This window comes from Eleutherodactylus coqui, chromosome 4 (assembly GCF_035609145.1).
Source record: "Eleutherodactylus coqui strain aEleCoq1 chromosome 4, aEleCoq1.hap1, whole genome shotgun sequence".
In the NCBI taxonomy this organism is placed as follows: Eukaryota; Metazoa; Chordata; class Amphibia; order Anura; family Eleutherodactylidae; genus Eleutherodactylus; species Eleutherodactylus coqui.
The window spans coordinates 295,899,736-295,957,165 of record NC_089840.1 but is presented as its reverse complement, the minus strand read 5'-3'; the positions used below and the strand labels follow the sequence as shown (position 1 = coordinate 295,957,165).

General features: G+C 43.0%; 1 protein-coding gene across 2 annotated transcripts; it reads right to left on the bottom strand.

Moving 5' to 3' along the window:
* Positions 1 to 2,073: 2,073 nt before the first annotated feature.
* TECTB (tectorin beta) lies at positions 2,074 to 44,251 on the bottom strand. Of its 2 annotated transcripts, none has more exons than XM_066598894.1 (10): positions 44,060 to 44,251; positions 42,471 to 42,661; positions 40,879 to 41,021; positions 40,704 to 40,803; positions 37,535 to 37,638; positions 28,706 to 28,789; positions 8,774 to 8,936; positions 8,241 to 8,310; positions 5,826 to 5,858; positions 2,074 to 4,148 (listed from the first exon to the last, which is right to left on the bottom strand). In XM_066598894.1, exons 1-10 carry the CDS (start codon positions 44,133 to 44,135, stop codon positions 4,096 to 4,098), a joined length of 1,017 nt encoding a protein of 338 aa, XP_066454991.1. In that variant the 5' UTR covers positions 44,136 to 44,251; the 3' UTR covers positions 2,074 to 4,095. The 2 variants fall into 2 exon arrangements, with proteins under 2 accessions (XP_066454991.1, XP_066454992.1); XM_066598895.1 differs by having other exon boundaries at positions 40,704 to 40,776.
* Between the last annotated feature and the right edge of the window lie 13,179 nt (positions 44,252 to 57,430).

Here is a 57,430-nt window from a genome sequence, read left to right as displayed (position 1 = left end):
GGGACTAAGAGCGGGCCTCCAGCCATTAACCCCTTACATGCCGCAATGATAGTTGGTTGTCTCATGTAGAGGGATCACAGAGGGAGGGTGCACCCCCTGTAATGTCATCGGTCCTACGCCAAGTAATTGATGAGGACCAATGCAGTACCATGGTAACCAGATGCCAAATAATGCCGCTTGGGTCTGCCATGGCCTATGATCACTATTATTAGTGATAATTCATTGCATTACAGAAGTACTACAGTAGATCATATGAGCAATCATAGCATTACAGGTTCAAGTCCCCTACAGAGACATAAAAAATGTAAAAAAAATTAAATAAAAAAAAAGTAAAAAAATACATATGAAAAACCTTTTTTGCGCACTTTCACGTCTTTGTTTAATAAGTTTTTTATTAATGTAAAATCCCACATTTGGTATGGTTGTATCCGTAACCACCCGTACAATAAACTGAACCCACTGCTTATCCCACACAGCAAACACTATCAAAAAGGAAAAAAATAGAGTCAAAGGCTTTTCTTGTTCATCTGCCTCCAAGTGATCAAAAAATGTATCATAAAACGGTACCAATAAAAAAAAAGCCCTCGCAGAGCTCCGTGGATGGAAAAATAAGTCACTTTGAATGCAGTGATGCAAATATATATATATATTAAAAATAGGGGGTTTTATTGTGAAAACTAAAAAAACATAACTTTCGATAATCTTATGAACCCTCCTAAAAATGGTGCAACATTAATGCTGTATAGAAAACCCACAAAAACAAGGACAGAATTGAGGTGTTTTTTCCGTAAAACATTTATTACCCCCCAAAATGGTGCCAATAAAAGCTGCAGCTCGTACGGCCGACAGGAAAAGAAGGTTATGGCTTTTGAAAAGGGGAGATGAAAATCCCCCCAAATTGCTGCAACCTTAGGGCCAAAATAGGTTGCGTCACTAAGGGGTTAAGATATGCTGGTCTCAGTAAATGTGCGCCACTATAGCTGAAGGCCGCTTTACACACAACGATTGTGGTTTAAAAAAGTATTTTGAGCGATTTTTGTGCGATAATCGTTGTGTTCTCTTTACAGCACAAGATGGTCGCTCAAACGTTGAGATATCACCTTGCACTCTGAGCGGAGGATGCAGGAGACAAGCGGGGCTGCTTGTCATCTGCATCCAGCTGTTCCCCGCTGGGAGTGGGGTATGAAGAATACAGCTGGAGCGCTGTGTTCTTCATACCCCGCCTGTCATCAGGGAGCGGGATGAAACAATAGTATCAGCTGTATCCGCTGTGAACTCCTGATAGCTGATCGCTGCGCGCTGACAGACAATGATGAGCGACGGCGTAACGAACAGTGTACGATGTCAGTGCAGCTACACACAGCGATTATCGCCCAAAAGACGGCTTTGATCGTTGCATCTAAAAGGGCCTTAAGTGTGACAGTTTTACATGCCCCCTTTCTTTAACGGTTGTACCAGTGAAGCCTTTTATACTCCCTCCAGCCTTGCCAGTCAGATCCGCCTGCGGCACTCATGCGCCGTCCACGCAGACTCCAATGCGGAGTCCAGGGATTGGCTGAGCAGTTCAGCTACACATCAGCTGAAAGCAGCGGCCTGGCGGTTCTGGGCCAGGAGGCCATTTAATGGGTGAGTACACGGGCTTGTTCTTTTTATTTCATACCATTATTCGCTGAGCGTCATTTTTTTCCCATCTCACTGGGTCCCTTTATGTCATTATTAGAGTGTATATATATATATATATGTTGGGGTTGAAGAGGACTCTCAGTTCTGCTACGTTGTTGTGGTTTTATTGGTTGCTTCTATAATTGTAGTTATGACGACAATTGCGCGGTGGCTGCGTTTTTTTTTATGTAGCGATTTTCCCAGATATAGTGTTTCAGCCATATGATGAGAATTAGATTCTAGATCACATTTGCTGCAGCGCGGATCTGCTAGAACACCGCCATAGTTTCTATTGGCTTTCTCATCGGAAAATCTGACGACTCGGCAAATCTCACCAAGATTGAATTTTTTACTGGATTGTTGGTCGGAATACAGATGTCCAGGACAAAGGAGCCGGTAACAAATCTTTTATCTATTTTTTGTCTTTTTTTTTCTTGTCTCACACTACAAATAAGCGATACAAAGATGAAAAACGTCTATTTACAACATTATGCACCATTGTGAATCAGCGGGAAATGCGTTTCGGGTTGCAGTAAAGGGAGTGTCCAGTTTTATGTAATTAATCGCTGTATAATGTAACAGTTTTCAATTTTCTAAAAGATTGTGACAATTCATCTTCATTTTCAAGATCTCTGCTTGCTGTCGGTGAATGGAAGGCTCCAAACATGTACGGATGTAATACTCTTACAGACCAGCGTTTGTTATTTTTGTATCGGGTCCAGAGGATTTCCTGTCCTATTCTGGTAGTTTGTTACAATGTATCAGCCTGAAGCCCACACAGTTTAGATCTCAGAACATTGGGGTGTATGTGTTACAAAGTGGGTGGGGCCTAGCATTAGGGGGCGTGGTCATCTACAGCTTGTCATTTTTAGAATAACGTACGCCCGAAACATTATAGCAAAAACTTACGCCAGATGAGCTGCTGTATGTTTCTGTCTGGTATCACCAGATGAGTGATGAGACACGTGATTCCTAAAGCGACCCTCTGGTCCTGGAGAAACGGAGACGGTCGAAGCGCTTCTCTGACTTTTACATACACGGCGTTACCAAATATGTGGGAGATTTTAATTATTTAGTTTTTTAATAGGAAAAAACACACTTCATGACTGCAGGACGTTCTTAGTTGTTCGGCGGTCCTGAAGTGGTTAATATATTTGTGTCATCAGGCCTGTATATGAACTAGCGACATAAGTAAATATGCGCCATTGTCTAGACTGGATACAATTGTAACAAAGCCCTTCGCTGTGAGAAGTATTGGGTCTGTAAAGATTTTCATCTTCTGTATGTAGACAAGAATGTTTCCAATTCACAGACAGCAGGCAGAGGTCCTGAAAATGGGGACTGATCTGCTAACTCTAGTGTTTCGTATGTCTGTCTTAATATGCACATGCCATCAGAAAATGGAACATATGTATTAGGAGGAGCGAGCTTCTGAATATATTAGGGGCATTTCAGGCCAGCCAATTCCCAAAAGAAGAAATCTATGCCAGCTCCAATCTATTGTACATTTAACTTAGAATTTACATTAGTTTTATGCTCCCTGCTGCTAAGCTCCGCCCACTTTTTACAAAAGCGGAGGCAGCGGAAAGCCTCAAAAAGTGGCAATTTTTGTCTCAAAACCTTTCTTACTTTTTGATGCCAGATTTCTGAAATAATAAAAGTAATAAAGGCCTCGCAAAGTCTTTTAGAAAGTTGCTGAACTTCTCATTATACAATGATTAAAGGGGTTGTCCAGTGCTAAACTATTGGCCTATCCGTAGGACAGATCACAGATTGTAGATCAGTGGGCATCTGCTGCCTGGAACCCCCTTTGATCAGCTGTTCACCAAAGTGGTGGGTTCACTCAATGGAAATTTGGTCTGCAATACCAAGCCTGGCCACTGCAGTAAAAACGGAGCTACCTGCTTCTTGTGGAAATGGGCTCAGTGCAGAAGACAACTTGCTTGGTGAACAGCTGATTGGCAAGGGTCTCAGGCAACAGATCCCCACTGATCTACTATTGATCGCTTGCCCTGCAGGTAAGCCATCAATAGTTTGCAACTGGATCAAGTAGTCTGAAGATTGCATCGGCCCCCTTGGATGGCTGAAAACAGGACTTGGAACCAGCGGATTGGAGTAATGGTAAAGAAGAATAGATGCAGGCAATATATACCCCTTCCCCTCCAGTCCTGGGGCAGAATTATGTCCCCAATCCGGAGGGTTGCTTTCAGCGTTATTTATAAGACTGGAAACTCCCTTTAAGGATCTGGAAATTGAGTCCAACGTCACTTCTAATATATAGTGTATAACGTCGTCCAGCTTCAGGCTTCGTACAGCGTCCTTTGCTCTGAGGCCGATTGGAGACCAACTATATTCCTGAGGGTGTGTGTGGCGGGAGTGGGTGGAGCCCCACGTTTTGCGTCTTCTGGGATGCCACTCTGAGGTTGGCTAGGTTTAGGTAAGCATCTTGCAGATCCCCATTGTCAGGAGCAGATGGTGAACGACCACTGAGAAGGGAAGAGGAGAAACAGTCTGAGGGTTATCGTTATGGTGGACGATGTCACCAATGATCTGTTCCTGGAGGGTCTGCTACATAACGGCTTCTTCAGGGGTCATCACCCAGCACTGTAGTCTAGCGGTGACATAGCTGCAGGAGCTGCAGAGGTTGCAGTTGCATCTGCAACCTGATGGCGTAGTTGTCTCAAAAGCTCCTCCATGTACGAGGACAAGGTTGGGATTGTATGGGTTAACTTTGGGGGGCTAGAATTATTTTAGTGGGACTATCCTGCCAGCCCCAGAAGCAGTGAGGGCTATGCTCATTTGCACTTGCAATGGCTGTCTTTGCTTTGGGGAGTTCTCGGGTGAAGCAGGCCTGGGGGTTGGTATGGGGGGGTTTGCTGCCGTGCATTGAGTGATGTATAACTAGGAGGGTTTGCTACCTGGACGGCCGGTCAGGATGGGTGGCCATTCCTTTGGCCCCGTTATGGCAAGCACTCTGCTTTCCCACACACCTACTGAGGTTGAGAGCTGCTGCAGCCGAAGCTCCCAGCCATTCTCGATACAGCAGGACAACCCCAGTTTTCAGCCCGCTGTTTTGGGCGGTTAGGTGCTTGTTCTGTGCTGCTACTACTGTGTCACCTACCTGCTTGTCATCATGCAGCACCCTAGGTGAGCACATCACGCTCGGCATGGGCTGATTATCTCACTGGTGTTGTCTGCCATTACTACTGAGCTGTGGCTTCTCAACGCCTCACCTGTCCTACTGCAGAATGGAGAAGAGGTGGAGAGCTAACTAGATAAGGGGGCACTACTGGGGGCATCCTTACTCTATGGGAGTACTATTAGGGGCATCTCTATTGTGTAGGGGGCAGTAAAGAGAGTATCTTTATTGCACTTGGGGGCATCATTGGGTGTTTCTCTCTATGTTTGGGGGGCACTAATGAAGCATCTTTATTTTGCAGGCGCACTACTGGGGACATATTTATTGTGTTTTGGGGGCACTACTTGGGGCATCATTATTGTGCTTGGGGGTCACTACTGGGGACATCTTTTTTGTGTGGAAGCACTACTGGTGCATTTTTATTGCCTGGGGACACTAATGGGACATCTTTATTGCCTGGGGGGTCCTACTGAGGACACCTTTATTGCGCAAGGGGCACTAATGGGGGTATCTTGCATAGGGGGCAGCACTGTAAGCATCTTTATTGTGCGGGGGCACTACTGGGGGCATCTTTGCTGCACTTGGGAAACACTACTATTTATCTCTAAAATATTTGCCCCCTTACACTATAAATGCTACACAGAATGCCCTTCTTTTTGGTCTTTGAAGGTTGTGAGATATGGCTGAAGCCCCCTGTGACTGTCACCAAGAAAGTGGCTGATTTATTATTTTTTATTTATTATTTAGTGTGACATGCAGTATGAGGAGGCAGCAAACAGCTCCTCAAATCTCAGAACTCTTGAAAATGTGGTGAAGGGTAAGGGGGGGGGGGGGGACATTGGGGTATTTTTGTTTGCTTTTTAAATGAGAAAAATTTGACTTCCAACTTATTCGTTTTTTTGTCTTCCTCTGGATCAACAATGGGGGGGAGGGGAGGGGGTGTAAGAGGCTGAACTTGATGAGTATGTGTCTTTTTGGCCTACTATGTTACTGTGTTACTATGACAGCTGTTCTAGAACATTACCTGCCAGGCCAGGATAGCTGAAAGATGCCGAACCTAAAGCAAGAGCAGAGAACAAGATGGTTATTAAGTACGGTCTTACTTGAAAGGGAAGACATTGCTGGTCTACTCAGTTTAGATTGTAAGCTCTAAGGGACACAGTCCATTATCCTGCCCTCGGCTGCCTATGCTGAACCGCTACCCACCAGTGGTCATGACTATTTTGTATACCAGACCCTGACACGGTTATACCGTGTTTTTCCGAAAATAAGGCACCCCCTGAAAATAAGGCACCCCCTGAAATTTGCGGAAGTCCCAAATATAAGGCACCCCCGATAGTAAGGCATAGTATAGGTAGATCTGCAGACAGTCTGCTGTTATCCTGTCCCTGCTGTGCTGTACGAGTGTGCTGTTGTGAGCTCCCCTTGCTGGCTGGAAAAGTCCATACTGTACGTTCTGTTCCTGCTGTACATGTCTGCTGTGATGAGCTGCAATACCATCCCTGCTTACAAGTGGTACAGGAACTTCTGTCTGCAGACAGGTACATTACTTTACAGCCCTTATTTTTTATGACTCTGTGTGTGAGTCAGGCACCCTGTGTGATTCTTAAGGCTGGGTTCTCACAGAGCGTATTTCCAGCGGAAATCTCGCGGTTTGGCCACAGCGATAAACAGCGAGATTTCCGCCGGGAAAACACTTAGCCCACGCCCACGGCACTCAGCTGCTTGTTTTGAAGCGACCTGGCTGCACGCTTTTCCGTTTCTGTGGCCGGTGAATCCGCACCACAACACCGGCTTCTCCCAGCTTTGCCGTGACAGATTTGCTGTCCCATGTGGACGAGATTTCTGAGAAATTTCATCCACAAAGCTGGCCAATTGAGGGATTAGCGGCCACAGATGGATTTGCCGCGGCGAAATAAGACACCCCCTGAAAATAAGACGGAGCGCATATTTGGGAGCAGAAATTAATATAAGACGCGGCTTATTTTCGGGGAAACAGGGTAGTTTTGATTTATCCTTTTCATCCTCTTCTTTGTACTTCTCCCTCCTCTCTCACATCATATACTATGACTGTTAGTGTAATGCAGCTGTCTGATGAAGAGGTCTGCGCACCTCGAAACACGTTACTTGCTGGTTTGGAATAAAGTTCAATTCTAATCAGTACCATTGGCTTTACTCTTTCCAGCCACCACCTTCCAGCAGAGCTTTAGTTCACTCTGACCTCCTCCACCTCAGCCTCTATGTCGTGGGCATCAGCTCTAGTGTGTGACCACAGCAGATCCATGTGCAGCAGACTGTATACTGGCACAGAGCCCCTGCAGCTCCATACTACATGGCTGTGGTCATTCCAGTCGGATGTCCTTTTACATAATGTCTCCCGATACGTAATGAACAAAATTTTGATAAATTCAGGCTGGTTTACCAAATTTTGGCAAAAGGTTTGGTTCGGCTCAAATTAGTTTGAACCAACGTCAGAACACCCCTGAGACTAGTGTATAACACTCACTAAGAGCCACACATGCCCTGTATAACACTCTTAGGTGGCCAAGGAGAGTCTCCAAGTACTGCTGAGCTGTTTGAAGGGGGAAAAAGAAGAAAAAAGGGAGAAAGAAAGAGTCTTATTCCTTCTCCTTATTCCTTCTCCTTTTTCCTTCTTCTTTTAGCGGGTTCAGCCCAGACAAACTGCCCGAGGTTCAGGTTCTCGTCGAAGCAAACTTTTAGCAACTTTTTTTTCCACTGGGTTGATCCCTAAAACTTAACTTTTAATAATTCTAAACAAAAATTAAAAAATCCCAAAGACAGACAAACGCACACAAAGCAAAGTGCCGCAGAGGTAAGTGAATATCTCACCACGCTCATCTGATTACAGTAGTCCCTGTGACACCAAGGAAGCAGGACCCGATGTGATTGATTGGGTTCCCGTCCTTATGAAGTTTGGATATAAATGTATTGGGGGTTTCCACCTGAACGTGGAGCTTTTGGAGGCTCGTCAGTCTTTGACCTGTGAGTGGCGTCTCCTATGGTGTTATGTAGAGCCACAGGAGGTATTCCACACAGATATGTGGCTCATCTATATCCCGTTAGGTTAGTTTGGCATAGATGAGTACATATGACGATGGTGTATCGGTACTCTGATAGTACACTAAAGGATCCCCCTGGGACAGTCTACGGGACAGTCCTGGATGTCTAGGTGGTGTGATCGCATGCCATCTAGCACATCATTGCTCTGGCCAACCCATAGCCTCAACAATACTAATGCTGCAGCTGGGCATTGGCCATAGTCATCACATGATCGTGCTGCCTGAAGTGGGCGGGGACCAGCGTGGCGACGTCCAGCGCAGAAGGGAAAGCGATAAAGGTGAGTTAAGGCCGTTTTTTCTTTTAAGGAGGACTATGGGAGCTCTTGTCTTCGGGTCTGCTCTGCACCAGCGATACATACTCTGCAGGAGGAACTCTGCCACTAAGATGCCGCCCGTCTGTTCTTTCTGCTGTTTCCGTTTTCCGCACGTCTGCAGATATAAAAGAGAAGAGGAAAGACTCCATTAGCAAGAAATAACGAAAGAGATGATGATTGTGATATTGTAACTATCGTCACTTTGCTTTTATTCTGTGCTGTTTGGCTGCCTGGAAACCACCAAGGAGCTGCTGCTAATGGATCTGTTATGGTGGGTGTGGGGAGACCCTCCGCGGGGAGTCTTGTGAATCTGCTGGGAGTTCTATTAGCTAATTACAGCTTTAATGCCCTCATTACACCCTTAATAAACACAAGGGGCTCATATTATAATCAGACTCCGCAAATATCCATCTGTTTGTAAACAAGACCGCCCTGCTGTTCAGAAAAGTCAAAATAGGAATCTTTTTATTCACTCCCTGCTGCTTTCTGATGGTTTCATTTTTTTATTTTTTCACAATTCAGCTAGAAAGCAGATTCTTAGAAATATTCCATATATGAAATTGCTTTGTATTACTTACCACCGGGCAGGAGAACTTCTCGCTATCACACAAATAGGTCTCACAGTGAAGCCAGACTTTGGATAATTTCGGGACGTTCTGGAAGCGGAAGGCATTAAATTGGAATGTTGCCCGACTATTCTTCCCATTTTCATGAACTGTAATCGTCTCATCTGACGGACATCTGCAGAGCAAATATGGAAAATACTGTCAGCATATAGGACTACAATAGCAGGTATACTCCTGTACATAAGAGCAGTATTATAGTAGTTATATTCTTGTACATAGGGGGCAGTATTATAGTAGTTATATTCTTGTACATAGGAGGCAGTATTATAGTAGTTATATTCTTGTACATAGGGGGCAGTATTATAGTAGTTATATTCTTGTACATAGGAGGCAGTATTATAGTAGTTATATCCTTGTACATAGGAGCAGTATTATAGTAGTTATATTCTTGTACATAAGAGCAGTATTATAGTAGTTATATTCTTGTACATAGGGGGCAGTATTATAGTAGTTATATTCTTGTACATAGGAAGCAGTATTATAGTAGTTATATTCTTGTACATAGGGGGCAGTATTATAGTAGTTATATTCTTGTACATAGGGGGCAGTATTATAGTAGTTATATTCTTGTACATAGGGGGCAGTATTATAGTAGTTATATTCTTGTACATAGAGGGCAGTATTATAGTAGTTATATTCTTGTACATAGGAGGCAGTATTATAGTAGTTATATTCTTGTATATAGGAGGCAGTATTATAGTAGTTATATTCCAGTACATAGGGAGCAGTATTATAGTAGTTATATTCTTGTACATAGGAGGCAGTATTATAGTAGTTATATTCTTGTACATAGGGGGCAGTATTATAGTAGTTATATTCTTGTACATAGGGGGCAGTATTATAGTAGTTATATTCTTCTACATAGGGGGCAGTATTATAGTAGTTATATTCTTGTACATAGAGGGCAGTATTATAGTAGTTATATTCTTGTACATAGGAGCAGTATTATAGTAGTTATATTCTTGTACATAGGAGCAGTATAATAGTAGTTATATTCTTGTACATAGAGGGCAGTATTATAGTAGTTATATTCTTGTACATAGGAGGCAGTATTATAGTAGTTATATTCTTGTACATAGAGGGCAGTATTATAGCAGTTATATCCTTGTACATAGAGGACAGTATTATAGTAGTTATATTCTTGTACATAGGGGGCAGTATTATAGTAGTTATATTCTTGTACATAGGGGGCAGTATTATAGTAGTTATATTCTTGTACATAGGGGGCAGTATTACAGTAGTTATATTCTTGTACATAGGGAGCAGTATTATAGTAGTTATATTCTTGTACATAGGAAGCAGTATTACAGTAGTTATATTCTTGTACATAGGGAGCAGTATTATAGTAGTTATATTCTTGTACATAGGAGGCAGTATTATAGTAGTTATATTCTTGTACACAGTAAGCAGTATTATAGTAGTTATATTCTTGTACATAGGGGCAGTATTATAGTAGTTATATTCATGTACACAGGAGCAGTATTATAGTAGTTATATTCTTGTACATAGGGGCAGTATTATAGTAGTTATATTCTTGTACATAGGGGGCAGTATTATAGTAGTTATATTCTTGTACATAGGGGGCAGTATTATAGTAGTTATATTCTTGTACATAGAGGGCAGTATTATAGTAGTTATATTCTAGTACATAGGGAGCAGTATTATAGTAGTTATATTCTTGTACATAGGAGGCAGTATTATAGTAGTTATATTCTTGTACACAGTAGGCAGTATTATAGTAGTTATATTCTTGTACATACGGGCAGTATTATAGTAGTTATATTCTTGTACATACGGGCAGTATTATACTAGTTATATTCTTGTACATAGGAGGCAGTATTACAGTAGTTATATTCTTGTACATAGGGTGCAGTATTACAGTAGTTATATTCTTGTACATAGGGGGCAGTATTATAGTAGTTATATTCTTGTACATAGGAGCAGTATTATAGTAGTTATATTCTTGTACATAGGGGGCAGTATTATAGTAGTTATATTCTTGTACATAGGGGCAGTATTATAGTAGTTATATTCATGTACACAGGAGCAGTATTACAGCAGTTATATTCTTGTACATAGGGGGCAGTATTATAGTAGTTATATTCTTGTACATAGGGGGCAGTATTATAGTAGTTATATTCATGTACACAGGCGCAGTATTACAGTAGTTATATTCTTGTACATAGGGGGAAGTATTATAGTAGTTATATTCTTGTACATAGGAGCAGTATTATAGTAGTTATATTCTTGTACATAGGGGGCAGTATTATAGTAGTTATATTCTTGTACATAGGAGCAGTATTATAGTAGTTATATTCTTGTACATAGGGGCAGTATTATAGTAGTTATATTTTTGTACATAGGGGGCAGAATTAGAGAAGCTATATTCTTGTACATAGGGGGCAGTATTATAGTAGTTATATTCTTGTAAATAGAGGACAGTATTATAGTAGTTATATTCTTGTACATAGGAGCAGTATTATAGTAGTTATATTCTTGTACATAGCGAGCAATATTATAGTAGTTATATTCTTGTACATAGGAGGCAGTGTTATAGTAGTTATGTTCTTGTACATAGGGAGCAGTGTTATAGTAGTTATGTTCTTGTACATAGGGGACAGTATTATAGTACTTATATTCTTGTACATAGAGAGCAGTATTATAGCAGTTATATTCTTGTACATAGGAGCAGTATTATAGTAGGTATATTCTTGTACATAGGGGGCAGTATTATAGTAGTTATATTCTTGTACATAGGGCGCAGTATTATGGTAGTTATATTCTTGTACATAGGGGGCAGTATTATAATAGTTAAATTTTTGTACATAGGGAGCAGAATTATAGTAGTTATATTCTTGTACATAGGAGGCAGTATTATAGTAGTTATATTCTTGTACATAGAGGACAGTATTATAGTAATTATATTCTTGTACGTAGGGGGCAGTATTATAGTAGTTATATTCTTGTACATAGAGGACAGTATTATAGTAATTATATTCTTGTACATAGGAGGCAGTATTATAGTAGTTATATTCTTCTACATAGAGGACAGTATTATAGTAATTATCTTCTTGTACGTAGGGGGCAGTATTATAGTAGTTATATTCTTGTACATAGGAGCAGTATTATAGTAGTTATATTCTTGTACATAGGAGGCCGTATTATAGCAGTTATATTTTTGGACATAGGGGGCAGTATTATAGTAGTTATATTCTAGTACATAGCGAGCAATATTATAGTAGTTATATTCTTGTACATAGGAGGCAGTGTTATAGTAGTTATGTTCTTGTACATAGGGGGCAGTATTATAGTACTTATATTCTTGTACATAGAGAGCAGTATTATAGCAGTTATATTCTTGTACATAGGGCGCAGTATTATGGCAGTTATAGTCTTGTACATAGGGGACAGTATTATAGTAGTTATATTCTTGTACATAGGGGGCAGTATTATAGTAGTTATATTCTTGTACATAGGGGGCAGTATTATAGTAGTTATATTCTTCTACATAGAGGACAGTATTATAGTAATTATCTTCTTGTACGTAGGGGGCAGTATTATAGTAGTTATATTCTTGTACATAGGAGCAGTATTATAGTAGTTATATTCTTGTACATAGGAGGCCGTATTATAGCAGTTATATTTTTGGACATAGGGGGCAGTATTATAGTAGTTATATTCTAGTACATAGCGAGCAATATTATAGTAGTTATATTCTTGTACATAGGAGGCAGTGTTATAGTAGTTATGTTCTTGTACATAGGGGGCAGTATTATAGTACTTATATTCTTGTACATAGAGAGCAGTATTATAGCAGTTATATTCTTGTACATAGGGCGCAGTATTATGGCAGTTATAGTCTTGTACATAGGGGACAGTATTATAGTAGTTATATTCTTGTACATAGGGGGCAGTATTATAGTAGTTATATTCTTGTACATAGGGGGCAGTATTATAGTAGTTATATTCTTGTACATAGGGGGCAGTATTATAGTAGTTATATTCTTGTACATAGGAGGCAGTATCATAGTAGTTATATTCTTGTACATAGGAGCAGTGTTATAGTAGTTATATTCTTGTACATAGGGGGCAGTATTATAGTAGTTATATTCTTGAACGTAGGGGGCAGTATTATAGTAGTTATATTCTTGTACATAGGGAGCAGTGTTATAGTAGTTATATTCTTGTACATAGGAGCAGTATTATAGTAGTTATATTCTTGTACATAGGGGGCAGTATTGTAGTACTTATATTCTTGTACATAGAGAGCAGTATTATAGCAGTTATATTCTTGTACATAGGAGCAGTATTATAGTAGTTATATTCTTGTACATAGGGGGCAGTATTATAGTAGTTATATTTTTGTACATAGGGCGCAGTATTATGGTAGTTATAGTCTTGTGCATAGGGGACAGTATTATAGTAGTTATATTCTTGTACATAGGGGGCAGTATTATAGTAGTTATATTCTTGTACATAGGGGGCAGTATTATAGTAGTTATATTCTTGTACATAGGAGGCAGTATCATAGTAGTTATATTCTTGTACATAGGAGCAGTATTATAGTAATTATATTCTTGTACGTAGGGGGCAGTACTATAGTAGTTATATTCTAGTACATAGGAGCAGTATTATAGTAGTTATATTCTTGTACATAGGAGGCAGTATCATAGTAGTTATATTCTTGTACATAGGAGTAGTATTATAGCAGTTATATTCTTGTACATAGGGCGCAGTATTATGGTAGTTATATTCATGTACACAGGAGCAGTATTACAGCAGTTATATTCTTGTACATAGGGGGCAGTATTATAGTAGTTATATTCTTGTACATAGGGGGCAGTATTATAGTAGTTATATTCATGTACACAGGCGCAGTATTACAGTAGTTATATTCTTGTACATAGGGGGAAGTATTATAGTAGTTATATTCTTGTACATAGGAGCAGTATTATAGTAGTTATATTCTTGTACATAGGGGGCAGTATTATAGTAGTTATATTCTTGTACATAGGAGCAGTATTATAGTAGTTATATTCTTGTACATAGGGGCAGTATTATAGTAGTTATATTTTTGTACATAGGGGGCAGAATTAGAGAAGCTATATTCTTGTACATAGGGGGCAGTATTATAGTAGTTATATTCTTGTAAATAGAGGACAGTATTATAGTAGTTATATTCTTGTACATAGGAGCAGTATTATAGTAGTTATATTCTTGTACATAGCGAGCAATATTATAGTAGTTATATTCTTGTACATAGGAGGCAGTGTTATAGTAGTTATGTTCTTGTACATAGGGAGCAGTGTTATAGTAGTTATGTTCTTGTACATAGGGGACAGTATTATAGTACTTATATTCTTGTACATAGAGAGCAGTATTATAGCAGTTATATTCTTGTACATAGGAGCAGTATTATAGTAGGTATATTCTTGTACATAGGGGGCAGTATTATAGTAGTTATATTCTTGTACATAGGGCGCAGTATTATGGTAGTTATATTCTTGTACATAGGGGGCAGTATTATAATAGTTAAATTTTTGTACATAGGGAGCAGAATTATAGTAGTTATATTCTTGTACATAGGAGGCAGTATTATAGTAGTTATATTCTTGTACATAGAGGACAGTATTATAGTAATTATATTCTTGTACGTAGGGGGCAGTATTATAGTAGTTATATTCTTGTACATAGAGGACAGTATTATAGTAATTATATTCTTGTACATAGGAGGCAGTATTATAGTAGTTATATTCTTCTACATAGAGGACAGTATTATAGTAATTATCTTCTTGTACGTAGGGGGCAGTATTATAGTAGTTATATTCTTGTACATAGGAGCAGTATTATAGTAGTTATATTCTTGTACATAGGAGGCCGTATTATAGCAGTTATATTTTTGGACATAGGGGGCAGTATTATAGTAGTTATATTCTAGTACATAGCGAGCAATATTATAGTAGTTATATTCTTGTACATAGGAGGCAGTGTTATAGTAGTTATGTTCTTGTACATAGGGGGCAGTATTATAGTACTTATATTCTTGTACATAGAGAGCAGTATTATAGCAGTTATATTCTTGTACATAGGGCGCAGTATTATGGCAGTTATAGTCTTGTACATAGGGGACAGTATTATAGTAGTTATATTCTTGTACATAGGGGGCAGTATTATAGTAGTTATATTCTTGTACATAGGGGGCAGTATTATAGTAGTTATATTCTTCTACATAGAGGACAGTATTATAGTAATTATCTTCTTGTACGTAGGGGGCAGTATTATAGTAGTTATATTCTTGTACATAGGAGCAGTATTATAGTAGTTATATTCTTGTACATAGGAGGCCGTATTATAGCAGTTATATTTTTGGACATAGGGGGCAGTATTATAGTAGTTATATTCTAGTACATAGCGAGCAATATTATAGTAGTTATATTCTTGTACATAGGAGGCAGTGTTATAGTAGTTATGTTCTTGTACATAGGGGGCAGTATTATAGTACTTATATTCTTGTACATAGAGAGCAGTATTATAGCAGTTATATTCTTGTACATAGGGCGCAGTATTATGGCAGTTATAGTCTTGTACATAGGGGACAGTATTATAGTAGTTATATTCTTGTACATAGGGGGCAGTATTATAGTAGTTATATTCTTGTACATAGGGGGCAGTATTATAGTAGTTATATTCTTGTACATAGGGGGCAGTATTATAGTAGTTATATTCTTGTACATAGGAGGCAGTATCATAGTAGTTATATTCTTGTACATAGGAGCAGTGTTATAGTAGTTATATTCTTGTACATAGGGGGCAGTATTATAGTAGTTATATTCTTGAACGTAGGGGGCAGTATTATAGTAGTTATATTCTTGTACATAGGGAGCAGTGTTATAGTAGTTATATTCTTGTACATAGGAGCAGTATTATAGTAGTTATATTCTTGTACATAGGGGGCAGTATTGTAGTACTTATATTCTTGTACATAGAGAGCAGTATTATAGCAGTTATATTCTTGTACATAGGAGCAGTATTATAGTAGTTATATTCTTGTACATAGGGGGCAGTATTATAGTAGTTATATTTTTGTACATAGGGCGCAGTATTATGGTAGTTATAGTCTTGTGCATAGGGGACAGTATTATAGTAGTTATATTCTTGTACATAGGGGGCAGTATTATAGTAGTTATATTCTTGTACATAGGGGGCAGTATTATAGTAGTTATATTCTTGTACATAGGAGGCAGTATCATAGTAGTTATATTCTTGTACATAGGAGCAGTATTATAGTAATTATATTCTTGTACGTAGGGGGCAGTATTATAGTAGTTATATTCTAGTACATAGGAGCAGTATTATAGTAGTTATATTCTTGTACATAGGAGGCAGTATCATAGTAGTTATATTCTTGTACATAGGAGTAGTATTATAGCAGTTATATTCTTGTACATAGGGCGCAGTATTATGGTAGTTATATTCTTGTACATAGGAGCAGTATTATAGTAATTATATTCTTGTACATAGGAGGCAGTATTATAGTAGTTATATTCTTGTACATAGGGGGCAGTATAATAATAGTTAAATTTTTGTACATAGGGAGCAGTATTATAGGAGTTATATTCTTGTACAGAGAGGGCAGTATTATAGTAGTTATATTCTTCTACATAGAGGACAGTATGATAGTAATTATATTCTTGTACGTAGGGGGCATTATTATAGTAGTTATATTCTTGTACATAGGAGCAGTATTATAGTAGATATATTCTTGTACATAGGGGGCAGTATTATAGTAGTTATATTTTTGTACATAGGGGCAGAATTAGAGAAGTTATATTCTTGTACATAGGGGGCAGTATTATAGTAGTTATATTCTTGTACATAGGAGCAGTATTATAGTAGTTATATTCTTGTACATAGCGAGCAATATTATAGTAGTTATATTCTTGTACATAGGAGGCAGTGTTATAGTAGTTATGTTCTTGTACATAGGGAGCAGTGTTATAGTAGTTATATTCTTGTACATAGGGGGCAGTATTGTAGTACTTATATTCTTGTACATAGAGAGCAGTATTATAGCAGTTATATTCTTGTACATTGGGCGCAGTATTATGGTAGTTATAGTCTTGTACATAGGGGACAGTATTATAGTAGTTATATTCTTGTACATAGGGGGCAGTATTATAGTAGTTATATTCTTGTACATAGGGGGCAGTATTATAGTAGTTATATTCTTGTACATAGGGGGCAGTATTATAGTAGTTATATTCTTGTACATAGAGGGCAGTATTATAGTAGTTATATTCTAGTACATAGGGAGCAGTATTATAGTAGTTATATTCTTGTACATAGGAGGCAGTATTATAGTAGTTATATTCTTGTACATACGGGCAGTATTATACTAGTTATATTCTTGCACATAGGAGGCAGTATTATAGTAGTTATATTCTTGAACATAGGGGGCAGTATTATAGTAGTTATATTCATGTACACAGGAGCAGTATTACAGTAGTTATATTCTTGTACATAGGGGGCAGTATTATAGTAGTTATGTTCTTGTACATGGGGGGCAGTATTATAGTAGTTATATTCTTGTACATAGGGAGCAGTGTTATAGTAGTTATATTCCTGTACATAGGGGGCAGAATTATAGTAGTTATATTCTTGTACATAGGGAGCAGTGTTATAGTAGTTATGTTCTTGTAAATAGAGGACAGTATTATAGTAGTTATATTCTTGAACATAGGAGCAGTATTATAGTAGTTATATTCTTGTACATAGCGAGCAATATTATAGTAGTTATATTCTTGTACATAGGAGGCAGTGTTATAGTAGTTATGTTCTTGTACATAGGGGGCAGTATTATAGTAGTTATATTCTTGTACATAGGGAGCAGTATTATAGTAGTTATATTCTTGTACATAGTGAGCAGTGTTATAGTAGTTATGTTCTTGTACATAGGGGACAGTATTATAGTACTTATATTCTTGTACATAGAGAGCAGTATTATAGCAGTTATATTCCTGTACATAGGGGGCAGTATTATAGTAGTTATATTCTTGTGCATAGGAGGCAGTATTATAGTAGTTATATTCCTGTACATAGGGGGCAGTATTATAGTAGTTATATTCTTGTACATAGTGAGCAGTGTTATAGTAGTTATGTTCTTGTACATAGGGGACAGTATTATAGTACTTATATTCTTGTACATAGAGAGCAGTATTATAGCAGTTATATTCTTGTACATGGGGCGCAGTATTATGGTAGTTATAGTCTTGTACATAGGGGACAGTATTATAGTAGTTATATTCTTGTACATAGGGGGCAGTATTATAGTAGTTATATTCTTGTACATAGGGAGCAGTGTTATAGTAGTTATATTCTTGTACATAGGGGGCAGTATTATAGTAGTTATATTTTTGTACATAGGGCGCAGTATTATGGTAGATATAGTCTTGTGCATAGGGGACAGTATTATAGTAGTTATATTCTTGTACATAGGGGGCAGTATTATAGTAGTTATATTCTTCTACATAGAGGACAGTATTATAGTAATTATATTCTTGTACGTAGGGGGCATTATTATAGTAGTTATATTCTTGTACATAGGAGCAGTATTATAGTAGTTATATTCTTGTACATAGGAGGCAGTATTATAGCAGTTATATTTTTGGACATAGGGGGCAGTATTATAGTAGTTCTATTCTAGTACATAGCGAGCAATATTATAGTAGTTATATTCTTGTACATAGGAGGCAGTGTTATAGTAGTTATGTTCTTGTACATAGGGGGCAGTATTATAGTACTTATATTCTTGTACATGGAGAGCAGTATTATAGCAGTTATATTCTTGTACATAGGGCGCAGTATTATGGTAGTTATAGTCTTGTACATAGGGGACAGTATTATAGTAGTTATATTCTTGTACATAGGGGGCAGTATTATAGTAGTTATATTCTTGTACATAGGGGGCAGTATTATAGTAGTTATATTCTTGTACATAGGGGGCAGAATTAGAGAAGTTATATTCTTGTACATAGGGGGCAGTATTATAGTAGTTATATTAGGGGGCAGTATTATAGTAGTTATATTCATGTACACAGGAGCAGTATTACAGTAGTTATATTCTTGTACATAGGGGGCAGTATTATAGTAGTTATATTCTTGTACATAGGAGCAGTATTATAGTAGTTATATTCTTGTACATAGGAGCAGTATTATAGTAGTTATATTCTTGTACATAGGGAGCAGTATTATAGTAGATATATTCTTGTACATAGGGGGCAGTATTATAGTAGTTATATTCTTGTACATAGGGGGCAGAATTAGAGAAGTTATATTCTTGTACATAGGGGGCAGTATTATAGTAGTTATATTCTTGTAAATAGAGGACAGTATTATAGTAGTTATATTCTTTTACATAGGAGCAGTATTATAGTAGTTATATTCTTGTACATAGCGAGCAATATTATAGTAGTTATATTCTTGTACATAGGAGGCAGTGTTATAGTAGTTATGTTCTTGTACATAGGGGGCAGTATTATAGTAGTTATATTCTTGTACATAGGGAGCAGTGTTATAGTAGTTATATTCCTGTACATAGGGGGCAGTATTATAGTAGTTATATTCTTGTACATAGGGAGCAGTGTTATAGTAGTTATATTCCTGTACATAGGGGGCAGTATTATAGCAGTTATATTCTTGTACATAGGGCGCAGTATTATGGTAGTTATAGTCTTGTACATAGGGGACAGTATTATAGTAGTTATATTCTTGTACATAGGGGGCAGTATTATAGTAGTTATATTCTTGTACATAGGGGGCAGTATTATAGTAGTTATATTAGGGGGCAGTATTATAGTAGTTATATTCATGTACACAGGAGCAGTATTACAGTAGTTATATTCTTGTACATAGGGGGCAGTATTATAGTAGTTATATTCTTGTACATAGGAGCAGTATTATAGTAGTTAGATTCTTGTACATAGCGGGCAGTATTATAGTAGTTATATTCTTGTACATAGGGAGCAGTATTATAGTAGATATATTCTTGTACATAGGGGGCAGTATTATAGTAGTTATATTCTTGTACATAGGGGGCAGAATTAGAGAAGTTATATTCTTGTACATAGGGGGCAGTATTATAGTAGTTATATTCTTGTAAATAGAGGACAGTATTATAGTAGTTATATTCTTGTACATAGGAGCAGTATTATAGTAGTTATATTCTTGTACATAGCGAGCAATATTATAGTAGTTATATTCTTGTACATAGGAGGCAGTGTTATAGTAGTTATGTTCTTGTACATAGGGGGCAGTATTATAGTAGTTATATTCTTGTACATAGGGAGCAGTGTTATAGTAGTTATATTCCTGTACATAGGGGGCAGCATTATAGTAGTTATATTCTTGTACATAGGGAGCAGTGTTATAGTAGTTATATTCCTGTACATAGGGGGCAGTATTATAGCAGTTATATTCTTGTACATAGGGCGCAGTATTATGGTAGTTATAGTCTTGTACATAGGGGACAGTATTATAGTAGTTATATTCTTGTACATAGGGGGCAGTATTATAGTAGTTATATTCTTGTACATAGGGGGCAGTATTATAGTAGTTATATTCTTGTACATAGGAGGCAGTATTATAGTAGTTATATTCTTGTACATAGGGAGCAGTATCATAGTAGTTATATTCTTGTACATAGGAGCAGTATTATAGTAATTATATTCTTGTACGTAGGGGGCAGTATTATAGTAGTTATATTCTAGTACATAGGAGCAGTATTATAGTAGTTATATTCTTGTACATAGGAGGCAGTATCATAGTAGTTATATTCTTGTACATAGAGGGCAGTATTATAGTAGTTATATTCTTCTACATAGAGGACAGTATTATGGTAATTATATTCTTGTACGTAGGGGGCAGTATTATAGTAGTTATATTCTTGTACATAGGAGCAGTATTATAGTAGTTATATTCTTGTACATAGGAGGCAGTATTACAGCAGTTATATTTTTGGACATAGGGGGCAGTATTATAGTAGTTATATTCTAGTACATAGGAGGCAGTATTATAGTAGTTATATTCTTGTACATAGAGGACAGTATTATAGCAGTTATATTCTTGTACATAGGGAGCAGTATTATAGTAGTTTTATTTTTGTACATATGGCAGTATTATAGTAGTTATATTCTTGTACGTAGGGACAATATTGTAGTAGTTATATTCTTGTACATTGGGGGCAATATTGTAGTAGTTATATTGTACATAGGGGCAGTATTATAGTAGTTATATTCTTGTACATAGGGGGCAATATTATAGTAGTTATATTCTTGTACATAGGAGGCAGTATTATAGTTGTTATATTGTACATAGAGGGCAGTATTATAGTAGTTATATTCTTGTACATAGGAGCTGTATTATAGTAGTTATATTCTTGTACATAGGGGTCAGTATTATAGTAGTTATATTCTTGTACATAGGGAGCAGTATTATAGTAGTTATATTCTTGTACATAGGGGGCAGTATTATAGTAGTTATATTCTTGTACATAGGGGGCAGTATTATAGTAGTTATATTCTTGTACATAGGGGGCAGTATTATAGTAGTTATATTCCTGTATATAGGAGCAGTATTATAGTAGTTATATTCATGTACATAGGGGGCAATATTATAGTAGTTATATTCTTGTACATAGGGAGCAGTATTATAGTAATTATATTCTTGTATATAGGGGCAGTGTTATAGTAGTTATATTCTTGTATATAAGGGCAGTATTATAGTAGTTATATTCTTGTACATAATGGCAATATTGTAGTAGTTATATTTTTGCACATAGGAGGCAGTATTATAGTAGTTATATTCATGTACATAGGGGGCAGTATTATAGTAGTTATATTCATGTACATAGGGGGCAGTATTATAGTAGTTATATTCTTGTACATAGGAGGCAGTATTATAGTAGTTATATTCTTGTACATAGGGGGCAGTATTATAGTAGTTATATTCATGTACACAGGAGCAGTATTACAGTAGTTATATTCTTGTACATAGGGGGCAGTATTATAGTAGTTATATTCTTGTACATAGGAGCAGTATTATAGTAGCTATATTCTTGTACATAGGAGGCAATATTATAGTAGTTATATTCTTGTACATAGGGGGCATTATTATAGTAGTCATATTCTTGTACATAGGGGGCAGTATTATAGTAGTTATATTCTTGTACGTAGGGGGCAGTATTATAGTAGTTATATTCTTGTACATAGGGGCAGTATCATAGTAGTTATATTCTTGTACATAGGAGCAGTATTATAGTAATTATATTCTTGTACGTAGGGGGCAGTATTATAGTAGTTATATTCTAGTACATAGGAGCAGTATTATAGTAGTTATATTCTTGTACTTAGGAGGCAGTATCATAGTAGTTATATTCTTGTACATAGGAGTAGTATTATAGCAGTTATATTCTTGTACATAGGGCGCAGTATTATGGTAGTTATATTCTTGTACATAGGAGCAGTATTATAGTAATTATATTCTTGTACAAAGGAGGCAGTATTATAGTAGTTATATTCTTGTACATAAGGGGCAGTATAATAATAGTTAAATTTTTGTACATAGGGAGCAGTATTATAGTAGTTATATTCTTGTACAGAGAGGGCAGTATTATAGTAGTTATATTCTTCTACATAGAGGACAGTATTATAGTAATTATATTCTTGTACGTAGGGGGCATTATTATAGTAGTTATATTCTTGTACATAGGAGCAGTATTATAGTAGTTATATTCTTGTACATAGGAGGCAGTATTATAGCAGTTATATTTTTGGACATAGGGGGCAGTATTATAGTAGTTCTATTCTAGTACATAGCGAGCAATATTATAGTAGTTATATTCTTGTACATAGGAGGCAGTGTTATAGTAGTTATGTTCTTGTACATAGGGGGCAGTATTATAGTACTTATATTCTTGTACATAGAGAGCAGTATTATAGCAGTTATATTCTTGTACATAGGGCGCAGTATTATGGTAGTTATAGTCTTGTACATAGGGGACAGTATTATAGTAGTTATATTCTTGTACATAGGGGGCAGTATTATAGTAGTTATATTCTTGTACATAGGGGGCAGTATTATAGTAGTTATATTCTTGTACATAGGGGGCAGAATTAGAGAAGTTATATTCTTGTACATAGGGGGCAGTATTATAGTAGTTATATTAGGGGGCAGTATTATAGTAGTTATATTCATGTACACAGGAGCAGTATTACAGTAGTTATATTCTTGTACATAGGGGGCAGTATTATAGTAGTTATATTCTTGTACATAGGAGCAGTATTATAGTAGTTATATTCTTGTACATAGCGGGCAGTATTATAGTAGTTATATTCTTGTACATAGGGAGCATTATTATAGTAGATATATTCTTGTACATAGGGGGCAGTATTATAGTAGTTATATTCTTGTACATAGGGGGCAGAATTAGAGAAGTTATATTCTTGTACATAGGGGGCAGTATTATAGTAGTTATATTCTTGTACATAGGGGGCAGTATTATAGTAGTTATATTCTTGTACATAGGAGCAGTATTATAGTAGTTATATTCTTGTACATAGGGGGCAGTATTATAATAGTTATATTCTTGTACATAGGAGCAGTATTATAGTAGATATATTCTTGTACATAGGGGGCAGTATTATAGTAGTTATATTTTTGTACATAGTGGCAGAATTAGAGAAGTTATATTCTTGTACATAGAGGGCAGTATTATAGTAGTTATATTCTTGTACATAGGAGCAGTATTATAGTAGTTATATTCTTGTACATAGCGAGCAATATTATAGTAGTTATATTCTTGTACATAGGAGGCAGTGTTATAGTAGTTATGTTCTTGTACATAGGGAGCAGTGTTATAGTAGTTATATTCTTGTACATAGGGGGCAGTATTGTAGTACTTATATTCTTGTACATAGAGAGCAGTATTATAGCAGTTATATTCTTGTACATAGGAGCAGTATTATAGTAGTTATATTCTTGTACATAGGGAGCAGTGTTATAGTAGTTATATTCCTGTACATAGGGGGCAGTATTATAGCAGTTATATTCTTGTACATAGGGCGCAGTATTATGGTAGTTATAGTCTTGTGCATAGGGGACAGTATTATAGTAGTTATATTCTTGTACATAGGGGGCAGTATTATAGTAGTTATATTCTTGTACATAGGGGGCAGTATTATAGTAGTTATATTCTTGTACATAGGAGGCAGTATCATAGTAGTTATATTCTTGTACATAGGAGCAGTATTATAGTAATTATATTCTTGTACGTAGGGGGCAGTATTATAGTAGTTATATTCTAGTACATAGGAGCAGTATTATAGTAGTTATATTCTTGTACTTAGGAGGCAGTATCATAGTAGTTATATTCTTGTACATAGGAGCAGTATTATAGTAGTTATATTCTTGTACATAGGGAGCATTATTATAGTAGATATATTCTTGTACATAGGGGGCAGTATTATAGTAGTTATATTCTTGTACATAGGGGGCAGAATTAGAGAAGTTATATTCTTGTACATAGGGGGCAGTATTATAGTAGTTATATTCTTGTAAATAGAGGACAGTATTATAGTAGTTATATTCTTTTACATAGGAGCAGTATTATAGTAGTTATATTCTTGTACATAGCGAGCAATATTATAGTAGTTATATTCTTGTACATAGGAGGCAGTGTTATAGTAGTTATGTTCTTGTACATAGGGGGCAGTATTATAGTAGTTATATTCTTGTACATAGGGAGCAGTGTTATAGTAGTTATATTCCTGTACATAGGGGGCAGTATTATAGTAGTTATATTCTTGTACATAGGGAGCAGTGTTATAGTAGTTATATTCCTGTACATAGGGGGCAGTATTATAGCAGTTATATTCTTGTACATAGGGCGCAGTATTATGGTAGTTATAGTCTTGTACATAGGGGACAGTATTATAGTAGTTATATTCTTGTACATAGGGGGCAGTATTATAGTAGTTATATTCTTGTACATAGGGGGCAGTATTATAGTAGTTATATTCTTGTACATAGGAGGCAGTATTATAGTAGTTATATTCTTGTACATAGGGAGCAGTATCATAGTAGTTATATTCTTGTACATAGGAGCAGTATTATAGTAATTATATTCTTGTACGTAGGGGGCAGTATTATAGTAGTTATATTCTAGTACATAGGAGCAGTATTATAGTAGTTATATTCTTGTACATAGGAGGCAGTATCATAGTAGTTATATTCTTGTACATAGAGGGCAGTATTATAGTAGTTATATTCTTCTACATAGAGGACAGTATTATAGTAATTATATTCTTGTACGTAGGGGGCAGTATTATAGTAGTTATATTCTTGTACATAGGAGCAGTATTATAGTAGTTATATTCTTGTACATAGGAGGCAGTATTACAGCAGTTATATTTTTGGACATAGGGGGCAGTATTATAGTAGTTATATTCTAGTACATAGGAGGCAGTATTATAGTAGTTATATTCTTGTACATAGAGCACAGTATTATAGCAGTTATATTCTTATACATAGGGAGCAGTATTATAGTAGTTTTATTTTTTTACATATGGCAGTATTATAGTAGTTATATTCTTGTACGTAGGGACAATATTGTAGTAGTTATATTCTTGTACATTGGGGGCAATATTGTAGTAGTTATATTGTACATAGGGGCAGTATTATAGTAGTTATATTCTTGTACATAGGGGGCAATATTATAGTAGTTATATTCTTGTACATAGGAGGCAGTATTATAGTTGTTATATTGTACATAGAGGGCAGTATTATAGTAGTTATATTCTTGTACATAGGAGCTGTATTATAGTAGTTATATTCTTGTACATAGGGGGCAGTATTATAGTATTTATATTCTTGTACATAGGGAGCAGTATTATAGTAGTTATATTCCTGTATATAGGAGCAGTATTATAGTAGTTATATTCATGTACATAGGGGGCAATATTATAGTAGTTATATTCTTGTACATAGGGAGCAGTATTATAGTAATTATATTCTTGTATATAGGGGCAGTGTTATAGTAGTTATATTCTTGTATATAGGGGCAGTATTATAGTAGTTATATTCTTGTACATAATGGCAATATTGTAGTAGTTATATTTTTGCACATAGGAGGCAGTATTATAGTAGTTATATTCATGTACATAGGGGGCAGTATTATAGTAGTTATATTCATGTACATAGGGGGCAGTATTATAGTAGTTATATTCTTGTACATAGGAGGCAGTATTATAGTAGTTATATTCTTGTACATAGGGGGCAGTATTATAGTAGTTATATTCATGTACACAGGAGCAGTATTACAGTAGTTATATTCTTGTACATAGGGGGCAGTATTATAGTAGTTATATTCTTGTACATAGGAGCAGTATTATAGTAGCTATATTCTTGTACATAGGAGGCAACATTATAGTAGTTATATTCTTGTACATAGGGGGCATTATTATAGTAGTCATATTCTTGTACATAGGGGGCAGTATTATAGTAGTTATATTCTTGTACGTAGGGGGCAGTATTATAGTAGTTATATTCTTGTACATAGCGGCAGTATTATAGTGGTTATATTCTTGTACATAATGGCAATATTGTAGTAGTTATATTCTTGTACATAGGGGGCAGTATTATAGTAGTTATATTCTTGTACATAGGTGCAGTATTACAGTGGTTATATTCTTGTACATAATGGCAATATTGTAGTAGTTATATTCTTGTGCATAGGGGGCAGTTTTATAGTAGTTATATTCTTGTACATTGGGGACGGTATTATAGTAGTTATATTCTTGTCCATAGGGAGCAGTGTTATAGTAGTTATACTCTTGTGCATAGGGGGCAGTATTATAGTAGTTATATTCTTGTACATAGGAGCAGTATTATAGTAGTTATATTCTTGTACATAGGGAGCAGTAGTATAGTAGTTATATTCTTGTACATAGGGGACAGTATTATATTAGTTATATTCTTGTACATAGGGGGCAGTATTATAGTAGTTATATTCTTGTACATAGGGAGCAGTATTATAGTAGTTATATTCTTGTATATAGGAGCAGTATTATAGTAGTCATATTCTTGTACATAGGGGACAGTATTATAGCAGTTATATTCTTGTACATACGGGGCAGTATTATAGTAGTTATTCTCTTGTTTATAGAAGGCAGTATTATAGTAGTTATATTCTTGTGCATAGGATGCAGTATTATAGTAGTCATATTCTTGTACATAGGGAGCAGTATTATAGTATTTATATTCTTGTACATAGGAGGCAGTATTATAGTAGTTATATTCTTGTACATAGGGGGCAGTATTATAGTAGTTTTATTCTTGTACATAGGGGGCAGTATTATAGTAGTTATATTCTTGTACATAGGAGGCAGTATTATAGTTGTTATATACTTGTACATAGGGGGCAGTATTGTAGTAGTTATATTCTTGTACATAGGGGCAGTATTATAGTAGTTATATTCTTGTACATAGGGGGCAGTATTATAGTTGTTATATTCTTGTATATAGGAGCAGTATTATAGTAGTTATATTCTTGTACAGAGGGAGCGGTATTATAGTAGTTATATTCTTGTATATAGGGGCAATATTATAGTAGTTATATTCTTGTATATAGGGGCAGTATTATAATAGTTATATTCTTGTACAGAGGGAGCAGTATTATAGTAGTTATATTCTTGTATATAGGGGCAGTATTATAGTAGTTATATTCTTGTATATAGGGGCAATATTATAGTAGTTATATTCTTGTATATAGGGGCAGTATTATAGTAGTTATATTCTTGTACATAGGGGCAGTATTATAGTAGTTATATTCTTGTACATAGGGAGCAGTATTATAGTAGTTATATTCTTGTACATAGGGGCAGTATTATAGTAGTTATATTCTTGTATATAGGGGCAGTATTATAGTAGTTATATTCTTGTACATCGGGGGCAGTATTATAGTAGTTATATTCTTGTACATAGGAGCAGTATTATAGTAGTTATATTCTTGTACATAGGAGCAGTATTATAGTAGTTATATTCTTGTACATAAAGGGCAGTATTATAGTAGTTATATTCTTGTACATAGGGGGCAGTATTATAGTAGTTATATTCTTGTACAAAGAAGCAGTATTATAGTAGTTATATTCTTGTACATAGGTGGCAGTATTATAGTAGTTATATTCTTGTACATAGGGGGCAGTATGATAGTAGTTATATTCTTGTACATAGGGGGCAGTATTATAGTAGTTATATTCTTGTACATAGGGGACAGTATTATAGTAGTTATATTCCTGTACATATGGGGCAGTATTATAGTAGTTATATTCTTGTACATACGGGCAGTATTATACTAGTTATATTCTTGTACATCGGGGGCAGTATTATAGTAGTTATATTCTTGTACATAAGGGGCAGTATTATAGTAATTATATTCTTGTACATAGGGGCAGTATTATAGTAGTTATATTCTTGTACATAGGGGCAGTATTATAGTAGTTATATTCTTGTACATAGGAGCAGTATTATAGTAGTTATATTCTTGTACATAGGGAGCAGTATTATAGTAGTTATATTCTTGTACACAGGGGACAGTATTACAGTAGTTATATTCTTGTACATAGGGGAACAGTATTATAGTAGTTATATTCTTGTACGTAGTATTAGTCATTTTTTTGCTAGTATGTTACCTTTCTTATCATTATCAGATAGACTTTTTTGTCTAAAACTTTAATTGTACCATAAATGAAATAGAAGTAATAGGTAGATTGGTTTGCCATGGGTTCATGTTTTGTCAGATTGTAGTACACTTAATAGGGATAGACCTCTTACCCTTTACTTATTAGTTGCCACTGAATGTGATACGCATAGTCCGGAGAGGGGGTAGCCCAGCAATAGTTCAGAACAACCTTAAACCTAAGTGCCATAAACAGAAAGTCTCGTTAATACGTTGCTACTACCTGCAAATAAGACCAATTTTATGGAAAATGGGTCCTTGTGCAACAAGGAATGTACATTGCTTTCCCCATATGCCATTTTAGGCAGTTTCTTTGTTACAATAGACTTTCCTAAATAACCCACATGATACTATCTTATACACTCAATCTTAAAAAATCCCTCCCCTAGAAGAAATTGCTAGAGTGCAATGAAACTTTCTCTGTGTGATTGTAACTAGAGATGAGCGAGCGTACTCGGCCACGCCCCTTTTTCGCCCGAGCGATTTTCGAGTACTTCCGTACTCGGGCGAAAAGATTCGGGGGGCGCCGTGGGTAAGTGGGGGGTTGCAGCGGGGAATGAGGGGGGGAAGAGGGAGAGAGAGAGGGCTTCCCCCTGTTCCCCGCTGCTACCCCCCACTCCGCCACGCCTCCCCCCGCCCCCCGGCGCCCCCCGAATCTTTTCACCCGAGTACGGAAGTACTCGAAAATCGCGGTGCTCGATCGAGTAATTACTCGAAACAAGTAGGTTCGCTCATCTCTAATTGTAACACTGATATAAGTGAGTGATTACATTATCAGAGCAAAAGCATCATTTATTGTGTGTGCGGCCGAGCATTATCCTGCTGGAAGCCGCCATAAGAGGAACACATGTGGCTGCAGGATGTCCTGAACATATCGCTGAGCTGTCATTGTCCCTTGTACCACTACTAGGGGGACCGACTGTTGTATGCGATGCCCACCCCAGACCATCCCACCAGCAGGGGGCAGGATTAAGGTGCTCACCCTGAGGTCTCTGGGCACGAACACGGCCGTCATCAGCACCCAAACTTAACCTGGATTCATCACTGAAGACAACCTGATGTCACTTTATAGCGTCCAGTTCCATTGTTCATGACACCACTCCAAACAGAGGTGACGGTGGGTGTCAAAAGCAATAATGGGGCTGGGAGACCAAAAAGCCTTCAGCCAAGTGCCTGAAAATGATTTTGACAGACACAGGGGCTGTAACGATGCCGCCACCTGTCTTTGGGTGGCGGACATTGATACATTTGGAGGTACTTGTGCTTATCGGGCCATCAGATGGTCCTCTCTACTGGTGGTCTGTCGGGGGTCCTGAGCCTGGTCACCTTGTGTGCCATCACACATCCACTGGTCCCAACACCCTCTAACAGTCTGATCAGATGCTCCTCTCTACTGGTGGTCTGTAGGGGGTCCTGAGCCCAGTCACCTTGTGTGCCCTAACACATCCACTGGTCCCAACACCCCATAACAGTCTGATCAGACGCTCCTCTCTACTTGTGGTCTGTAGGGGGTCCTGAGCCCAGTCACCTTGTGTGCCCTCACACATCCACTGGTCCCAACACTCCCTAACAGTCTGATCAGACGCTCCTCTCTACTGGTGGTCTGTAGGGGGTCCTGAGCCCAGTCACCTTCTGTACCCCCATCCACTGGTCCCAACACCTCCTAACAGACTGGTCAGACGCTCCTCTCTACTGGTGGTCTGTCGGGGGTCCTGAGCCTGGTCACCTTGTGTGCCATCACACATCCACTGGTCCCAACACCCCCTAACAGTCTGATCAGATGCTCCTCTCTACTGGTGGTCTGTAGGGGGTCCTGAGCCCAATCACCTTGTGTGCCCTAACACATCCACTGGTCCCAACACCTCCTAACAGTCTGGTCAGATGCTCCTCTCTACTGGTGGTCTGTAGGGGGCGTCCTGAGCCCGGTCACCTTGTGTGCCCTCACACATCCGCTGGTCCCAACACTCCCTAACAGTCTGATCAGACGCTCCTCTCTACTGGTGGTCTGTAGGGGGTCCTGAGCCCAGTCACCTTCTGTACCCCCATCCACTGGTCCCAACACCTCCTAACAGTCTGGTCAGACGCTCCTCTCTACTGGTGGTCTGTCGGGGTTCCTGAGCCTGGTTACCTTGTGTGCCATCACACATCCACTGGTCCCAACACCCCCTAACAGTCTGATCAGATGCTCCTCTCTACTGGTGGTCTGTAGGGGGTCCTGAGCCCAGTCACCTTGTGTACCCCCATCCACTGGTCCCAACACCTCCTAACAGTCTGGTCAGACGCTCCTCTCTACTGGTGGTCTGTAGGGGGCGTCCTGAGCTCCGTAACCTTGTGTTCCCCCATCTACTGGTCCCAACACCCCCTAAGTCTGGTCAGACACTCCTCTCTACTTATAGTCTGTAGGGGGCATCCTGAGCCCAGTCACCTTGTGTGTCCTCACACATCCACTGGTCCCAAAACTCCTAACAATCTGGTCAGACGCTCCTCTCTACTATTGGTCTGTAAGGGGTGTCCTGAGCCCAGTCACCTTGTGTGCCCTCATCCACTGGTCCCAAGACCCCCTAACAGTCTGCTCAAAACGGCTGGTGGGGGACAATTCATCAATACGACCATCCAGCTTCTCACATCCCAATAATGCGCCCCCCTCTGGTAACGGGGTGAAATCTCTTCTCTGCGTCGTAGAGGCATCTAGTGGTCAACAAGCTCTACACAAGTGGAAGAAGAGGTCACTCCACACAAGGAGCCTCCGAGAGCCTCTTATAGGCCAAGGGGGGAACCACTTTTAGGGTCTCCGGTGACGAGACTGTTCATCTAATCACCACAACTCATTTACATATCTGTTTGAGATGGAACCGCAGGACTAGTTTTTGCAGCAATTCTTCTAGGGGCGGGATTGTTTTTGCCAATGAGTTTAATTGCAGTGAACACCTAATACTCTCCTAAGTTATTATACAATTTAATTTTCCAAATAATACCATAATGCATTGCTGGATATCACTGGATGGTTTCATTTTGATTAGAGATGAGCGAACGTACTCGTCCGAGCTTGATACTCGTTCGAGTATTAGCGTGTTCGAGATGCTCGTTACTCGAGGCGAGCACCACGCGATGTTCGAGTTACTTTCACTTTCATCTCTGAGACGTTAGCGCGCTTTTCTGGCCAATAGAAAGACAGGGAAGGCATTACAACTTCCCCCTGCGACGTTCAAGCCCTATACCACCCCCTGCAGTGAGTGGCTGGCGAGATCAGGTGTCACCCGAGTATATAAATCTGCCCGCCCGCGGCTCGCCTCAGATGCATTCTGACAGAGATCAGGGACAGTGCTGCTGATGGTGGAGCTGCTATAGGGAGAGTGTTAGGAGTGATTTTAGGCTTCAAGAACCCCAACGGTCCTTCTTACGGCCACATCTGACCATGTGCAGTACTGTTGAGGATGCTTTTTGCAGTGTTGCACATTTCTTTTTTTTTTTGTATATCGGCCTTGCAGAGCATTGCGTCCTCAGTCTGCAGTAATTTTACATAGTATAGGGCCAGTAGTGCTGAGGCAGGGACAGTGAAAAAGGTGAAAGACGTATACTGTCTATATAGGCAGTGGGCTTTTCCAAATAAATTTGGGAAAAAACTTTCTATTTGGGCTGCCTGTGACCGTCCTGAGTGTACTGCGTCTCTGTTTGGGGTAGTAGTCCTAATTAATACGCAGCCAGCTAAGTGTTACAGGAGGCTTGCGCAAAATTCTTTCCTGGCTCTGCTGTGCGTTCCGTAAGCGAAGCCAGGCACATTCAATTACAGCGTTCTGTTTCTGCACTATTGGTAATACACCATGCTGAGGGGTAGGGGTAGGCCTAGAGGACGTGGACGTGGACGCGGGCGAGGACGCGGAGGCCCAAGTCAAGGTGTGGGCACAGGCCGAGCTCCTGATCCAGGTGTATCGCAGCCGACTGCTGCGAGATTAGGAGAGAGGCACGTTTCTGGCGACCCCACATTCATCTCACAATTAATGGGTCCACGCGGTAGACCTTTATTAGAAAATGAGCAGTGTGAGCAGGTCCTATCGTGGATGGCAGAAAGTGCATCCAGCAATCTATCGACCACCCAAAGTTCTACGCCGTCCACTGCTGCAACTCTGAATCCTCTGGCTGCTGCTCCTCCTTCCTCCCAGCCTCCTCACTCCATTACAATGACACATTCTGAGGAGCAGGCAGACTCCCAGGAACTGTTCCCGGGCCCCTGCCCAGAATGGGCAGCAATGGTTCCAAATCCTCTCCCACCGGACGAGTTTATCGTGACCGATGCCCAACCTTTGGAAAGTTCCCTGGGTCCGTGAGATGAGGCTGGGGACTTCCGGCAACTGTCTCAAGAGCTTTCAGTGGGTGAGGAGGACGATGACGATGAGACACAGTTGTCTATCACTCAGATACTAGTAATTGGAGTAAGTCCGAGGGAGGAGCGCACAGAGGATTCGGAGGAAGAGCAGCAGGACGATGAGGTGACTGACCCCACCTGGTTTGCTAAGCCTACTGAGGACAGGTCTTCAGAGGGGGAGGCAAGTGCAGCAGCAGGGCAGGTTGGAAGAGGCAGTGCGGTGGCCAGGGGTAGAGGCAGGGCCAGACCGAATAATCCACCAACTGTTTCCCAAAGCGCCCCCTTGCGCCATGCCACCCTGCAGAGGCCGAGGTGCTCAAAGGTCTGGCAGTTTTTCACTGAGAGTGCAGACGACCGACGAACAGTGGTGTGCAACCTTTGTCGCGCCAAGATCAGCCGGGGAGCCACCACCACCAGCCTCACCACCACCAGCATGCGCAGACATACGATGGCCAAGCACCCCACAAGGTGGGACGAAGGCCGTTCACCGCCTCCGGTTTGCACCACTGCCTCTCCCCCTGTGCCTTAACCTGCCACTGAGATCCAACCCCCCTCTCAGGACACAGGCACTACCGTCTCCTGGCCTGCACCCACACCCTCACCTCCGCTGTCCTCGGCCCCATCCAGCAATGTCTCTCAGCGCACCGTCCAGCCGTCGCTAGCGCAAGTGTTGGAGCGCAAGCGCAAGTACGCCGCCACGCACCCGCACGCTCAAGCGTTAAACGTGCGCATAGCCAAATTGATCAGCCTGGAGATGCTGCCGTATAGGCTTGTGGAAACGGAGGCTTTCAAAGGCATGATGGCGGCGGCAGCCCTGCGCTACTCGATTCCCAGTCGCCACTACTTTTCCCGATGTGCCGTCCCAGCCCTGCACGACCACGTCTCCCGCAACATTGTACGCGCCCTCACCAATGCGGTTACTGCCAAGGTCCACTTAACAACGGACACGTGGACAGGCACAGGCGGGCAGGGCCACTATATCTCCCTGACGGCACATTGGGTGAATTTAGTGGAGGCTGGGACAGAGTCAGAGCCTGGGACCGCTCACGTCCTACCCACCCCCAGAATTGCGGGCCCCAGCTCGGTGCTGGGATCTGCAGCGGTGTATGCTTCCTCCACTAAACCACCTCCTCCTACGCAACCTCTGTCTCGCAATCAAGATGTGTCAGCAGCAGCAGCACGTCGCCAGCAGTCGGTGTCGCGCGGCGTGGCAGCACAGCGGTGGGCAAGCGTCAGCAGGTCGTGCTGAAACTACTCAGCTTAGGAGAGAAGAGGCACACGGCCCACGAACTGCTGCAGGGTCTGACAGAGCAGACCGACCGCTGGCTTGCGCCGCTGAGCCTCCAACCGGGCATGGTCGTGTGTGACAACGGCCGTAACCTGGTGGCGGCTCTGCAGCTCGGCAGACTCACGCACGTGCCATGCCTGGCCCATGTCTTTAATTTGGTGGTTCAGCGCTTTCTGAAAAGCTACCCACGCTTGTCAGACCTGCTCGGAAAGGTGCGCTGGCTCTGCGCACATTTCCGCAAGTCCCACACAGACGCTGCCACCCTGCGCACCCTGCAACATCGGTTTCATCTGCCAGTGCACCGACTGCTGTGCGATGTGCCCACACGGTGGAACTCTACGCTCCACATGTTGGCCAGGCTCTATGAGCAGCGTAGAGCTATAGTGGAATACCAACTCCAACATGGGCGGCGCAGTGGGAGTCAGCCTCCTCAATTCTTTACAGAAGAGTGGGCCTGGTTGGCAGACATCTGCCAGGTCCTTGGAAACTTTGAGGAGTCTACCCAGGTGGTGAGCGGCGATGCTGCAATCATTAGCGTCACCATTCCTCTGCTATGCCTCTTGAGAAGTTCCCTGCAAAGCATAAAGGCAGACGCTTTGCGCTCGGAAACGGAGGCGGGGGAAGACAGTATGTCGCTGGATAGTCAGAGCACCCTCATGTCTATATCTCAGCGCGTTGAGGAGGAGGAGGAGGAGGAGGAGGAGGTGGAGGAGCATGAGGAGGAGGGGGAAGAGACAGCTTGGCCCACTGCTGAGGGTACCTATGCTGCTTGCCTGTCATCCTTTCAGCGTGTATGGCCTGAGGAGGAGGAGGAGGAGAAGGAGGATCCTGAAAGTGATCTTCCTAGTGAGGATAGCCATGTGTTGCGTACAGGTACCCTGGCACACATGGCTGACTTCATGTTAGGACGCCTTTCTCGTGACCCTTGCGTTACACGCATTCTGGCCACTACGGATTACTGGGTGTACACACTGCTCGACCCACGGTATAAGGAGAACCTTTCCACTCTCATACCCGAAGAGGAAAGGGGTTCGAGAGTGATGCTATACCACAGGGCGCTGGCGGACAAACTGATGGTAAAATTCCCATCTGACAACGCTAGTGGCAGAAGGCGCAGTTCCGAGGGCCAGGTAGCAGGGGAGGCGCGGAGATCAGGCAGCATGTACAGCGCAAGCAGGGGAACACTCTCCAAGGCCTTTGACAGCTTTATGGCTCCCCACCAAGACTGTGTCACCGCTCCCCAGTCACGGCTGAGTCGGCGGGAGCACTGTAAAAAGATGGTGAGGGAGTACGTAGCCGATCACACGACCGTCCTACGTGACGCCTCTGCCCCCTACAACTACTGGGTGTCGAAGCTGGACACGTGGCCTGAACTCGCGCTGTATGCCCTGGAGGTGCTTGCTTGTCCTGCGGCTAGCGTCTTGTCAGAGAGGGTGTTTAGTGCGGCTGGGGGAATCATCACAGATAAGCGTAGCCGCCTGTCAACCGACAGTGCCGACAGGCTTACACTCATCAAGATGAACAAAGCCTGGATTTCCCCAGACTTCTCTTCTCCACCAGCGGACAGCAGCGATACCTAAACAATACGTAGGCTGCACCCGCGGATGGAAGCATCGTTCTCTATCACCATCAAAAACGGGGACCTTTTTGCTTCATCAATCTGTGTATTCTATTCATCCTCCTCCTCCTGCTCCTCCTCCTGAAACCTCACGTAATCACGCCGAACGGGCAATTTTTCTTAGGCCCACAAGGCTCAGTCATATAATTTTTGTAAACAATTTTTATACGTTTCAATGCTCATTAAAGCGTTGAAACTTTCACCTCAACCAATTTTTATTTTAACTGGGCTGCCTCCAGGCCTAGTTACCACTTAAGCCACATTAACCAAAGCGATTAATGGGTTTCACCTGCCCTCTTGGTTGGGCATGGGCAATTTTTTTGAGGTACATTAGTACTGTTGGTACACCAATTTTTGGGGGCCCTCGCCTACAGTGTAATCCAATTAATTTTTAGCCCACCTGCATTAAACATGACATTACCTCAGCTGTGCTGGGCACTGCAATGGGATATATTTATGTACCGCCGGTGGGTTCCAGGGAGCCACCCATGCTGTGGGTCCACAGGGACTTCACAATAGGGAGTTGTACCTGCCTGTGTCTATGAATTAAAAACCCCGGTCAGGTTGGGGCATGCAGTGTGGGCCGAAGCCCACCTGCATTTAATCTGACGTTAGCTCTGCTGTCCAGGGCACTGCAATGGGATACATTTATGTACAGCCGGTGGGTTCCAGGGAGCCACCCATGCTGTGGGTGCACACGGAATTCCCATTGCGGAGTTGTACCTGCCTGTGACTATTTATAAAAAACCCCGGTCTGACTGGGGCATGCAGACACCTTGACAGAATGAATAGTGTGTGGCACATAGGTTCCCCATTGCTATGCCCACGTGTGCAGCTCCAGATGGAGGTGGCACAGGATTATATTTCTCATTGCTTCTGTACAGCATTGTGGGCTATCGCCCCGCCCCTTTTAAAGAGGGTCGCTGCCTAGCCGTGCCAACCCTCTGCAGTGTGTGCCTGCGGTTCCTCCTCATGGCAGACGCACTTATAAATAGACATCAGGGTGGTGTGGCATGAGTGCAGCTGAAGGCTGCGCAGGGACACTTTGGTGTGCGCTGTGGGGGGGGGGGGGGGTTGGGCAGCATGTAACCCAGGAGAAGTGGCAGCGGAGTGTCATGCAGGCAGTGATTGTGCTTTGTTGGAGGTAGTGTGGTGCTGTTGGGAAGGGGGGGGGGCACTCTTGCCGCTATTGTGGCTTAATAGTGGGACCTGGGAACGTGAGATGCAGCCCAACATGTAGCCCCTCGCCTGCCCTATCCGTTGCTGTGTCGTTCCCATCACTTTCTTGAATTGCCCAGATTTTCACAAATGGAAACCTTAGCGAGCATCGGCGAAATACAAAAATGCTCGGGTCACCCATTGACTTCAATGGGGTTCGTTATTCGAAACGAAACCTCGAGCATCGTGAAAATTTCGTCCCGAGTAACGAGCACCCGAGCATTTTGGTGCTCACTCATCTCTAATTTTGATCCTTGATTTTTTGTATTTAGGGTCTGATGAGAAAATAGCTACCAAGGCTGCGACCCCCCCTAAAACTGGTCCATATCTACAATTCATGGATGTGTAATATAAAGCTTTCCCTGCCTCATCCTGGCATTATTGTCAAATTGTCCCTCACATTGAATTTGATCAGAGTGACTGAGATGTTTTCATACCTGCTGCTAAGTCCTTTGGCTTCAACCCCAGCAAATATATCTGATCCGATATCTGATGTGTCCACCACAAATGGAGCCTCCTTTTGAGTGGAAAACTTGGCATTCTTTCCAGATACAAAAAAAGCATAAAAAAAAGCAAAAAACAAAAAAGCAACAGGAACAACCAACAAAAGACAATTACAAACCAAAGAAGTTATCATTAATGTAGAACAAGATTGTAATAGGCAAACACATTCTATACATTCTGAAATATAGTAGCGGCACGCCGGTCTACGATGCAGGATAGTTGTGCATTGTGATTTCTTGATCATTTACATGTTGGGGTTGAAGGGTAAGTGTATTTAACTTCGTTTAGTTTTCTTATAGGCATAAAAAATAAGCAACTTTCCAATTTGCTTTGATTAGAATCTCTAATTGTTTTACGTCTACAGCTCACATGCAGACCTAAGTGTCTCCATGGTTACAGACTACAATTTTCTGCTGTACAGTCTGATCCCTCCCTCCTTCTACCACTTTTTGCTAACATACATTTGATAGGATCTTTGGTCTCCAAGTCGCCTCAGTTTCTCTTCCCTGCACTTACTCCTGGTTGGAGAACGTATAGACCTGTATTTCGCATCACCCAATGGCCACTTTCTTTAGACTATTTTAGAAAAGATTTACCGCATTTTATGACCCCTTTTATCCTTATATTTTTGATATGCCCCTTTTTTCTAGGTACTTTTCAAAACTATTGAGGCAGGTGTAAAAAGTGACTAAGACACATAATAAATGTGGTGCGCGCTGGGTAATCCATGTTTTTAGCTTAATTGCTGACAGATTTCTGATACATTGTTTTAAGTAAATCTCTTGAATCGTGTGTCTCACAGAAACTACGCCAAAACGTCTTCAGGACTGTAGAATGTATAGAAACAAGATGTAGGTGAACCCAATTATCCATTAAAGGGGTTATCCAGCATCCAATTTTGTTTAGAAACCTGCCCAGTGTGATAGGAAAACTTAACGTCAACCTCCCCTTCCCCACAGATTCCATTCTGCTAGTGCCCCGCTGCTCTCATTCCTGCTGCAGTGATGATGTCACTGACACCAGGGACATGTGACTGCTGCAGCCAATCACCAGTTCACTTTAGCTGATCATTGCTGCAGCATTAGTGAGTGTAAAGCCGCAGGTGATCAGGCACCTGCAGATTGAAATCCGTGGGGGGTACAGGTGAGGTGAGAAGGATCTTTTAATGTTTTCCCACCAACATGGGCAGTTTAAAAAAAATAAATTGTGGATGGATAACCCTTTAAGTCAAATGCGTCAAACTCAAGACCTGTGGGTCAAACCCGTCCCGCCGTGTCATTTTATGTGGCCCATGAGGTCGGGATGCAGAATAGTCTTTTCTGGTTCAGAGGGTCCTGGGCTACAGTGGGAAGACCCTCTGGAAGACTCAGTTGCAGGCTGCTGCTGTGTACCGGGATCGCGGTTGACATATTGGTCCTACACTATGCCGTCTGTTGCCTGCGGACTGAGCACTTTAGCTTATACTACAGCCCCCCAAGACCTTTGGTTTACACCCCCTGTTTTCTTCTCCTGCTAAGCCTATCCTGCAGTACAGCGCTGTTTGCCGGGGCTCAGGCCATGAGGCAACTTGTACATCCCGGCCGGTGCTCACTATCCTGAAGACGACGGTCTGTTCCGGCCTGCATGTTAATATCCTGAGAGCCTGCCGCACAGATCAGAGAGGGAGTTGTGCGATCTTACTGCTTAACCCAGTAAGGGCTCCACCCTAAGGAATGTTTGGGCACCCTTCACCAGGTTCTGCTAACTTCCATAATTTTTCCCTTTCTTTGTCTACCTGGCAGTTTAAAGTCAAGTATCTTTTTCTGGATGCCTTTTTTCTGGTTCCATCTGTTCTCCGTTTCCCCCCGCCCCCTTTTTTAACATATTCTTTAAAATACAGTCTTACGATTTCAAATGGCCCTTTAAAGGCAACCGTAATACTGATGTGGGCCTCGGTGATGGACGTGATGGAAATATTTAGATACTCTTGAATATTTAATTTCTCCAGAGTTTTCTGAAGCTCGGACGTGATTGGCTAGATTGCCTTGTAGAGGTTGTCCAGGGTTAGAAAAATATGGCTGCTTACTTCGAAAAACAGCACCCCACCTGTCCACAGGTTGTATGTGATATTGCAGCTCAGCCCACTCACTTCAATGAATCTAAGCTACATGTTTTTCAAATCTTTGACAAGATCTTTAAGGGTGTTCACCATTGAAAGCATTTTCTTTTTGTTACAAGAATTAACTAAAAATAAGTTAATGACAGAGCGCCCTGCTGCTAGGAGCCCCGGTGATCAGCTCTAGACTATGAAAAACTAAGCAGCCAATGTTCAATTTCCCCACAGCACCCCCACAGGAGAAATGATGCACTGCATAGTGCTGATTAAAAGCAATACAATGTCTATGGTACATAAATATGTGCTCAGTCCTCCAACTAGAGAGGCTTTTTCCCCTCCTTGTAACGATGGACATACGTTCAAGACAATGATGATTGATAGGACCGTTTGTACAAACAATTCCACCAGCAACTGTAAGAGGGAAGTAAAGAAAGAGGTCCAGAGTCATGGAATCATCTAAAAGAAGTACTACTCATCTGCCCCTAGTGGCCGGTTCTCTGCAGGTCTACATTTCTGGGTGTTTGTCCTGACTAACATGTTATTTTTTCTAATAATTATTAAAACTTTTAAACTATTTATTTTTTAGTTTGATTGCCCATTGAGCATAATTAAATGCCAGAGTATTATATTAGACCCATTCTGACAGGCAGCCTATTAAGTCACATCACAGGCAATCAGCCATGGCAGCCCTGGTGGCCTTCAGACGGCCCCAAGTTGCTATGGCAACCAAACAAACCCAATCGCAATCTTATTGTGGAGGGGCCGTTTCGGACATTTAAAGGGTTAACAGCCGCGATCAGCGTGATCTCTGATCATGGCTGTTGCAGGCAGGTGTTAGCTGTCCAAGACTGCCCACCTCTGATCCTGCTCTACATATACCCTTAACCCCCATGACATATATATATGTCCCGTGGCATTAAGAGGTTAAAAAAGTGATACCAAGAAAATGGCACAGGAATAACAGTGATGCGGGTGCCGGTGAGGAGGGGGACGTTTGAAAGACTCACAGAGTAGAAATTGAGGGACAGTGTGCTTTCAAATGATCCCGAACTCCCGTTCTTCACATGGACTGTGGCTACTCTAGAAGAAGGAAAAAAATATGTAAGACTGAAACATACATGAGTGGAATGCGCCTGGAGGATTGATACTCGAAATGCGTCGACAGCTGAGGAGCAAACTTACCTTTGGTCAAAGGCAGCATGGCTGACCAGATAGTTGGACTGATAAGTGCAGGTAAAAGTGTAATTCACCGGTTGGCTTTTGACGATCAACGTGCTGTCGTTGGAAACTATCGAGTTGTAAAAATGGTAGATTGGGTTCTTGAACTAGAAAAGAAGTTCTAAGTCAGTCACTGGTTCGAACATCCACTAAAGTCAGAGGCATCCATCATCTGCTAATTAACCCCCATTGTATAACACAAGGCATGTGTGTCAAGCTCAAGGCCTGTGGGCCAAATCTGGCCCACCACATCATTTAATGTGGCCCGTGAGGCCCAGATGTAGAAGAGCCTCTTCTTGATCAGAGGGCCTTGAGCATTGTGGACTTGTCTGTGGCCTGACGTTGGCTACCAAGATCGAGGTCGCCATCTTTGTCCTATACTGTGATGTCGGGTCCATGCGGACTGTTACTGGTGTGCACGGCCGTTGGCTTCTTCTGCTGAGCCTATCTTGCAGTAAAGAACTCAGACTGTGAGGAGGCTTGTGCATCCCAGCTGGTCCTCACTACCATCCTGCAGAGGACAGTCTGCTGCCGCCTGCCTGTACATATCCTGAGCCTGCTGCATGGATCAGAGAGGATATTGTGCTATACTGATGCTATGTAACCCGGTAAGGCTGGGTTCACACGGGACAGATTTGAGGGGGAAATTCCGTGCGGAATCAGTGGGCAAATCCGCCTGTGGCTCCTAATCCCAGGATTAGCCAGCCATGTGGAGGAAATTTTGCAAAAATCTCGCCCACACGGGGTGTCCAATCCGTCGTGGCAAAGCTAGATGGAACTAGTGATGCAGCGCAAAATTGACAGCCGCAGTATGTTTTTCCGTTGCAGCCTCACTCTTCTCTATGGGGAGAGAAAGCCGGTAGCCGAACAGCTCTAAAACCCCACGACAAAATGCCACGGGTTTTGAAGCTGCGTCTCTCTGGCGGAAAACTCGTGGCTTTTCCGTGCAGCCAAGCCACGAGATTTCCGCGGGATTTTTATCCCGTGGGAACCCAGCCTAAGGGCTCGGCTTTAAGACATTTTTTGGGAACTTTTCACCAGTTGCAAAAACGTAGTACAGAGCGAGATCGCGTGAATACAGAAGTGTTTCCCAGCTGCACGTTGTTCTTATGAATCAATCATCACAAAATAGGAGAAAAACGGAATAACTCATTGAAAGAGCACTGCAGCCAAACGCAACATTCCCTAACAGCGTCGGCTGCCGTACCGCCTCGGACGGGTCCCGTAGACCTTCACCCAGCAACAGCAGCCTGAACTAGTAACGCCCCGCCCACCAGAAGAAGACCCTTGTTTCTTTTGGGTACCCCTCATACAAAGCACCTCCACTCCTCTAGATGTGTTTAAAGATGTAACAAATGTATCAACATCGTGCAACATTTGATGCATTTTGACCTCAAGAAGGGGAAGAAAAGCTGAAATGCGGTGTCGAAAATTCCCCTGATAAGTCCCACCATTTATTTATCATCTAGATGGAAATTTCTCATTTATTTTTGGAAGCTCTTCAATCATTTGACGAATGCAGCGGGATCGTTAGCGGCGTTGCAGGAAGCACTCACATCAGATTGGGTTCCACAGTAGGATTTGTTCCTTGGAGATAAATCAGGGATGGTGAACTGATAATACCCGTTCTCGATAATTCCATTATAGCACACCCCGCCGAGGGCCAGCTGGTGGATCTCCCATCCGTAGGGGCACTCAGGGATTTTAGCCACAATAGATTTGGGATAACAATGAACGATAATCACATCTGGAAGACAAACAGTGACAACATTTCATCGTCCCTCAATACTGAATCAGCAGTTTTAGATACATTTTCTATGTTTGCCACTTTGTATGATATTAATTGACAAGTGTTACAAGATTAACCACTTTAGGACCACCGAACAACTCTAAATGTCCTGATGTGTGTATGGACTGGGCTCAGGAGCCAAGTCTGCTCCATATCCAATGGCCATGATCAGATTTAGCTGTTGACGTGCCCCGGTCAAAGTTGACCGCTCTTGAAGGCTCTCAAGGGTGCCCCGCATAAATGCTTATCAAGCCCTGCCAGAAGCTTCATCAAAAATCACTATATACTGCAACACTGAAGTATTCCAGTGTATAGTACAAGTGATCAAATGACCAGACGTTCAGGTAAAAAAAACTAAACAAACCCCACATATTTGGTATCGCCCAAACTATTAAAATATTGCAATATTTATGCCGCATGGTGAAGGCGATAGAAAAACAAAGAAAGACAGAATGCCAGAATTACAGAACTGTGAACGCTGTAAAAACTGAACCCACCAAAAATGGCGCAATTGCATTTTTATTTTCCCCACTTTTTAAAGGTTTTTCTGTACATTATAATATACATTTCTGGGACTTAAAGGCTTTGTCCCACTGCTAGTTATTTTTTTGTAGGAAGCGGATAGCTCTGTACATTGTACAGTGGCATGGGTTTCGTACCGCAGTCCAATTCACTTCAATAGCACTCACCCTGCAGTACCAACCTGGGTCACTACACAAAGTGTGGAGCTGTCCTCTTTCTGCAGCAAAACAGCTAGAAGCAGGATGACCCCTTTAACTACTGATAACCTGTCCTTAGGATATGTTATCTATATATGATTGGTAAGGAGTCTCGCTCGTGATCAGGTGTTCGCCAGGCCTGCTGTCAGAGCAGACAACTCTGTCCACATTCCACCAGGCCAGGTTGGTACTACACTGAAGTCAATGGGAACTGCGCCTGGAATACCAACACGGGCCACTGCAATGTGGACAGAGCTGTTTGCAATGACAGTGGGCTCCGTGAACAGCTAATCAGCAGAGCTGCAGAACAGTGGAGCCCGCCAATCACCCGTTGACCTATCCTACGGACCAGTTATCAATAGTTAAATCCATGGAAAATCACTTTAATGGAATTTCAAAAACACAGTTTTCATGCTGTTTCTGTGGGTTTTTTGAAATCCATTTTGTTTTTTGCTAAATTCAGCACTAAATTTGAAAAAGGGGGAAAGTAGGAGTTCACTGATGGGATGAAGTGAGGTCAGTATGACTTTGTGAGGTCAGTATGACTTTGTGAGGTCAGTATGACGTTGGTACTGAACAGATTTAAATACATTTTTTTCTCCCCAGACCGCCCCTTTAAGGGCTTTTCATTACTTACCTGCTTTATTGGGAACACACTTTCCTGTGGAGCTTGCAATCAGGATTGCTAACAAAGCGAGTGCAAAGAGCACCATTTCTTCAAGGTTGACTTGTGTACTAAAAACTTTATGAAACGAGACACCAGAAAGTAAGAACGGGGCTCAGAAGTCTCACAAAACAAGGACGGCCAGCTGTGATGTCTTCATTTCTTCATTTCTCTTCCTGGAAGAATGAGGATAAATGAAGAACGGGTTTAAGAGGTTGCCTTGTTGTAAACTATTGATGGTGTATCCTTAGGATAGGAAACCAATAGCAAATCAGCAGGAGGCCGGCACTCAGGACCCCTGCTGATCAGCTGTTCACCGGGCCAGTGCACTCATGTGTTGAGCTGATTTCTGCAGGAAGCTCTAGTGGCCAGGCTTGGTATTACAGGCAAAATTCCTATTCATTACAGTACCTGCAATACCAAGCCTGGCCACTTCAGTAGGAACAGAGCTGCCTGCTTGCTACAGAAATCAGCTCAGTGAACAAGTGAACAAGCCTGGTGAACAGCTGATTAGCAAGGCTCTTGGGCAGCAGACCTCCATCAATCTACTATTCATGGCCTACCCAACAGCTGGTCCATCAATTCTTTACAACTGGGCAAACCCCTTTAATTCATGAGTCAAGGGAAAGAAGTTGGAATCACCATAAAACATTAAAAATATCCCCATTATTCTACGTTATTATATTTTACTTCATAATCAGCACTCAGTTTACACCCCCTCCCCCCCCCTATCATTTTTGGATAAGCAGAGCTTGTTCTATTTTTAATGGCTGTTGTTGCAGTTCTATCAGGGCTGCCAACATGATTTTGGTGACATTCTAAAGCTAAGCTTACATCAAGCACACGTTGGGAGCCCTTAGAGAATCGGCGCTACAGCCATTTGAAGTTTAATTCGGAATACTGAATTTACAGCTGTCATTTCAGTCAGTGTGTGCAGAGCAGAGGGGGTGTGGAGAGCAGCAGAGAAGACCTGGGACTCTTCTGTACAGTCTCTCTGGGGACATAGACTTTTCAGTTATTACTCCCATCAATTAGAGAGCATATTTGCTCTCTGATTGTCACATATGGGTTTTTTCCCAGAAAAGGTTTCAAACGATGAGAACCTGCTCATCTAATCACTCCTCTACATCGTTTAACCCTGCAGATGCTGCAGTCATTGCTAACCATGGTATCTAAATGTTTTTACAGAAAAAAAAAACATTTTCCCACTCTATACAAGGCATTAAATATTTTTTAAAAATTAAACCCCTCCTACAAATAATTGGTATTGCCGCATTTATAACAACTTATATTATAAAATATTACATTAATTTATCCAGCATGGAAAATTCCATAAAAATTAGAGATGAGCGAACGCGTTCGTCCGAGCTTGATATTCGTGCGAATATTAGGGTGTTCGGGATGTTCGCTATTCGTAACGAACACCATGCGGTGTTCTGGTTACTTTCACTTCCTTCCCTGAGACGTTAGCGCGCTTTTCTGGCCAATTGAAAGACAGGGAAGGCATTACAACTTCCCCCTGTGACGTTCCAGCCCTATACCACCCCCCTGCTGTGAGTGGCTGGGGCGATCAGGTGTTCGCCTAATATAAAAGTCGGCCCCTCCCGCGGCTCGCCTCAGATGCGGTGTGAGTTAGATGAGGGACAGTGCTGTTTATACCGGAGCTGCTGTAGGGAAAGAATTGGTAGTTAGTGTAGGCTTCAAGACCCCCCAAAGGTCCTTATTAGGGCCACTGATAGCTGTGTGTTGGCTGCTGTTAGCAGTGGGATTTTTTTTTTTCTCAAAATCGCCTCTGCAGACCGTTGCACCTGGCATTAGGGACAGAAGTGCTGCATAGGCAGGGAGAGTGTTAGGAGTGAGTGTAGCCTTCAAGAACCTCAACGGTCCTTTCTAGGGCCATATTTATCCGTGTGCAGTACTGTCCAGGCTGCTGTTAGCTGTGCTGCATTTTTTTTGGGCTTCTCAAAATCGCCTCTGCAGAGCATTCCACCCTCCATTGATACTGCAGGGAAAGAATTGTATAGGCAGGGCCACAACACAGTTATTATTCATAGAATATACGCAGTGCTGCCTTTTGGTGCCAAAAAACTGAAAACAAATCTATTTGTCCAGCCTCTGTCCGTCCTTACGCCTGTGGAGACGTGTGAGCTGCGTGAAAAACATTGCTAAATCATACGCAGCCAGCTACGCTTTACTGCTGGCTTCGCCATTTGCTTTCCTTAATTGGGAAAAAAAATACCTGCTCTGCCAGAGTTATAATAACTCTGCTACCCTCACGTTCTGTGACACATAAGCAGGGACACAGCACAGTTATTAAACTTCTCATGTTCATAGAATATACGCAGTGCTGCCTGTTGGTGGGAAAAAACTGAAAACAAATCTATTTGTCCAGCCTCTGTCCGTCCTTACGGGCGGTGGAGACGTGTGAGCTGCGTGAAGAACAGTGCTAAATCATACGCACCCAGCTACGCTTTACTGCTGGCTTCGCCATTTGCTTTCCTTAATTGGGAAAAAAAATACCTGCTCTGCCAGAGTTATAATAACTCTGCTACCCTCACGTTCTGTGACACATAAGCAGGGACACAGCACAGTTATTAAACTTCTCATGTTCATAGAATATACGCAGTGCTGCCTTTTGGTGGGAAAAAACTGAAAACAAATCTATTTGTCCAGCCTCTGTCCGTCCTTACGGGCGGTGGAGACGTGTGAGCTGCGTGAAGAACAGTGCTAAATCATACGCACCCAGCTACGCTTTACTGCTGGCTTCGCCATTTGCTTTCCTTAATTGGGAAAAAAAATACCTGCTCTGCCAGAGTTATAATAACTCTGCTACCCTCACGTTCTGTGACACATAAGCAGGGACACAGCACAGTTATTAAACTTAGATAATTCATTCACTAGAGGCAGTGGGGCCTTTCGTTTTCCAAAAAGGGCAAAAATTATATTTGGCCTGCAGTCTTGCGCCAATTTATTTCCTGCCTGTGAAATCAAATCACTGGTAATACAGCATGCTGAGGGGTAGGGGTAGGCCTAGAGGACGTGGACGCGGCCGAGGACGCGGAGGGCCAAGTCAGGGTGTGGGCACAGGCCAAGCTCCTGATCCAGGTGTGTCGCAGCCGACTGCTGCGCGATTAGGAGAGAGGCACGTTTCTGGCGTCCCCACATTCATCGCCCAATTAATGGGTCCACGCGGGAGACGGTTATTAGAAAATGAGCAGTGTGAGCAGGTCCTGTCCTGGATGGCAGAAAGTGCTTCGAGCAACCTATCGTCTACCCGCAGTTCTGCGCCGTCCACTGCTGCCAATCCGAATCCTCTGTCTGCTGCTCCTCCTTCCTCCCAGCCTCCTCACTCCACTACAATAACACCTGCTCAGGAGCGGGAGCACTCCCAGGAACTGTTCTCGGGCCCCTGCTTAGATTGGGCAGCAGCGGTTCCTCTCCCACCAGAGGAGTTTATCGTCACTGATGCCCAACCATTCGAAAGTTCCCGGGGTCCGGGGGAAGAGGCTGGGGACTTCCGCCAACTGTCTCAACAACTTTCTGTGGGTGAGGAGGACGATGACGATCAGACACAGTTGTCTATCAGTGAGGTAGTAGTAAGGGCAGTAAGTCCGAGGGAGCAGCGCACAGAGGATTCGGAGGAAGAGCAGCAGGACGATGAGGTGACTGACCCCACCTGGTGTGCAACGCTTACTCAGGAGGACAGGTCTTCAGAGGGGGAGTCAAGGGCATCAGCAGGGCAGGTTGCAAGAGGCAGTGCAGTGGCCAGGGGTAGAGGCAGGGCCAGACCGAATAATCCACCAAGTGTTTCCCAAAGCGCCCCCTCGCGCCATGCCACCCTGCGGAGGCCGAGGTGCTCTAAGGTCTGGCAGTTTTTCACAGAGACGCCTGACGACCGACGAACAGTGGTGTGCAACCTTTGTCGCGCAAAGCTCAGCCGGGGAGCCAACACCAACAGCCTCACCACCACCACCATGCGCAGACATATGATGGCCAAGCACCCCGCAAGGTGGGACAAAGGCCGTTCACCGCCTCCGGTTTGCACCCCTGCCTCTCCCCCTGTGCCCCAACCTGCCACTGAGATGCAACCCCCCTCTCAGGACACAGGCACTACCGCCTCATGGCCTGCACCCACACCCTCATCTCCGCTGTCCTCGGCCCCATCCAGCAGTGTAGTTCAGCGCACCGTTCAGCCGTCGCTTGCGCAAGTGTTCGAGCGCAAGCGCAAGTACGCCGCCACGCACCCGCACGCTCAAACGTTAACCGTCCGCATAGCAAAATTCATCAGCCTTGAGATGCTGCCGTATAGGGTTGTGGAAACGGAGTCCTTCAAAAGTATCATGGAGGCGGCGGCCCCGCGCTACTCAGTTCCCAGTCGCCACTACTTTTCCCGATGTGCCGTCCCAGCCCTGCACGACCACGTCTCCCGCAACATTGTGCGCGCCCTCACCAACGCGGTTACTGCCACGGTCCACTTAACTACGGACACGTGGACAAGCACAGGCGGGCAGGGCCACTACATCTCCCTGACGGCACATTGGGTGAATTTAGTGGAGGCTGGGACAGAGTCAGAGCCTGGGACCGCTCACGTCCTACCCACCCCCAGAATTGCGGGCCCCAGCTCGGTGCTGGTATCTGCGGAGGTGTATGCTTCCTCCACTAAAGCACCCTCCTCCTCCTCCTCCTCCTCTGTCTCACAATCAAGATGTGTTAGCAGCAGGACGTCGCCAGCAGTCGGTGTCGCGCGGTGTGGCAGCACAGCGGTGGGCAAGCGTCAGCAGGCCGTGCTGAAACTACTCAGCTTAGGCGATAAGAGGCACACGGCCCACGAACTGCTGCAGGGTCTGACACAGCAGACCGACCGCTGGCTTGCGCCGCTGAGCCTCCAACCGGGCATGGTCGTGTGTGACAACGGCCGTAACCTGGTGGCGGCTCTGCAGCTCGGCAGCCTCACGCACGTGCCATGCCTGGCCCACGTCTTTAATTTGGTGGTTCAGCGCTTTCTGAAAAGCTACCCACGCTTGTCAGACCTGCTCGTAAAGGCGCGCCGGCTCTGCGCACATTTCCGCAAGTCCCACACGGACGCTGCCACCCTGCGCACCCTGCAACATCACTTTAAGCTGCCAGTGCACCGACTGCTGTGCGACGTGCCCACACGGTGGAACTCTACGCTCCACATGTTGGCCAGGCTCTATGAACAACGTAGAGCTATAGTCGAATACCAACTCCAACATGGGCGGCGCAGTGGGAGTCAGCCTCCTCAATTCCTTTCAGAAGAGTGGGCCTGGTTGGCAGACATCTGCCATGTCCTTGGTAATTTTGAGGAGTCTACCCAGGTGGTGAGCGGCGATGCTGCAATCATTAGCGTCACCATTCCTCTGCTATGCATCTTGAGAAATTCCCTGCAAACCATAAAGGCAGCTGCTTTGCGCTCGGAAACAGAGTCGGGGGAAGACAGTATGCCGCTGGATAGTCAGGGCACCCTCCTGTCTATTTCTCAGCGCGTACAGGAGGAGGAGGAGGAGCATGAGGAGGATGAGGAGGAGGGGGAAGAGACAGCTTGGCCCGCTGCTGACGGTACACCGGCTGATTGCCTGTCATCCTTTCAGTGTGTATGGCCTGAGGAGGAGGAGGAGGAGGAGGAGGAGGATCCTGATAGTGATCTTCCTAGTGAAGACAGCCATGTGTTGCGTACAGGTACCCTGGCACACATGGCTGACTTCATGTTAGGATGCCTTTCTCGTGACCCTCGCGTTGCACGCATTCTGGCCACGACGGATTACTGGGTGTACACACTGCTCGATCCACGGTATAAGGAGAACCTGCCCACTCTGATTCCCGAAGAGGAAAGGGGTTAGAGAGTGTTGCTATACCACAGGACCCTTGCGGACAAGCTGATGGTAAAATTCCCAGCCGACAGCGCTAGTGGCAGAAGGCGCAGTACCGAGGGCAAGGTAGAAGGGGATGTGCGTAGATCGAGCAGCATGTACATCCCAGGCAGTGCAACAGTCTTTAAGGGCCTGGCCAGCTTTATGTCTCCCCACCAAGACTGTGTCACCGCTCCCCAGTCAAGGCTGAGTCGGCGGGAGCACTGTAAAAGGATGGTGAGGGAGTACGTAGCCGATCGCACGACCATCCTTGGTGACGCCTCTGCCCCCTACAACTACTGGGTGTCGAAGCTGGACACGTGGCCTGAACTAGCGCTGTATGCCCTGGAGGTGCTTGCTTGTCCTGCGGCTAGCGTGTTGTCAGAGAGGGTGTTTAGTGCGGCTGGGGGAATCATCACGGATAAGCGTAGCCGCTTGTCAACCGACAGTGCCGACAGGCTAACACTCATCAAGATGAACAAAGGCTGGATTTCCCCAGACTTCTCTTCTCCACCAGCGGACAGCAGCGATACGTAAGCAATACGTAGGCTGCACCCGCGGATGGAAGCATCGTTCTCTCTCACCATCCAAAACGGGGACATTTCTGCTTCATCAATCTGTGTCTAATATTCCTCCTCCTCCTCCTGCTCCTCCTCCTGAAACCTCACGTAATCACGCTGAACGGGCAATTTTTCTTAGGGCCACAAGGCTCACTCAAATAATTTTTCAGAACAATTTTTATAAGTTTCAATGCGCTTAAAAGCGTTGGAACTTTAACTTGAACCAATTTTTCGTTACACTGGGCTGCCTCCAGGCCTAGTTACCACTTAAGCCACATTAACCAAAGCGATTAATGGGTTTCACCTGCCCTCTTGGCTGGCCATGGCCAATTTTTTTGATGTACATTAGTACTGTTGATACAGCAATTTTTGTGGGCCCTCGCCTACAGTGTAATCAAATTAATTTTTAGCCCACCTGCATTACAGCTGACGTTACATCCGCTGTGTTGGGCACTGCAATGGGATATATTTATGTACCGCCGGTGGCTTCCTGGCACCCACCCAGGCAGTGGGTCCACAGGGAGTTAAACCTACATGTGTCCACTTGTAAAGAACCCCAGTCTGACTGGGGCATGCAGTGTGGGCCGAAGCCCACCTGTATTACGCACGACATTACTACCTCAGCTGTGTTGGGCAATGCAATGGGATATTTCTATGTACCGCCGGTGGCTTCCGGGCACCCACCCAGGCAGTGGGTCCACAGGGAGTTAAACCTACATGTGTCCACTTGTAAAGAACCCCAGTCTGACTGGGGCATGCAGTGTGGGCCGAAGCCCACCTGTATTACGCACGACATTACTACCTCAGCTGTGTTGGGCAATGCAATGGGATATTTCTATGTACCGCCGGTGGCTTCCTGGCACCCACCTAGGCAGTGGGTCCACAGGGAGTTTAACCTACATGTGTCCACTTGTAAAGAACCCCAGTCTGACTGGGGCATGCAGTGTGGGCCGAAACCCACCTGCATTAACCCTTTCCAGTCCACTGTGTGACCTGTGAAGACATTAGGGTTTAAGGCTGTACAGCTCCGTTGTTGGTAGACGTCCGTCGGGGTTCTCTTACTGTATATTGCCAGCCTCTCTGCTGTCGGAGCCTATCCTACGTGTCAGCTCATGCAGTACTGGCTTTAGCCAGCATATAGCGCCGTTGTATAACGGCAGAAAAAGAGTAAGCCCCCTAGGAAAACCATATACAAATTGGATTGGAAAGGGTTAAGCACAACATTACTACCTCAGCTGTGTTGGGCAATGCAATGGGATATTTCTGTGTACCGCCGGTGGGTTCCAGGGAGCCACCCATGCTGTGGGTCGACAGGGACTTCACAATAGGGAGTTGTACCTGCCTGTGTCTATGAATTAAAAAGCCCGGTCTGACTGGGGCATGCAGACACCTTGACAGAATGAATAGTGTGTGGCACATAGGTTCCCCATTGCTATGCCCACGTGTGCAGCTCCTGATGGCGGTGGCACAGGATTCTATTTCTCATTGCTTCTGTACAGCATTGTGGGCTATCGCTCCGCCACTTTTAAAGAGGGTCGCTGCCTAGCCGTGCCAACCTCTGCAGTGTGTGCCTGCGGTCCCTCGTCATGGCAGACGCAATTCTAAATAGACATGAGGGTGGTGTGGCATGAGGGCAGCTGAAGGCTGCGCAGGGACACTTTGGTGTGCGCTGTGGGGGGGGAGGGGGGGCGGTTGGGCAGCATGTAACTCAGGAGAAGTGGCAGTGGAGTGTCATGCATGCAGTGATTGTGCTTTGTTGGAGGTAGTGTGGTGCTTAGCTAAGGTATGCCATGCTAATGAGGGCTTTTCAGAAGTAAAAGTTGTTGGGAGGGGGGGGGGCCCACTCTTGCCGGTATTGTGGCTTAATAGTGGGACCTGTGAACTTGAGATGCAGCCCAACATGTAGCCCCTCGCCTGCCCTATCCGTCACTGTGTCATTCCCATCACTTTCTTGAATTGCCCAGATTTTCACACATGAAAACCTTAGCGAGCATCGGCGAAATACAAAAATGCTCTGGTCGCCCATTGACTTCAATGGGGTTCGTTGTTCGAAACAAACCCTCGAGCATCACGGGAAGTTTGTTCCGAATAACGAGCACCCGAACATTTTGGTGTTCGCTCATCTCTAATAAAAATGCCAAAATAGCTGTTTTATGATCATCTTCCTTCCCCCAAATCGGGATAAAACATCATTTAAAACTTGTATGTACAGCACCCCAAAATGTTATCAATAAAAGCTACAAGTTGTCCCACAGTAACAGGGCGGGTGCAGATCTGCTGACCGAAAAATAAAACTGCTGAGGTCCTGGGATATGGGGCCACACAAAAAGGATTTTTGCAAGAAAAAAAAGGGTTTATACTGCGCAAAAGTGTAGTTTTGTTGCTGTCATAATTGTACTGAGTCGTAGAATAAATGTAACCAGATTTATAACACAAACTCCAAAAAACAATGGTGAAATAGCTGCCCTCCATTGTTTCCTGTAAAACAAAGAAAAATTGATAAAAGTCATTCAATACATTCTTTGTATCTGACCAGAGGCGTAACTTGAAGCTCGTGGGCCCCAATGCAAAACCTGTAACGGGGCCCCCAACTATAACGCTTTATTCATACGTAGTACTGGGCTTCCGATATGGAGAAGAGAGGCCTTATGGGCCCCCCAAGGCTCCTGGGCCCGGGTGCAACCGCATCCCCTGCATCCTCTATAGTTACGCCCCTGTATCTGACATTGGTTCGGCACAATACAAGGCGTCCTACAGCTACCGCTGGGGAACAGATAGGAAAGTTATGATCTCTGGAACATAAAAGGGGAAACTATTGACTTAAGGCTAAAATGATGTCTGTCACTATAGGGCTGAAAAATGCAATTAGGATGAGAGTTCTGCACCAAATATATTTTCATGAGGCATAAATTCAAAATCTAAGAATAACATTTTCGGGAGGATTTTTCCAATTTTAACGTGACTATTGCGGGGGGGGGGGGGGGTGTCAAAGGGGTTGTCCAGTTGTAAACTATTGATAACCTAATCTTAGGGTAGCTCATCAATAGTAGCTCAGTAGGGGCCCATCACCTGGCAGTAGCCAGGCTTGGTATTGCGGGCATTCATATGAATGGGAACTTTGCTGCAATACCAAGTCTGACCAATGCGGTATGAACGGAGCTGTCTCAGTTCAGTACAGCAGCCCAGAAATAGCTGATCGGCTGGATCCTACGTGGGGGAGCATGCTGATCTATTATTGAGGACCTTTTCTGAAGATAGGCCCTCAATAGTTTACAACTGGACAACCCCTTTAAAGGGAAATGGTCAGCAGTTTTTATGAATATGACCCAATAGCAGTGGTAGATAAATATGTCTATCTTTCTACCCATCTTTTTTCTATGACTGTTGGTACAAGCATGACTGAGAATTGGAACTTTAAAAGATTCTGAGCGACATGTAGATCAGGGAGAGCGGTCCGATGGCTCTTTCAGAAGCTGGGCACCCAATGGGCAGAAGTCTGAGAAGGGTGAGGCATGCAGAACGCACCCCACAGCGGGTGAGTGAGGTAAGCAGCGGCGGTGTGCTGTGACAGTACCCCCCTTACTCCTCCCTGTTGCAGAATAAAACGCCATGATTAATTCAAGGGCGTTGATATTCTCCAGAGGTTCCCACAATCTTGACATCCAAGTTAACGATCACACAGGAATACAGGAGGAGATCCTGGAAAACATCATTCACAAATACTTGAAAAACAGCAGTGGCATTACTCAAACCAAAAGGCAGGACAGGATATTCGCAATGCCCATCTCTGGTGTTAAATACGGTTGTCCACTCATCTCCCTCATGTATCCTGATGAGATCGTATGCCCCACGAAGATGAAGCTTAGTAAACATAGTAGCCCCATGTATCCTGTCAAGCAGTTCAGATATTAGAGGTATTTGTGCTTTATGGTAGAAGTATTCAGACCTCTAATGGATGCATGGTCACAAAGAAGCATCTTTCTTTACAAAGAAGATCCCAGCACCAGCTTGAGCAGAGGACTTTCAGATGGAAGTTCTCTCAAGATTCTCTTTGATACATGCAGACATGGCTTGAGTCTCTAGAAGTTATAATGGATACACTCAACCTCTAGGAGGAGATGCACCTAGAAGGGGGTCGATTGGGCAGTAATATGGTCTATGTGATGATCTCAGCCTCTTTTTTAATAAAAACATCTGCAAACATAATGCATTGTTGAGATAGACCTGGAAGCTCAGAAGGAACGTGTGGCTTGAGGACTGGAGAAATAGCACACAGACAATGGGTATAGCAGCGGGTGCTCCGATGCAGGATTTTTCCAGTATGCCAGTCAATGACTGGAGAATGCAGATAAAGTCAAGGAAGTCCCAGCAATACTGAGTTCATAGCAATGAGTAGGACCATCAAAGAAAATTTCTCTCAGTTTGCAACTCCAGTGGAACGGTGAACCCCTGATGACATCAGACAGGAACTCCCATCAACAGAAGTGACAGAAATGGACTTCAAGGATAGCATAGAAATCCTGTGCTCTACCACCAAGGCCTGGTTGAGGAAGTTCCTGGCAGCGCCAGAGATCAGGTATGCTTCCATAAAAAATTGGAAGATGCAGATAGCAGAAACTTTGGAGAAGACTCAGTGTCACCCAGTTCAGCCTCTCCTACTGGCCCTAGGTGGAGGACGTCTCCCGGCTTTATTGGGCATGGTCTCAGAAAATGTCCCTCACTACCTCAATAGACATACGTTTTACATTTGCCTTCTCAGATGTTCTACAGATGAGAGCTTAGGTCTTTCTGTCTCCATAAGTTCTTCAGAAAATGGAGCAGGAGGAGGCTGAAGAGGTCTGGAGAAACTAGGAGCAAGACGAGTAGTCTTCTTCTCATGAGAGATTTCATGTAGGCATTATCTGAACTGAATATCAATTCTTCAGGCCAAAGAGATGAGGTTCTGGTGTTTGCAGTGCCAGCGGGATCCATGGTCTAATCACACTGTCAGACAGGCAGATGGCGATCCCCCTTGCCACACACTGGTTTCGCAGTGGGCTAAGTGAGGTGGCAGTCCTTAGGGAATCCCAGGCTTTCATGCTTAACCCCTACATGTGGGTTGCTGGCTTTGCTTTGGGGTTCCCAGGCCATTACATGCATAGATAGTCCCGGTTGTGTGGCTGCTAATGCTTCACTGGGACAAGGTGCGGTACCTGATGGTGTGAACTCACATGTAGTAAATAGACATGTTATAGTCAGGGCTATTAGTCAGGGCAGGAAGCAGACAAAGCAGAGTCCAATATATGGAGCCGAGGTCATATTTCCTGTCATGTTCCCAAACAGCCCCATAATTTAGTTTGTAGTGCTGTAGGGAGGTGACAGGCTATCTGTAAAGGCATTGTGTCACCTTGCAGAACCCCCATGAAAATGCGGGTCCCTGGAAGAACAGCTGATTGACCAGCATCCAGTTCCCAGAACCCCCAGCAATCAGCTGATTACACTGAGGGAAGCCGTGGCCAGCCGCACATATCCCCATCAGTAACCACTTCAGGGGAAATGTAGTATTACACGGTGGCCATTCACAGGCCAGGAAGGCACAAAGTCCACAAGAACAGGAGCTGCTCTTACTGATGGACTCTCTGTCCTGGGTCATAGAGGCGGGTCCTGAGTGGGGACTGCTTTCTATCACAACCCCTTTAAATCAAAATATTTCTGGCCAATAAGAGAATATTCTAAAGCCCTGGCCACACCTACTTATATCCAACAACTACAACCTTCAGCCACGGGGTCTACTACCAGAAGGGACAATGTTGATTACTGTGGATGTGGAGTCCTTGTACTCTAACATTCCACTTCAAAAAGCAATCTAATCACAGAGCCAACCCTACAACCAATCAGGTTTGTCCACCACGACACGTACTTTCCTTACAGGAAGGCATATGCTTGCAGTATATGGGTAGCAAAATGCCACCACAATATTCAAAACTTTTCAGAGCCCTATTTGAGGACAACTTTTTATTAACTTCCAATTAAACCTCTAGCATACATCCATTATATTGATGCAAGGGCGCCCCTACCATGACGTGACGGGAGCCTTCTGCAGGACCTCCAAGGGGTAGTGCAAGGGCGCCCCTACCATGAGGTGACCTGAGCCTTCTGCAGGACCTCCAAGGGGTAGTGCAAGGGTGCCCCTACCATGAGGTGACCTGAGCCTTCTGCAGGACCTCCAAGGGGTAGTGCAAGGGCGCTCCTACCATGAGGTGACCTGACCCTTCTGCAGGACCTCCGAGGGGTAGTGCTAGGGTGCCCCTACCATGAGGTGATCTGAGCCTTCTGCAGGACCTCCAAGGGGTAGTGCTAGGGTGCCCCTACCATGAGGTGATCTGAGCCTTCTGCAGGACCTCCGAGGGGTAGTGCCAGGGTTGCCCCTCAGCCAGTATTTATTTTTTTACTGATCATATTAATGTCTGGTAGAAAATAATTGCCAGCTGTGAGTGAACCGGGCAGAACTAGGTTGGGTCATCACTGCGTTGTAATCAATCTGTCACCCCTGATCTCTCCACCTGGCAGAAATTCAGAAGCCATGTGAAAAGGTCAGGGGTGATAGAATGATTTTAACATGTCGGCTGCCCAACTGGTGCTGCGGACACAGTGAGTGAAATGCTTGTGGGGTTACTGCCTGGTTTGAGGTCCACTATTAATATTGAGGCCACTATGGGGGGGGGGGGGTCACTATTATTACTGGGTCTCCTCTAGGGGTCACTATTACTACTGGGGACACTTTGGGGGACATTACTATTACTGGCACCACTGTGTGGGTCACTATTACTACTTGGGCCTCTAATAGGGTCACTATTACTACTGGAGCCATTAAGGGGTCACTATTACTATTGGGGTTACTAATACTCTGTCACTTCAAACAGGTCTAAATTATTCTA

Coding starts and splice junctions, on each gene's coding strand:
- TECTB (XM_066598894.1), bottom strand. CDS start 44,135: ATGGTGCTCTTTGCACTCGCTTTGTTAGCAATCCTGATTGCAAGCTCC. Junction 41,022..42,470: donor ACTGTGGAACCCAATCTGAT/GTGAGTGCTTCC, acceptor CTTCTTTTCTAG/TTCAAGAACCCAATCTACCA. Junction 8,937..28,705: donor TGGCAACTAATAAGTAAAGG/GTAAGAGGTCTA, acceptor TTTGCTCTGCAG/ATGTCCGTCAGATGAGACGA.